General features: G+C 39.9%; 1 pseudogene across 1 annotated transcript; it reads left to right on the forward strand.

Annotated features, from left to right (window-relative positions):
- Positions 1-22,852: 22,852 nt before the first annotated feature.
- On the forward strand, positions 22,853-24,315 carry LOC308424603 (vasculin-like protein 1; annotated as a pseudogene). The gene has a single exon. The product of its transcript is annotated as a vasculin-like protein 1 (transcript).
- The last annotated feature ends 47,774 nt before the right edge of the window (positions 24,316-72,089 follow it).

The raw sequence follows: 72,089 nt of genomic DNA on the forward strand, positions 1-72,089 counted from the left end.
TGGGAGATCTTTCCATCTTCTGAGATCTTCAATTTCCTTCTTCAGAATCTTGAAGTTTTTGTCATACAGATCCTTCACTTGCTTGGTTAGGGTCACCCCAAGGTATTTTATATTCTTTGTGACTATTGTGAAGGGTGTCGATTCCCTAATTTCTTTCTCAGCCTGTTTACCCATTGCATAGAGGAAGGCGATTGATTTGTTTGAGTTAATTTTATAGCCAGCCACATTGCTGAAGTTGTTTATTAGTTGTAAAAGTTTTCTGATAGAATTTTTGGGGTCACTTAAGTATATTATCATATAACCTGCAAATAGTGATATTTTGACTTCTTCCTTTCCAATGTGAATCCCCTTGCTTTTTTTATGTTGTTTAATTGCTCTGGTCAGGACTTCCAGTACTATATTGAATAGGTAGGGGGACAGTGGGCAGCCTTGTCTAGTCCCTGATTTTAATGGGATTGCTTCAAGTTTCTCTCCATTTAGTTTGATGTTGGCTACTGGTTTGCTGTATATTGCTTTTACTATGTTAAGGTATGGGCCTTGGACTCCTGATCTTTCCAAGACTTATCATGAAGGGGTGCTGAATTTTGTCAAATGCTTTCACAGTATTTAGTGAGTGGAACATGTTTTTTTTTTTTTTTTTTTTTTTTCCTTTGAGTTTGTTTATATGGTGGATTACATTGATGGATTTCTGTATTTGAACCATCCCTGAATCCCTGGGATAAATACTACTTGGTCATGGTGAATGATTGTTTTGATGTGTTCTTAGATTTGGTTAGCAAGAATTTTATTGAGTATTTTTTGCATCGATGTTCATGAGAAAAATTGGTCTGAAGTTCTCTTTCTTTTTAGTGTCTTTGTATGGTTTAGGTATGAGCATAATTCTGGCTTCAAAGAATGCATTGGGTAGTGTTCCTTCTGTTTCTATTTTTTTTGGAATAGTTTGGAGAGTATAGGTATTAGGTCTTCTATGAAAGTCTGATAGAATTCTCCACTAAACTCACCTGGTCCTGGGCTTTTTTTTTGGTTGGGAGGCTGTTGATGACTGCTTCTATTTCTTTAGGTGTTATGGGACTGTTTAGATGGTTGATCTGATCGTCATTTGCCTTAGGTATCTGGTATCTGTCTAGAAATTTATCCATTTCCTCCAGATTTTCCAGTTTTGTTGAGTATAGATTTTGTAGTAGGATCTGATGATTTCTTGAATCTCCTCAGTTTCTGTTATGTGTCTTCTTTCATTTCTGATTTTGTTAATTTGGATACTCTCTCTTTGTCCTCTAGTTAGTCTGGCTAAGGGTTTATTGATCTTGTTGATTTTCTAAAAAAGCCAGCTCTTGGTTTTGTTAATTCTTTGCATAGTTCTTTTTGTCTCTATTTGGTTGATTTCTGCTCTGAGTTTATTTCCTGCCGTCTACTCCTCTTGGGTGTATCTGCTTCTTTTTGTTCTAGGGCTTTCAGCTGTGCTGTCAAGCTACTAGTGTATGCTCTCTCCAGTTTCTTTTTGGAGGCACTCAGAGCTATGTGTTTTCCTCTCAGTACTGCTTTCATTGCATCTTATAAGTTTGGGTATGTAGTGGTGTCATTTTCTTAAATTCTAAAAAATCCTTGATTTCTTTCTTTATTTCTTCCTTGACCATGTCATCATTGAGCACAGCATTGTTCAGCTTCCATGTATATGTGGGCTTTTTGTTGTTATTAAAGATAAGCCTTAGGCCATGGTGATCTGATAGGATGCATGAGAGTATTTAGATCTTATATTTGTTGAGGCCTGTTTTGTGACTGACTATATGGTCAATTTTGGAGAAGGTACCATGAGGTGCTGAGAAGAAAATATATTCTTTTGTTTTTGGATGAAATGTCCTGTAGATGTTTGTTAATTCCAGATGGTTCATAACCTCTGTTAGTTTTGCTGTGTCTCTGTACAGTTTCTGCTTCCATGATCTGTCCATTAATGAGAGTGGGGTGTTGAAGTCTCCCACTATTATTGTGTGTGGTGTAATATATGCTTTGAAAATTAGTAGGATTTCTTTTATAAATATGGGTGCCATTGTATTTGGAGCATAGATGTTCAAGATTGAGAGTTCATCTTGATAGATTTTTTTCTATAATGAGTAAAAAGTGTCCTTCCTTATTTTTTTTGATAACTTTTGGTTGAAAATCCATTTTATTTGATATTAGAATAGCTACTCCAGCTTGTTTCCTGGGTCCATTTGCTTGAAAGTTTTTTCCCCAGCCTTTTACTCTGAGATAGTGTCTGTCTTTGTCTCTGAGATAAGTTTCCCATATGCAGCAAAATGCTGGATCCTGTTTACGTATCCAGTCTGATAGTCTATGTCTTTTTATTGGGGAATTGAGTCCACTGATGTTAAGAGAAATTATGGAATAGTGATTTTTGTTTACTTTTATTTTTTCTGTTAAAGGTAGACTTATGTTTGTGTGCTTTTCTTCTTTTGGTTTCCTTGTGTGATTATTTTCTTTTCCTTGGGTGTAGTTTTCTTTCTTGTGTTGGATTTTTCCATCTATCATCCTTTGTAGGGCTGGATTTGTGGACAGATATTGTGTAAGTTTGGTTTTGTCCTGGAATGTCTTGGTTTCGCCATCTATGATGATTGAGAGTTTTGCCAGATATATATAGTAACTGGGCTGGCATTTGTGTTCTCTTAGGGTCTGTATGACATCTTTCCAGGATCTTCTAGCTTTTATAGTCTCTGTTGAGAAGTCTGGTGTAATTCTGATTGGTCTGCCTTTATATGATACTTGTCCTTTTTCCCTTACAGCTTTTAGGATTCTTTCTTTCTTTCAAATATTCAGTGTTTTGACTATTATGTTTTGGGAGGAGTTTCTTTTCTGGTCCAATTTATTTGGAGTTCTGTAGGCTTTCTGTATGTTCATGGTAATCTCGTTCTTAAGGACAGGAAAGTTTTTTTCTATGATTTTGTTGAAGATATTTACTGTGCCTCTTAGTTGATATTCCTTGCCCTCTTCTACACCTATTATCCTTAGGTTTGGTCTTCTCATTATGTCCTGGATCTCCTGGACATTTTGGGTTAGGAGCTTTTTGGTTTTTGCATCTTCTTTGACTGTTTTGTCTAGATTATCTATGTTGTCTTTGGCTCCTGAGATCCTCTCTTCCATCTCTTATAGTCTGTTGGTGATGCTTGCATCTCTGACTCCTGATTTCTTTTTTTGGTTTTCCATCTCCAGGATTGTCTCTTTTTGTGTTTTCTTTATTGTTTCTATTTCTGTTTTCAATACCTTTGTCTGTTTGGTTGTGTTTTCCTGTAGTTCTTTGAGTGATTTTTTTCTGGTTCTCCTGTAATTGCTTAAGGGAGTAATTTATGTGCTTCTCCAACCAAGATCTCCATCATCATCATGAAGTATGATTTCAAGTCTAAGTCTTGTTTTTCTGGTGTGTTTGGCAATCCACTACTTGCTGTGGTGGGAGAGCTGGGTTCTGATGTTGCTAAGTTCTCTTGGTTTCCGTTGCTTAGGTTCTTTCACTTTCCTCTTGCCATCTTGTCGTCTGTGATTATAGGTGCTCATGTTGTCTCTGACTGGAGCCCGTCTCTTGTATGTATTTGGGGGCTCGTAGGCTCAGGAAGGAAATTGCTCCTGGATGTTTGTCTCTTTGCAGGCAGGTAGTGAGTTCTGATTGTAGTTGGTCTGTTCTGTCTCTGTGGGCTCAAATGGGAGAGCTCTTACAAGACTTCTCTGGGGTCTCAGCAGTGTATAGTCTGTTCCTGAGTCTTGATGTCAGTCACCTGGCCTTCTCGCAGGGCAGGAAAGGACCCGATCCCAGAGTGCACCACTCTAGCTGTCCTCTAGGAGCTCCAGGCTATCCCTCCCAGGACAACCTGAGGGTGTGCGGTAAGCTCCCTCTGGGCTCAGGTGGAAGAGCACTTGCAAGGCTTTTCAGGGGTCTCAGCTGTCTGCAGGCGGATCCAGAGTCTTGAATGCATTCACCCTGCTCTTTCGCTGGGCCAGAGAGGACCTGATCCCACAGTTCACCTCCCTATCTGCTCAGGAGATCACCAGGTGTTCCCTCCTGGACAGCCAGTGAGGATATGTCTCAGGCTTAGGGCTTACCTTGGGCTCAGGTGGGTATACACTTGCAAGGCTTCTCTGAGGGCTCAGTCTTGTGTAGGTGGGTACTGAGTCTTCTCTATCAGGTTTAAAATATACAAAATCCTTCAGCTTAGGATGGAAAGTGTTCTTGCAGCTCTTTTGAGCACCCAGGGACCTGTGGGCAGGCGGGCGGGCGGGCAGCAGGTCCAGATGCAACTAGACCAGGTCTGGCCTTGGGCCAGAAGCATGTACCCCCAGGCAGTTCTGATTGAACCCTGAGAGTTCTGGGCAGCCTCTCCTGGGGGAAGTTGATTTGCCCTTCCACTTAGGATGGAAAGCGTTCCTGCAGCTCTTCCGAGCTCCCAGGGACCTGTGCGCGGGTGGGCCACGGGTCCAGATGCACCTGGGCCGGGTCTGGCCTTGGGCCGGAAGTGGGGATATTTTCTAGTTCCATCCATTTGCTTAAAAATTTAATGTTGTCATTGTTTTTAATAGCTGAGTAGTATTCCATTGTATACATGCATCACATTTTCTGTATCCATTCCTCTACTGAAGGACGTGTAGGTTCTTGACAGCTTCTGGCTATTATAAATAAGAATGCTATGAACATAGTGGAGTATGTTTCTTTGTTATATGTTGGAGTGTGTTATGGTTATATGCCCAGGAGTGGTATAGTTGTGTTCTCAGGTAGTACTATGTCCAATTTTTTGAGGAACCTCCAGACTGATTTTCAGAGTGGTTGTACCAGCTTGCAATTCCACAAACAATGAAGGAGTGTTCCTCTTTCTCCACATCCTTGCCAGCATCTACTGTCACCTGAGTTTTTTTTTTTTTTTAAGATTTATTTATTTATTTATTATATATAAGTACACTGTAGCTGTCTTCAGACACACCAGAAGAGGGCATCAGATCTAATTACAGATGGTTGTGAGCCACCATATGGTTGCTAGGATTTGAACTCAGGACCTCTGGAAGAGCAGTCAGTGCTCTTTTTTTTTTTTAAACAACTTTATTTTACAAAACAAAGATAAATGTACAGATTTTAAACATTTTTTGCTTAAAATTATACATTTTTTGTCAGTACTTTTTTCAGATTTTAACATAATTTTTACATAAAACTATATGAATATATTTTGTAGTCAGTACTTGATTTTTTTCAAGGTTTGATTTTACGCCAGTCAGTGCTCTTAACCATTGAGCCATCTCTCCAGCCTGTCACCTGAGTTTTTGATCTTAGCCATTATGACTAGTATGAGGTGAAATCTCAGGGTTGTTTTGATTTACATTTCCCTGATAAGTAGGGATGTTGAGCATTTCTTTAGATTCTTCTCAGCCATTTGATATTCCACAGTGGAGAATTCTTTGTTTGGCTCTTTACCCCACTTTTAAATAGGATTATTTGATTCTCTGGAGTCTAACTTCTTGAGTTCTTTGTATATATTAGATTTTAGCCCTGTATTGGATATAGGATTGGTAAAGATCTTTTTCCAATCTGTTGGTTGCTGTTTTGTCCCACTGACAAAGATGATTGATCTGATCCTGATTTAACTTTAGTACTTGGTATCTGTCTAGAAAATTGTCCATTTCATCCAGATTTTTCAGTTTTGTTGAGTATAGGCTTTTGTAATAGGATCTGATGGTATTTTGAATTTCATTGGTTTCGGTCCTTATGCCTCCTTTTTTTATTACTGATTTTGTTAATTTGAATACTGTGTTTGTGCCATCTGGTTAGTCTAAGAGTTTATCTATCTTGTTAATTTTCTCAAAGAACCAGCTCTTGGTTATCTATGTTGATTCTTTGTATAGTTCTCTTTTTTTTTCTACAAGGTTGATTTCAGTCCTGAGTGTGATTTTTTCCTGCTGTCAATTCTTCTTGTATGTATTTACTTTTTTTTGTTCTACAGCTTTCAGATGTGCTGTGAAGCTGCTAGTGTATGCTCTCTCCAGTTTCTTTTTGAAGGCATTAGAGCTAGGAGTTTTCCTCTTAGCACTGCTTTCACTGTGACCCATAAGTTTGGGTAGTTTGTGCCTTCATTTTCACTAAATTTTAAAAAAGTCTTTAATTTCTTTTGTTATTTCTTTCCTGAACAACTTATCATTGATTAAAGAGTTGTTCAGCTTCCATGTGTATGTGAGATTTCTGTTGTTTTTGCTGTTATTGAAGACCAGCCTTAGTTTGTAGTGTTCTATTAGGTTGCACTGGAGTATTTCAATCTTCTTGTATCAGCTGAGGTTTATTTTTTGTCTAACTATATGGTCAATTTTGGAGAAGGTACTCTGAGCTGATGAAATGAGCTTTTATTCTTTGGTTTAGCGTGAAAAGTTTTGTAGATATCTGTTAAAGTAATTTGATTCATAACTTACGTTATTTTCACTGTTTCTCTGTTTTGTTTTCATTTCCATGATCTGTCCATTGGTGAGAGTGGGGTATTGAAACTTCCTACTATTATTGTGTGAGGTTCAATGTGTGCTTTGAGCTTCAGTAATGTTTATTTTACAAATGAGGGTGCCCTTGCATTTGGTACATAGGTGTTCAGAATTGAGAGCTCATTTTGGTATATTTTTTCTTTGATTAATATGTAGTGTCCTTCTCTGTCTTTTTTATAACTTTTGGTTGAAAGTCTATTTTATTGGATATTAGAATGGCCACTCCTGCTTGTTTGTTCAGACCATTTGCATGGTAAAATTTTTCCCAGTTTTTTACTCTGAAGTAATGTCTGTCTTTGTTACTGACGTTTGTTTCCTATGTGCAGCAAAATGTTGGGTCCTGTTTATGTATACAGTCTGTTAGCTTATATCATTTTATTGGGGGAATTGAGTCTACTGATATTGGGAGATATTAAGAATCAATATTGCTTCCTGTTATTTATGTTGTCAGAGGTGGAATTATATTTGTGTGTGTGTGTTTTTTTGTTTTGAATTTGTTGTGAAAAATTAATTTATTTCTTTTCTTGGGAGTAATTTTCCTCCTTGTGTTGGAGTTTCCCTTCTATTATCCTCTGTAGGGCTGGGTTAGTAAAAATATATTGTTTCAATTTATTTTTTGTCATGGAATATCTTGGTTTCTCCATCTATGGTTATTATAATTTTGCTGGGTATAATAGTCTGGGCTGGAGTTTTTGTATGATATCTGCCTAAGATTTTCTGGCTTTTTAGTGTCTCTTTTGAGGAGTCTGGTGTAATTCTGATAGGTCTGTTTTTATATTTTACTTGACTTTTTTCACTTACTGCTTTTAATATTCTTCCTTTGTTTTGTGTATTTGGTGTTTTGACTGTTATGCAATGGGAGGAATTTCTTTTCTGCTCTAATCTATTTGGTGTTTTATATGCTTGTACATTTATGGTCATCCCCTTCTTTAGGTTAAGATATTCTTTGATTTTTGTTGAAGACACTTAATAGCCTTTTGAGTTGGGAGTCTTCACTTTGTTCTATATCTATTATTCTTAGATTTGGTCTTTTCATTGTGTTCTTGCTTTTTTGAATGTTTTGATTTAGGAGCTTTTCCTTTTTGCATTTTCTTTGACTGTTGTGTCAACATCTTCTATGTTATCATCTATACCTAATATTCTCTCTTCTCTCTCTTGTATTCTGTTGGTGATGTTTGCATCTGTGACTACTGATCTCCTTTTTAGGTTTTCTATCTCCACGGTTGGTTGTTTCCCTTTGTGTTTTCTTTAATGTTTCAATTTACATTTTTAGGTCCTGGATGGTTTTGTTGAATTCTTTCACTTGTATTGCAGATGGGAAACATAGGAGAGAAGAGTCTCTGGCTATAAACCTGATTTCAGCTTCCATAAGAAGAAGCTATGTCTCTATGTCTCTCTGCTACACCCAGGACATGCCTGTCTAAGACTGTCTGGAAGCTCCTATTGATTTTTTTATAAGACACCTTCCTCTTCCTCTTACTAGCTAAAATAGTCTCCTTATTTTCATCTTTACCCATTGGAATCTATCTTTCCTTCAAAACTCAGAACAAATACCACCATGACATGACTAACCCTGGATGGAAGTTAAATCTCCCTTCTCTCATTCTAACACAAGGTAGAGTCTTGTCTTCCTTCCACAGAGCCTGAAGTACAGCACAGTGCTGAAGAGCTTGCTGCCTTTGTGGATCTGACCCAATGCTTCACATGGACATACACTGAAAATGCTTATTGGTGAAGGCATCTGCAAGCAAGGAGATTGACCTCCATCTCCTAACTGTAGATTTTGAGAATTCAGCACTTCTGTGTTCATGATTGTCAGGAGCCATTTAGGAAAGGCTAAGGCAAATAAGTATATTTTCTGGAGATAGTCCACTGTTTTTTCCATGGACTATGACAGATAAGATCTTAGATGAGAGACACCATCCCATGATTGCTTCTTACTGTTGATATACATTTTCTATCACTATTACATAGTCTAATGATTCCTGGGTATCAGCCCACCCTATTGAGCAAATTTCCTGTAGATCAACATGAGATGAACTTTAATGGATTAATGCTATTTAGATAAATTATTTTATAGAATTCATGATTTGATTTCAATAAATGATTTTAGTTGTTTTTCTAGAAAGATGTAATAAAGTTAGAACCAAGAATAAAATGTGCCCGCTAACTCCCCATAGAATATTAGGTGTAGGCTGCATAATAAAGAATGCAATGACCTTTCATAATTTCAATAAAAATAGAAATAGGCTTGGGACAAATTTGTGTGGGGTTGCAAACCCCTTTAGCTCCTACAGTCCTTGCCCCAACTTCTTCACTGGGGTCCCTGCATTCAGTCCAATGTTTGGCTGCATACATCTACATCTGTATTGGTCAGGCGCTGGCAGAGCCTCTCAGGAGACAGCTATACGAGGCTTCTGTCAGCAAGAGCTTCTTGGCATCAGCAATATTGTCTGGGTTTGGTGTCTGCAGATGGGATGGATCCTTAGGTGGGGTAGTCTCTGGATGGCCTTTCCTTCAGTCTCTGCTCCATTATTTGTCCCTGCATTTCCTTTTGACAGGAGGAATTCTAAATTAATATTGAGGTGGGTGGCTCCATCCCTCAACTGGGGGCTATCTATGCCTATCCATTGGATATGGTCTCTACAGTTCTATCTCCCCTTTGTTGGGTATTTTGGCTAATATCCTCCCTGTTGGGTCCTGGGAATCTCTTGTGTTTCTGGCATCTGGGACTTTCTAGTGACTACCCCCCCCCAGTTCCCCATCTCCCACTGCTACACATCTTTCAAATTTACTGACCCTCTGTACTTCTCCTCTATCTCCTCCTATATATGAACTGACCCTCCTTTTTGCTCCCTCCTCTCTCCCATTCATATCCCTCTCTCCCTCTACTTCCTGAGATTATTTTCTTTTCCCTTCTGAGTAGGACTGAAGCATTCACACTTTGGTGTGGTCTTCTTTCTTCTTGGGTTTCAGGTCTGTGAGTTGTATCATGGCTATTTCAAGCTACTTTTTTGGCTAATATTTATTTATCAGTGAGTATATACCATCTGTATTCTTTTGTGACTGGGTTATCTCACTCAGAATGATATTTTCTAGTGTCACCCATTTGCCTGTGAATTTCATAAGGTCATTCTTTTTAATAACTGAGTAGTAAGCTTGTTTCCTCTTTAAGGGTTTCTACTTGTTTACCTGTGCTCGCCTGTATTTATTTAAGGGAATTATTTATGTCCTTCTTAAATTTCTCTATCATATTCATGAGATGAGACTTTAGATCTGATCTTGCTTTTCAGATATGTTGGGGTATCCAGGGCTTGGTGTTGTGGGAGAACTGGGTTGTGATGTTGTTGAGTAGCATTGGTTTCTGTTGCTTATGTCCTTGTGCTTGCCTTTAGCCATTTGGTTATCTCTGGTGTCATTTGTCCTTGCTATCTCTGACTGAAACTTGTCTCTCCTGTGAGCCTGTGTGTTAGCACTCCTGAGGGTAGGGGGTTGTCATGCTTTCTCTGGGTGGGCTTGGGGTGTGGAGGGTTATGGCAAGGGCTCAGCTCCCAGAAGAAACTGGAAGGATTATGTCCCATGCTGTGCTGAGGTTCCTTTATCCAATGGGTCCCATGAAGGTCCCACTTGGGCCAGGTATTGGGATGGTAGTGGTAGTCTCACCTATGAGCTTGAGTGTGTCAAAACTCCTGGGGAATGAGCTTTCTTTGGGTGGGATTGGGGTGCAGAGGACTGTAGCACAGGGTCTTCTCCTGGGTCAAATTTTGGTTTCTTTAAAAACACAGAAGTGTTACAAGAATATGGTTTATTTTAATTCCAGGTGTGGGATACGGGTTTGCTTCAGATTGTCCACAGCAGCTATGATTTGTCTTGTGCTCTGGCAGAAGCATGATTTTGCTAGCTGCAGATCATTTAAATTTGCAATATTGAGGATACTTGAGAAGGTGTAAAAATGCTAGAGCCCAGAGAGCTGTGGCTGATGTTGCTGTCTCTACTCTCCATGCTGCTGCTGCTGCTGCTGCTGCTGCTGCTGCTGTTGCTTCTGCTCTCCCTGCTGCTGTTGCTTCTGCTCTCCCTGCTGCTGTTGTTTCTGCTCTCCCTGCTGCTATTGCTGCTTCCTTTTCTTCTGCTGCTCTTTTTGTAGCTGCTGTTCTCTGTGCTGTTGGTGTTGCTTCTGCTTCTTTCCTTGCTGATGCTGCTGCTCTTTATGCTGCTGCCATTGCTGTTGCTGGTCTCCCTGCCCCAGCTTCCCCACCTTTTCCAGTTTCCCCAGCTTCCCCAGCTGCCCCAGCAGCTACCAGCTGCCATTGCTGCCCCTGCTGTCCCTGCTCCTGTTTGCTATTTGCTGGTTGCTAGTTTGAGATACCCTGATGATGAAGATCAAACTTGCCAAAGATACTCAACACCTTTAATCAGCAAGAAGTAGTCTTAACAATATTGATGTGTCCTTTCCCCTCTATTTTCTTTCTCTCCCAACTAGTGTTAAAAGTTTGGAAGAGATCAGGGTGATGTATGAAGGTAGAAAAAAAGAACCTAGCAAAGTAGCTAAAAATATAGTAGCTATAGAGAATCTTCTGGGATTCCTTATGGTGAGCTGATGAAATAGTATGATTCCCCTTTCCTTTATTTCTTCATTTCTTCCTTTCTTTCTTTCCTTCTGTCTTTCTTTCTGATATATCATCTTGCTATGTAAAACACATTAGCCCTGAACTCTTAGCTTTCTTGCTTCAGTCTTCTGAATTCTTTTATTATAGGTGTTTTCCACATGCCTGATCAAATTTTGAAATATTTATTAAATAATTCCCTGGGAAGACGTATGTGCTATGAGTGTAGGTTCCTCCAGAGGGTAGAATCTGGAGGATCTGGATCTGGAGTTGTAGGCAATCAATGAGAGTGCTCAGTTCTGAATCCAAGTCTTGGAGAGGACCAATGTGTGTCCTTAACTGTTAAACCATCTCACTAGTCTGTAAAATTAATAGTGTAAATATATACATAATTTACTGTTTGTTTGCTCTTGAAGAAGAAGCTTCTATGTTATGAAGTAACAGGATGTTGACTTCATTTGGGACATGGGTCTGTTGCAACAACCCAGCAGATCTCATTGAGGGAAGTACTACCTTCCCCTATAATTGTCAACAGAACTAGTCTCTGCCCTGGCCAGTCAGTTTTGTTTTATACAAGGACTTACTAGATAGTTCTATATGGCCTGAACTCACAGACATTTACCCGATTCTTCCTCCAGAAACTATTATTAAAGGTATGTGCTACCATGATTGAGTGATGCAGCATTTTCCATGAAATTTTTGGTGTGCACATATATCACTTTCTTCTACCCTTTAAAGTTATGTTTCTATAGCAGGGATGGTGGCACATGCCAGTTATTCTAGCACTGGGAAGCAGAGGCAGGAAGATTGCAGCAAGTTCGAGGCCAGATTGATTAACATAGCTATTTCCATTCCAGCCAGGGTTATATAATGAAATCCTATCTTTTAAAATAAAAGTGCTGAGCTGGGAATGCTTGCTGAAGAGATGGCTTAGTATTTAAGAGTATTAGTTACTCTTCTGAAAGATCCAAGTTCAGCAAGGTGGGATCATAACTGTAAGTAACTCCTGTTCCAAGGTATCTGATGAACTTTTTCGGCTTCCTTGGGCATCAGGCATTATGTAGTACAGAAATATACATTTGGGCAGAACATTCATTAGAGTAGAAACTTAATGGTTCCCTGGAAAGTCAATTGTGTTGGATGGTGTTTTGCTAAAGCAGACATGCAAAGGAACATGTCACTGAAGCAGACACAGGTAAAAAGATGTTTTGCTAAAGTAAGCACATGAAAGGATGAGTGATGTAGGACTCTTCACTGACTTGCATGTATTACTTCTTACAAGCATTGTTGAGCTCTACTTGTCAGAACTCCGTAGAGAGAATCCCCCCCAACCAACCAACCAACCAAACAAACAAACAAACAAACAAAACTGGCTGTCCATCTGTAGATTCAGGCTGATTGGGAGAGTGATGTCAGCTGACACAGAGTCATGTGGAGTTTTGCTAAGACAGACTCATGTGTTGAAGCAAGACATGATGAGACAAGACCTGTGGAGAACACATATTTGAAGGGGTATAAATAGGATTCAACAGAGTGAGAGAAGTTGGGTTTGACTTGTTTGCATCGCTAGCTTCTTGATCTCATATCTTTGCTGATTTTCATTTTATTGAGAGAAGCATTGCAAAGAACTTTTGGTGTGTCTGCTGGTCATAATCCTACCTACTGACTCATGTCAATATGCCTGAGACCTAGCTATCTCTGCCAGATCATGCACCCACTGCTGATTCATGTTTGCTACTGAACTAGACTTCTGGTATATTCACGAAGTATTTGCAAGTAGATTGAGCTGCTGCTGCTGAATCCCCACACTACTGAACTGAACTGCTCATTTTTTGATGATGCAGAAGGGATTTGTTCTAAATAACAATCTTTAAACAGGTCTACTTCCCCTGTATCCTAATAAACTTTCTTTTCAACTACCTCTAGTGGTTGAGTGGCTAGAAGTGAAGCTAAAGCATTTAAGAACCATCATTAAAAATAGGATTTGAAAAATTTAAGCTATACCCATACACATTAAATAAGTAAGAATGTAAATACATAAACCCAACATATGGGTGGGATAGGTCAGTTAGTAAGGTGCTTATCTTGTGATTGCAAGGACCTGAATTTAATTACCAGAACCTAGGAAAAGCTTCCATGCATGGTGGTGAGTGTTTGTAATCCTAGCTCTGAGCAGACAGAGACAGGCAGATTCCTGGAAAACTCTGATCAACAAGCTTAAGCTACTTGTCAAGTATTGGGACAGTGAGAGACCCTGCATATAAAAAAAACCCAAATAAGTGGATGGCTCCTGAGGAATGACACCTGAGGTCATCCTCTGGCCTCAAAATGCACAGACACCACACACACACACACACACACACACACACACACACAGGCTAGCTCTGCTATACATCCTTACTGTAAAAATACAAAAATGTATAAGGTAAAAACAAGGTAGCTTTGGCAGCCTAGGCCGATAATCACAGCATTTCCCAGGCAGAAGCAGGAGGAACAAGAGTTGAAGCCACCCACAGGTTCAGGAGCTAGAGAGCTCCAGGCCAACTTGGGCTATTGAGACCTATCTATCCAGTTCCTTCCTCAATCCTTCTCACCTTACTTTTGAAACAGTTTCCCACCAAACCTGGAATTCCCTGATTTGATTAGACTTTTTGGCCAAGCCCCAGGGATACCCTTGTCTTTGTCACCTTAGCAGTGGAATTATAGGCACAACATGTCTATGCCTGTGCATGTGGGCATCCAACTCAGGTTCTCATGGTTATGTGGCAAGCAAGTTACTGATGGACCTGCTTTACTAGCACCATGTCCATTTTTCTTTTATTTCTTTTAATTGCATTTAAAAAATAATTATTTATTTAATTTTACTTATATGCATGTTTGTCTACATGGTATGAATACCATATGCAAGCTTGGAATTTGCTAGGTCAGAAGAAAGCACTGGATTCTATAAAACTGAAGTTACATATGGCTATGAGTTCTGGAAGCCAAGGCCAGGTCTTCTGGAAAAGCAGTAAGTGTCCTTAAGGAATGAACTATCTCTTAACCACATGTTTTTGTTATATTTAATTTACTTGATGTGTATATGAGCATGTGTATGAGGATGTATGTGGGCAAAGAACAACTTTCAGGAGTCAGTTTTCTCTTCCCACTGTCTGTGTACCAGGGATTGGACTCAGATTCTCAGGCTTTGTAGTCAGGACATTTGATCCCTGATCCATTATGTCACTCCAAATCTTCCTTCCTTCCTTCCTTTTTTCTTTCTTTTTTTCTTCCTTTCTTCCTTCATTTTTTCTTTCTTTTCTTTACTTTTTATTGGATATTCTCTGCATTTACATTTCAGATGTTATCTCCTTCCTCCAATTCCATCCCCCTTTTCTCTCCCATTGCCTCCATGAAGGTGCTCCCTTTCCCAACTATCCTCTCCCACCTCAGCACCTTGGCATTCTCCTACATTGGGAAAACGAGCCTTCGCTGGACCAAAGACCTCTCCTCCCACTGATGCCAGAAAATGGTATTCTTTGCTGCATATGCACCTGGGACCATGTGTCTCTTCATGTGAACTAATTGGTTGTACACCAGACTTCTTAACAGAGACCCTAGAAGCCAGAAGATTCTGGAAAGATATCACAGAGACCCTAAGAGAACAAAAATACCAGCCCAGGCTACTATACTCAGCAAAAATTGTTTTTTATTGCTATAGATGGAGAAACCAAGATATTCCAAGACAAAACCAAACTTAAACAATATCTTTTTACTAACCCAGCCCTACAGAAGAAAATAGAAGGAAAACTCCAATACAAGGAGGAAAACTACACCCCAGAAAAAGCAAGAAATTAATTTTTCACAACAAACTAAAAAGAAGAGAAACACACAAATATAATTCTACCACTAAAAACAAAAACAATGGGAACCAACACTCATTAGACCCTAATATCTTTCAACATCAATGGACTCCATTCCCCAATAAAAAGACATAGGCTAATAGATTGAATATGTAAACAGAATATAGCATTTTGCTGCATACAGGAAAAACACCTGTGTGAAAAAGACAGCCATTACTTCAAAGTAAAAGGCTGGGAAAAATTTTCCAAGAAAATGGTCCCAAAGAAGAAGCTGGAGTAGCCATTCTAATATCCAAAAAAAAAAAAAAAAAAAAAAAAAAAAAAAAAAAGACTTCTAATCAAAAAAGATGGAAAAATTCACCAAGATGAACTCTCAATTCTGAACATCTGTGTACCAAATGTAAGGGCACCCATATTTGTAAAAAGAAATGATACTGAAGCTCAAAGCACACATTGAGGCTCACACAATAATAGTAGGAGATTTCAACACTCCACTCTCACCAATGGACAAATCATGGAAATAGAAACTAAACAGAGACACAGTGAAACTAGCAGAAGTTATGAACCAAATGGATTTAACAGATATCTACAGAACATTTTACCCTGAAACAAAAGAATATATCTTCTTCTCAGGGCCATGGTACCTTCTCAAAAATCAACCATATAATCAAACACAAAACAAACCTCAATAGATACAAGAACATTGAATTACTTCCATGTATTCTATTGGACCCCCACAGACTAAGGCTGGTCTTCAATAGCAACAAAAACAACAGAAAGCTCACATATACGCGGAAGCTGAACAACTATCTACTGAATGATAACCTGGTCAAGGAAGAAAAAGAAAGAAATAAAAGACTTTATAGAATTCAATGAAAATGAAGGTACAACTTATCCAAACTTATGTGACACAATGAAAGGAGTGCTAAAAGGAAAACTCATAGCTTTGAGTGCCTCCATAAAGAAACTGGAGAGATCATACACTAACATATGAAAGTTTTAGAACAAAAAGAAGCAAATACACCTAAAATAGTAGACTGCAGGGAATAATCAAACTCAGGGATGAAATGAACCAAGTAGAAACAAAGACAACTATACAAAGAATCAACAAAAACAGGAGCTGGTTCTTTGAGAAAATCAGGAAGATAGATAAACCCTTAGCCAAAATAACCAGAGGGCACAGAGACATTATCCACATTAGCAAAATCAGGAACAAAAAGGCAGACATAACAACAGAACAGAGGAAAAAAAATAATCAGAAGCCTTGTACCCAGACCCACTGGGAGAATTCTGGCTTCCCATGAGTGCTGACATACCTGAGAGCGCAGGTGAGACCACCACTTCTGCTCAAGTTCCTGGCCCAAGAGGGAACTGCCTGGAGTCCCCAGGACACAGGAACTGAGGATCAGTCTGGAACAGGTTCCTTTGTTTTCCTTCTGTGCCAGGAGCTGACCCTGTGCCAGAGCTCTCTGTACACAGATCCCACTGGGAGAAAATTGATCTCCCAGGCATGCTGACATACCTGAGAGCACAGGTGAGACCACCACTTCTGCTCAAATTTCTGGCCTAGGAGGATCCTTCCCAGAACCTTCAGGACACAGGAATCGAGAAGCAGCTTGGAACAGGATCCTTCAAGTTTCTGTCTGCACCCTCTGCTGACCCTGGACCACAGTATTCTGTACCCAGATTCTTCTAGGAGACAACTGGTCCTCCAGTAATGCTGACACTCAAAAGCTTACAGAAGGGTCAAGACACTGTCAGAATCAACAAGACCACCTAACACTAGAGATAAGCAGGTGGTGAGATCCAAGTCCAAGAACCTAAGAAAGAGAAACCAAGGCCACTTGGCATCATCAGAACCCAGTTCCCTCACCACAAGAAGTCCAGTATACCCCAACACACCAGAAAAACAAGATTCTGATTTAAAATCACAAGTCACAATGATGTTAGAGGACTTTAAGAAGGTTACAAAAAACTCCCTCAAAGAAATACAGGCCAACACAGGTAAACAGGTGGAAACTCTTAAAGAGGAAACACAAAAATTAACCAAGCAGGTAAGGAATTTAACACCACCATCCAGGATCTAAAAATTGAAATAGTAACAAAATTATAGAAGAAAACTTTCCTAACCTAAAGAAAAAGATGCCCATAAGCATACAAGAAGCCTACAGAACACCAAATAGATTGGTTCAGAGAAGAAATTCTTCCCATCACATAATAGTCAAAACACCAAATGCACAGAACAAAGAAAATATTAAAAGCAGTAAAGGAAAAAGGTCAAGTAACATATAAAGATAGAGCTATCAGAATCATACCAGACTTCTCAACAGAGACTATGAAAGCTAGACTATCATGGGAAGATGTTATAGAGATCCTAAGAGACCACAAATGCCAGCCACTATATACAGCAAAACTCTCAATTAACATAGATGGAGAAGCCTAAATATTTCATGACAAAACCAGATTTACATGCCATCTTTCCATGAATTTATCTCTACAAAGGATAATAGATGAAAAACTCCAACATAAGAAGGGAAACTGCACCCTAGAAAAAGCAAGTACGTAATCTTCTTTCAACTGACCCAAAAGAAGGCAGTCACACAAACATAATTCTACCTCTAACAACAAAATTAATAGGAAACAATAATTATTAGTTCCTAATATCTATCAACATCAATGGACTAAATTTCCCAATAAAAAGACATAGACTAACAGACTGGATATATAAAGCTGATCCAGCATTTTGTTGCATACAGGAAACACACCTCAGTGACAAAGACAGACACTACCTCAGAGTAAAATGTGGGTAATATTTTTTCCAAGCAAATAGTTCTAAGAAACAAGCTGGAGTAGCCATTGTAATATTGAATAAAATGGAAATTCAACCAAAAGTCATCAAAGAAAAAAGTAAGGAAGGACAGACACTTCATACTTGTCAAAGGAAAAATTAACCAAGATGAAATCTCTATTCTGAATATCTATGCTACAAATTCAAGGGAACCTACACTCATAAAAGAAACCTTACTAAATCTCAAATCACACATTGTACTTCATATAATAATAGTGTGAGACTTCAACAACCCACATATATCAATGGACAGATCATGGAAACAAACTAAACAGAGACACAACTGAAACCAACAGAAGTATTGAAACAAATAGATTAAACAAATATTTGTAGAACATTTCATCCTAAAACAAAAGAATGTACCTTCTCCTAGGTACCTCATAGTACCATCTCTAAAAATGACCATATAATCAGTTACAAAACAGGTCTCAATAGACACAAGAAGATAGAAATAATCCCACATTTTCTATCAGATCACCACTGACTAAGACTAATCTTGAATAACAGCAAAAACAACAGAGAGCCCATATAGGCATGGAAGCTGAACAATGCTCTACTCAATGTTAACTTGTTCAGGAAAGAAATAATAAAAGAAATTAAAGACTTTTTAGGGTTTAATGAAAATAAAGGCACAACACACCCAAACTAATGGGACACAATGAAAGGAGTGCTAAGAAGAAAACTCATAGTTCTGAGTGCCTCCAAAAAGAAACTGGAGAGAGCATACACTAGCAGCTTGATAGCACATATAAAAGCTCTAGAACAAAAACAAGTACACCCAAGAGGAGTAGATATCAGGAAACAATCAAATTCAGAGCTGAAATCAACTAAGTAGAAACAAAAAGAAACATACAAAGAATGAACAAACCAAGGAGCTGGTTCTTTGAGAAAATCAACAAGATAGATAAACCCTTAGACAGACTAACCAGAGGACACAGGGGCAGTATCCAAATTAACAAAATCATAAATGAAAAGGGAGCTATAACAACAGAAACTGAGGAAATTCAACAAATCATCAGATCCTACTATAAAGGCCTATACTCAACAAAACTGGAAAATCTGGATGAAATGGACAATTTTCTAGATAGATATCAGGTACCAACATTAAATCAGGATCAGATAAACCATCTAAACAGTACCATATTTCCTAAAGAAATAGAAGCAGTTGTCAAAAGTCTCCCCCCCCCCAAAAAAAAGCCCAGGACCAGATGAATTCAGTGCAGAATTCTATCTGACCTTCATAGAAGACCTAACACCAATACTCTGGAAACTATTCCACAAAATAGAAACAGAAGGAACACTACCCAATTCTTTCTATGAAGCCACAGTTATGCTTATACCTAAATCACACAAAGACCCAACAAAGAAAGAAAACTTAAGGTCAATTTTCCTTATGAATGTTGATGCAAAAATACTCAATAAAATTCAAAGTGAATCCAAGAACACATCAAAATGATCATCCACCATGATCAAGTAGGCTTCATCTCAGGGATGCAGGGATGGTTCAATATACAGAAATCCATCAACATAATTCACTACATAAACAAACTCAAAGAAAAAACCACATGGTCATCTCTTTAGATGCTGAAAAGGCATTTGACAAAATTTGACACCCCTTCATATTAAAAGTCTTGGAAAGATCAGGAATTCAAGGCTCATACCTAAACATAATAAAAGCAACATACAGCAAACCAGTAGCCAACATTAAACTAAATGGAGAGAAACTTGAAGCAATCTCACTAAAATCAGGAACTAGACAAGGCTGCCTACTCTCTCCCTTCCTATTCAATATAGTACTCAAAGTCCTTGCCAAGCAATTAAACAACAAAGAGATATCAAAGGAATGCAAATTAGAATGGAAAAGGTAAAATATTACCATTTGCAGATGATATGATAGTATATTTAAATGACCTTAAAAATTCCACCAGGGTACTTCTAACTTGATAAACAACTTCAGCGAGATGGTTGGATATAAAATCAACTCAAATAACTAGTCTTTCTCTACTCAAAAATAAACAGACTGAGAAAAAAATTAGGGAAATGACACCCTTCATAGTAGTCACACACAATATAAAAATACCTTGGTGTGGCTCTAACCAAGCAAGTGAAAGATCTGTATGACAAGAACTTTAAGTCTCTGAAAACAGAAATTGAAGATCTCTGGAGATGGAAAATTCTCCCATGCTCAAAGATTGGAAGGATAAACATAGTAAAAATGGCCATTTTGCCAAAATCAGTCTATAGATTCAATGCAACCCCTCTTAAAATTACAACTCAATTCTTCATAGAGTTGGAAAGAGCAATTTGCAAATGTATTTGGAATAACAAAAATCCCAGGATAGCAAGTCAGTAAGTGACATTCCTCCATGGCCTCTGCATCAACTCCTTCTTCCTGACCTGCTTGAGTTCCAGTCCTGACTTCTTCTGGTGATGAACAGTGATATGGAAATGTAAGCTGAATAAACCTCTTCCTCCCCAACTTGCTTCTTGGTCATGATGTTTGTGCAGGAATAGAAACTCTGACCAAGACAGCATTTTCAACAAATGGTGCTGGTTCAACTGGAAGTCAGCATGCAGAAGAATGCAAATAGACTCATTTGTAACATTGTACAAAGCTAATGTCCAAGTGGATCAAGGTCTTTCACATAAAATCAGATACACCGAAACTAATATAAGAAAAAGTGTGGAGGAACCTCAAACACATGGGCATAGAGGAAATTTTCCTGAACAAAACACCAATGGCTTATGCTCTAAGATCATGAATTGACAAATGGGACCTCATAAAGTTACAAAGCTTCTGTAAGGCAAAGGACATTGTCAATAGGACAAAATGTCAACCAATAGTTTGGGAACAGATCTTTATCAATCCTCCATCTGATAGAGGGCTAATATCCAATATATACAAAGAACTTAAGAACTTAGACTCTAGACAATGAAATAACCACATTAAAAATGGGGGACAGAGCTATACAAAAAAAATCTAAACTGAAGAATATCGAATTTCTGAAAAGTACATAAAGAAATGTACACCATCCTTAATCATCAGGGAAATGCGAATCAAAACAACCCTGAGATTCCACCTCACACTAGTAATAATGGCTAAGATCAAAAACTCAGGTGCTTGTGAGGATGTGGAGAAAGAAAAACACTCTTTCATTGATGGTGGGATTACTGGTATACCCACTGTGGAAATCAGTCTGGTGGTTCCTCAGAAAATTGAAAATAGTACTACCTGAAGACCCATCTATACCACTCCTGGGCATATACCCAAAAGATGCTTCAACATGTAACAAGGACACTTGCTCCATCATGTGTATAGCAGCCTTATTTATAGTAGCCAGAAGTTTGAAACAACTCAGATGTCCCTCACCAGACTAATGAACAGAGAAAATGTACATTCACACAATGGACTACTACTCAGTTATTAAAAATGACTTTATGAAATTCACAGGCAAGTGGATAGAACTAAAAAATATTGTCCTGAGTGAGGTAACACATTCACTAAATAACACACATGGGTATATACTCACTGATAAGTGGATGTTAGCCCTAAAACTCCCAATTCCCAGGATACAACCTACATATCATGTGCATCTTAGGAGGAAGGAAGACCAGAGTGTAGATGTTCTAGTTTTGTATTGAGGGGGAAATAGGATGATTGAGGGAGATGGAAGGTTGTGGGCTCCTGGGAGGGATTCAGGAGGAGGAGGAAACAAGGGGGACAGTATGAGGTACTAGAGGGTACAGGAGAGAGAGATACAGAGAGAAGGTCAGGAAATTGAATAAAAATATCTGATGGTGGGATGAGAAAATGGGGATAGCTACTGGAGTGTTCCAGATGACAGGGAAAGGAGAAGCTCCCAGGACTCAGTGGGTATGATTTTAGCAGAGAAGAGGAGATAGAAACTGTAGAGACGAGCCATTTTGGGAAGAGTTTTGTTATGGTTGTGGGTTAGTCACCTCTGCTGGTTGGAGAAGCTGGGGATGCATCCTTAGGCGCCACGAATCGTCCTTGAACATAGCCCTGCCGCCGCCGCCACTGCTTGATTGGCAGACTCAAGTGGCCTTTTTAATGTTTGAGTAATGAAGATGGACCCAAATTAGAAAGCGATTTCTTCAACAAAGCAATAGGAGATTCTTCACATCACTTCTGGAAGCTCAGTTCAGTTTTTGGGAAGGAGGACAACAAGTGAAATACAGAAAATTAATAATAAGAAAACCCCGTTTTGGAATTCTCTTTCTCCTTGACCCTTGCTTTTCCTACTTATAATTTTGCTTTGAATGTATTAAGAGTAAAGACCAAAGAAATAGAATATATATTTAGGAGCTTTATACCAAGAAATTTGCCTTGAAAGCTGCTATTCTGTGGCAGGAAAAATATATCAAGTTTCTGTTGGATTCCTTTTTCAAAAAAACAAAAAAGGACTTCTTATATCTTTAGTCTTTGAAGGGTAAAACCAATAAAAGCACATATATCTGCACACTGCTTTAAGCAGTTGTGTATGATAATGAGATCTGTGTTTTCAAAGCTTTTGTTGTGAATATTTTGCCCTGGAATTGATTTGCAAAAGCTCTTACAGTGCTTTACCATTACATTCTTGACCTGTCACCTTGATGACACTTCTTGCCCACACCTGAGACCACTTGTCTTTCAGCCATGACCTTGTTATGAATGGTGTCTGCACTCACTGCGGATGTCCATGTTTTGCCTATTTAAGCAACATTGTAGTGCCATTACTCAAGGAAGTTGAATGAGGTGAACATAGACATAGCTTTTCCCCCTTTCCCTCCTTTTTTAAATGTAACAAATAACTTTTTATGTTCCTTTCCTCCTTCCCCTTCCCCCTTTGGAAAACTGTCAGGAACTAGGTGTTCAGAATGAGCTACTGACAGGATTAAGAGGGTAGGCTGTACAGAGCTGGGCTTCTTTGTGCTTCATCACAAGGCGTGCTGCTGACCAGGCTATGTTAGCACCCTTTTTACAAGAAAACCTCGTGGAAGAGACAGGTGGCAACTTTGCATACAGGACCACAGAGGTCACACTCTGAGGATCCTGACCTTGAGGTTGGATGCCTCATCTTGCTGAAAAGACACTGGTAAATGGCACAGCATGACTTTGTTCCTGCTTGGCTAAATTTCTCAACGCCACAGTCAGCTAAGTTATCTACAACCACCTTTGTTAAACATGGAGAGCACCTATCCTGTGGAGAAGGTAGATTTAGAATAAACCATCCTCGACGTAATTCCTCTCATGGCTTTTTTTAACAGTGGACCTCTACAGACTACAGGAGATTCTTGGCACCAACCCTCTCTATTCTGCCATGATTCTGTTGACTCTGCTGTCCCTAAGGAAGCATATGCTGGAACCTCTGGGAATCTATTTGGTTGGCATGGCTCTTCCCGAGGTCATGATGGTATGAGCCAATGTAGTGGAGGTAGTACAGGAAACCACTGACACTGGAATGGCAGCTTCTATTCCAGGAAAGGCTGTGCCTTTCAAGAAAAAACACCAACAGATTAGGGAAGAAAAAAAAAAGATAATAAAATAGAAAAGTTGCAGTTCAAAGAGGAAGACTTCCCTTCTTTGAATCCAGAAGCTGGCAAACAGAATCAGCCATGCAGACCTATTGGGACCCCTTCTGGAGTGTGGGAAAATCCATCTAGTGCCAAGCAACCCTCAAAGATGCTAGTCATCAAAAAAATTTCCAAAGAGGATTCTGTTGTTGCCTTTTCTGCTGCATTCACCTCCTCAGGATCCCACCATGCCAATGGGAACAAAGTGTCAACTATGGTCCCAAGTGTCTATAAAAACTTGGTTCCTAAGCCTGCACCACCTCCCTCTAAGCCCAATGCATGGAAAGCTAACAGAATGGAACACAAATCTGGATCCCTTTCCTCTAGCTGGGAGTCTGCTTTTACCAATCCAATTTCTGTTACTAAACCAGTGGTACTAGCTGCTGGTACAGTTCTCAACTCTCCCAAAGAGAGCCCTTCCAGTACTACCCGTCCGATTGAGATCAGCTCCTCTTGCTTGACCAAACTGACCAGATGAACCACAGACAGGAAGAGTGAGTTCCTGAAGACTCTGAAGGATGAACACAATGGAGATGGCTCAGAACGCAGAGACTCTGACAAGCTGGAGGGGCTAAGATTGGAGGGTAGCCACACACCCAAACCAAAGGAAAATGGAGAACAAGGTTGTCTTCAGAACGGTCTTTCTCTGCCCATGGTAGGGCAAGGGGAGGTCCTGTCACACTCTCTGGAAGCAGAGCACAGATTATTAAAAGCAATGGGATGGCAGGAATATCCTGAAAATGATGAGAGTTGCCTCCCACTCACAGAGGATGAACTCAAGGAGTTCCACATGAGAACAGAGCAGCTACGAAGAAATGGGTTTGCAAAGAATGGCTTCGTCCAAAGCCATAGTTCCAGCCTGTTCTCCCCATGGAGAAGCGCTTGCACTGCTGAGGGTGAGGACTCCGACACAGAAACAAGCAGCAGTGAGACATCAGATGACGATGCCTGGAAGTAGAAATATGAATGCTCACGGTTGACCTGCCCCACTGAGCTCAGCCTTGGAGAATATAAAGTGTTCCTTTCCTTTTCTTATGTTGTTGAATACTTCGTGCACAAGGGAAACAATCATATCCCAAAGAGAGAGCAATTATCTTGCTTAGCTTTTGTTGTTCTTCCCTGTTATCTGTTTGATAGACATTTGTGTGGTGGGATTTTTTAAGCACACACACAATACCTGTTGGGCTGTGAGCAAGTGGGAACTGTCCCGGCAAAGATGCAGGGAGGAGATGCTGCTTTGCTCAACGGATTCTACTCCAGCCCTTGGGCACTCAGCCCTGTGCTCAAGCAATCCTTGTCAATGACAAAGTGACTATTGAAGCTATAATTGTATTAAATTAATGCTAATCATTTGGATATTTTATTTTATTTTTGGCTGCTGGGGTAACTTTGCCCTTAACCAAGCATATGTGGTTGGTTTTGTTTGGGGTTTTTTTTTGTTTGTTTTGTTTTGTTTTTTTCCTTTTTGGGTACAGATGTAAACTATTTGGATATAGGAAATGTTATTCTTGCAGCCTTGATATTCAGGTTGGATTGTAAAATATGAATTTTTGTGAGATTTCAAAGAGTAAGATTATTTTCATAACATTATTTACAGATTTAAAAGATGTGGTTACCACAAGTCTGTTGAGGGGGAAAAACTACTGCATAAAATAACTAACATGGAATAAATATTTTGCATCAGTTTGGATTGTCTTGTGTAAGAAATATATTTTCTTTAAAATTAAAAATAAAAAAAGAAACTGTAGAGACTACTCTCAGTAGATAGGCACAGCCCTAAGTTGTGGGATGAGGCCACACACCCATCTCAACGTTTTTAACTTAGAAATGTTCTGTCCAAAGGAAGAAAGTGGACAGAAATGGAGCAGAGACTGAAGGAAGGGTCATCTGGGATCTGCCCCACCTGGGGATCCATCCTGTCTGCAGACACCAAACCGAACACTGTTGCTGTTACCAAGAGCACTTGCTAACAGGAACTTGGTATGATTGATCTTTGGGAAGTTCATACAGCAACTGACCAATACAGATGTGGATGCTTGGAGCCAACCATCAGACTGAGCTCAGGGACCCTGATGTGGGAGCTGGGGGTAGGACTGGAAGAACTAAGGGGGATCACAATGCTATAGGAAGAACAGCATCCACTGGGCAGACCACCCAGTGCTTCCAGAGACTATATCACCAAGGAGTATATAGGGAGGGAATCCATGGCTCTAGAGACATAGGTATCAGAGAATAGTTTTATCTGACATCAGTGGGAGGGGAGGCCCTGGGTCTTATGTTGGTTTGATACCCCAGTATAGGGGGATTCTGGAAGGGTGGGAGTGGGTGGATGGTTGAGTACCCTCATAGAGGTAAAGGGAGAAGAGAAGAGGGAGGTTTTGTGATGGGGTCTTGTGGAGGGGTTACTGGAAAGTTGGATATCATTTGAGATGTAAACAAATGGAATTATAAATTAAAAAAAAGAAAAAAGAGCAATGGACAGAGGAAGAGAAGGAGGGAGAGAGAAGAAGATGGCCCAGTAGGATGCACTAGAAGGCAGTCGGAGAACCACACTTCAAAAATATTTGGAAACTTGCCTATGCCAAGACTGAACAGTCTATATGAACAGGCAGTATACAGTCTTTAACCCAACGGGATAATAGTGGAAGGCTGAGTTGGAGAACTTAGGGAAGGTTCAGAGATATATGAAATTAACTCAGGGACACCTCAGGCAGAATCCGAGGGTTGGGCTTTGATGTGCTGCTGCTGCACATGCTCTCTAGGTGGCAAGAAGGTTACTTGCTCCAACCACCTATACTGGGATTGAATACTATGTTAGAAAATCATGTGGAAAAAGAGGGCAGGAGACTGACTCAAAGAATGGGTAGGTTTATTTCAGAGAACCTGAGAACAGCTCACAATAAGCAAGCGTGCCTCTCTTACAGACTAGGGGCCTTTTCCAAGCTAGGAGCAGAAGAGAAGAAGGGAGGTTTTATTCGCATGAGCTCTTATTTGCAGACAGGGTTAGCACTTTGTGGTTAGGTTGCATCTTAAGAGTTTAAATGCTGTGTTTATGATGTTTGTACTTGCCTTGGGTTTGTATTTGAACCCATCTCTGAAGTTTCAGGTAGCTTTGTAAGTCTCTTCACTTCTCTGCAATAACAGTTAAGAGCTATTAGCCACTGAGCCATCTCTCTTGCTTACCCTTTCCTCAATCCTCAACTCTACCACAGACCCACTCTCTCTCTCTGCTTCCCAACACAAGTTCTCACTATGTAGCCCTGGAAGTCCTGGAATTCATTCTGTAGACAAGGCTGTTTTCAAACTCAGATCTTCCTGCCTCTGTCCCCCCAAAACCTGGAATTTAAGGTATGTGTCAATACACCCGGATTCTCCAGCCACCTTTGTACTTATTTTGACCAAACCCTGGCATCAAGGTTTCCAGTAAATAGTATATTTTTAAACCTAAGTTGGGTTCCTGGCTTAGTTTTGAGCCACTGTTTTCTGTACTCTGGACAAAATATCAGATGGATACAGGTTAGAATGAGACCAATCCTGTCTCTGGAGGTGGTGCAGTCGTGCTGTATCACATGTGTGTCAGTAGGTGGCAGAGAGGAGAGAATCTAAGCTTAGTGTTCTGACATGTAAACATCTGAATGATTATTAGCCTAACGTTCCCAGAAAAGAGTCAGCCTGAAATGACCATCAGTCTGGGGCCATGCATACACAGAAGGGCTCTCAGGGTGGGTAGTGAGCCATAAACCAATTATACCAGGTATCTTGGTCCTTGGATGGTCTCCGGTGATGAGCCTGAGATGATCATCAGTCCAATGGTGTATATGCCTATTGGGGCAGACCATGACCAAGATAACCTTTGCTAGTGACATAATGTTTGAGTGGGTCTTATCACTCTTGAGACCCACTCTTGAGATGACCACAGATTCTCACAGATGTTGGCCTCTATTATGAGGCCCAAGTATATGGTGGAAAAAATGGAAGAAAAAGAGGAACAGAAGGATATGAGCACAATGAAGGGAGGCTGAACTGGAGACTCAAGAGTAGAGATGAAAAATCTGATGTGAGTAGCAAGTGATAGAATTTGTGACCATGGTGGGGGCCAATTCTGGGTCTGTGGCCCTGAGCAGCAAAGGTCCATTGACACCAAATTAGGGACATGCAGTTTTCTAAGGGCTAGGCAGAACTGGCCCCACTCCTCACTTGGGCACTGTAGGAGGACTGTCTCTGGGGGCATGAGAGTAGAAGGACTGCTCTACTCCATCCAGCTGCCGTATTAAGAAGAGTGGGAGAGCAGGCCTAGCAGGTATTAGCCCTGCCACTCATCTCCCATGCAGTGGTGTGAGCAAAGGATGCTTATCCTCCTCCCCTCTTGTCACTCACTAGCTGCAGCTTGTGGGAGACCTTTCCCCAATGTCATCAGAGCAGGAGAGCTGGCCCCGCCTCTACTTCAGTGCTCAGGAGAATGTGCCCTTCCTCTTGTCTGGACAGCACAGCAGAGCTGACCTTGAACATGGGGGTTGCAGGACAGCTAGATCTGCCTCTTATTTGCTGTGTAGTAGTGTGGAGTAGGGGAGAGACACACTTGTTCCCTGTCTAGTTCTTCCCCAACTGTGGCAGGCAGGAGAGCTGGCTTTGGGCTCATGAGAGTGGAAGCACTGTTATGTCTCTCACAAGCTGCAAAACTCAGGAGAATGAATGACTGTTCACCTGACCTGGGCAACAGGGTAGAGCTGGCCCTGGTCCAGAAGCTTGCAAGTAAGGCAGCTTGAGTGCATGGGAGCAAGAGAGCCAGAAAGATGAGCAGCTCAGATACCTCTCAGGCTTGAATCAAGGCTCTGAATTGCTCCACCCAACATCTATCTCACCCATTAACTACTGGAGTGCATGAAGGGGCAAGTACTACAGATCCAACACTACAGAATCTTCAAGATACAAGGCATCAACAGTATAACCTAAAAAAGTTGCAGTGAAGTTGCAGTATTGGTAGAAGCCAGAAGTCTTGTACCAGGTCAAAGAGTCATTGCAACAATCATTTGTAAGCAAAGAAGTGTGGAAAAAAGGGTATACTGTGAGACACACTGTAACACACTACACCCCCCACAATGACATTTTTCCTCTGTTGGGGTGAAGATTGCAAGGGTGGAGGGTGGGGATGAGGGGATGGGAGATGATTGGATTTGGCTGCCTGATGTGAAATTCACAGAGAATCAATAAAATGTTTTTTTTTTTTTTTTTTTAAGTGAACATAGTGGAGATAAAGAAGTGAATGTTGGGCCAAAGAGAAAACTTAGTTGTTGGGACTTGAGGTTGTTAAGTTAGTTAAATTCCACAGGTCTTCATTTTGATTCCTAGCATGGACTTGGAAGTTTGCAACTGTCTGTAAGTATAGTTCTAGAGAATTAAACATTGTCTTTGATACATATGCATGAAAAGCCACATACACATAAAATAATATAAACAAAATTTAAACAACAGAAGTTATCTAAGTAAATTTCTATCAGTATTTATGGTCATACCATCCATGGGAAGTTTTGGGCATCCCTGAGCCACTTCATGTCTAGAGAAAAAATAGTTGGCTGTTAGCTCTCATAGTCAGATTAGAATATATCAACATTTATTTCACAGATTAAGCTGTTCATGGTTCCTCAAACCACAAACTTACATGATCTTCCTCCCCCTAAGGCTGAATACCAATCTTTAATAGAAAGTAAATCAAGAGAGGCTGGGGAGATGCTCAGTCAGTGAAGTGCTTGTCACGCAAGCAGAGGAACTAAGCCTGGACTGCATACTCCTCTTGTAATACAAAAAGTAGTAGTCCCAGTTTTCTGAAAAACCACCAAATTGATTTCCACGTGGTTGTACAATTCTGCACTCCTACCAGCAATGAGGAAGTGTTCCCCTTGTTCCACATCCTCATATGCTAATGTCTGATGTTTTTGATATTCACTATTTTGACTGGTGTAAGATGGAATCTCAGAGTTGTTTTTATTTACATTTCCCTGATAATTAAGGATGTTTAACATTTCTTTAAGAGTTTCTCAGCCATTTGAGATTCCTCTGTTGAGAATTTTATGTTTAGCTCTTATCTTACTTAAGGTTTCACTGCTGTGAACAGACACTTTGACTATGGCAAGTCTTATAAAGGACAACATTTAATTGGGGCTGGCTTACAGGTTCAGAGGTTCAGCCCATTATCATGAAGGTGGAAGCATGGTAGCATCTAGGCAGGCATGGTACAGGCAAAGCTAAAAGTTCTACATCTTCATCTATAGGCTGCTAGTGGAAGACTGACTTCCAGGCAGCTAAGGTGAGGTTTTTAATCCCATGCCTACAGTGACACAACTATTCCAACAAGACCACAACTCCTAATAGTGTTACTCCCTGGACCAAGCATATACAAATTATCACAGCTCTGTACCTCATTTTTATTGGGTTATTTGGGTTGGTGTTTTCTAACTTCTTGAGTTCTTTGTAAATTTTGAGTTCTAAGTACAATTGACAGTTCTCTGATGTAGGACTGGTAAAGAATGAATAGAGAAAATGTGGTACATCTACACAATGGAATATAAGTCAGCTCTTTGACAATTAAGGCATCATGAATTTTGTAGAGAAGTGGATGGAACTTGAGAATATCATCCTGAGTGAGGTAACCCAGTTTCCAAAGGATATGCATGGTATGTACTCACTTATAAGTGGATATTAGACATAAAATACAGGTATCATGTTATAGGTCACAAATCCAATAAAGCTAAACAAGAAGAAAGACCCAGTTCAGGAAGCTTGAATCTCAATTGGAAGGGGAAATAAAACCATCATAAGAAGTAGATAAAATGAGGGAATTGAATGGGAGAGGCATTGGGGTGGGGAATGGGGGTTTCAGGATCTATGTGGAGGAACAAGAGACATAGATAGATGGTAATGAAAATAAAATCATCATCATCATCATCAAGAACACCACCATTTTGTTCAGCAAGCACAAACTAAGTAAATAATGTAGTTTAAAAAACTTAGAGTAAAATAGGAGGCTGTAGAAATGGCTGTGTGTTTAGGAGTGTTTCCTACTCTTGTAGAGGAGTCAAGATCATACCCTAGCAACCACAATAGATAGATCACATTCATCTCTAACTCAATCATTCAGTGATTTTATGCATTCCTCTGGCCTCTGTGGGCAGTGCCCTCATATGTGCCCATAACCTTCTTGCCAAACATATACAAACACATAATTAATAAAAATAATAAAACTTTGCCATGGGTCATGTCCCATATCTTTAATCCTAGCACTCAGGATGCAGAGGTGGCAGAAGTCTATGATGTCATGCCAGCCTGCTCTGCAGAGTAAGTGCTAAGAGAGCCAGGGCTACCCAGAGAAAGAATGTCTTGGGAAAAAACCAACCCAACCAAACAAATGAACAAATAAAAATGTTTAAAATTTCTAAAAAGATAAGACAATTGGAGACATGCAAAATTGACCTGTAATCTCCACATCCTTATAACCCATATGATCATACACAGAGGAACATGTTAACATTCACATACAAAAAAATAAATTAAGTTCCACAAAGGTTTATATCAGGATACCATAATAATAACAATTTATTTTCAATGTTATGGGACTATTTCCAGATCATTTCAGACCATTTATTTGAATTGAACATCAATTCCATGAAAGTAGTGCCATGTAATACATAAATACTTACAGGGATGGAAATCTCTCATAGAATTCTATAATTATGTTGCGCAGCCGAACCTCAGGATACTTAGTAATTATCTTACACAAACTCAAAATGATAGTCAAGATGGTTTTCTTCTCATTCTAAAGAAAGGGGAGAGATAAAAGAGTGGCACTTCTCTAAGAAAATGGCTCAAAGAATGGATCTTCTTTAAGGGGAACTGACTTAATTGTGTGGTGGTTTGAAAGACAATGTCCCATGTGGGCTCAGGTATTTAAGTGTTTGTTCCCCAGGTGGTTGTGCTGTGTGGGGGATATTGTGAGAAGGTACAGCCTTGCTGGAAATAGTATTCCTTTGGGAAGGTTTAAGGGCTCGAAACCTTGCCTCACTTCCAGTTTGCTCTCTTGCTTCATGCTTGCAGTTGAAGCTGTGCTCTCTCACCTTACTTCACCTGGTGCCATGTCTTTATGCCATGATGAACTTTGGAACCATGAGCCAATAGAAACTCAACTTAAGTTGCTTTTCATCATGTTGTTCTTATCACAGCAGTAGGAAAGTAACTCATACAGGGTGTACTGGTTGTTTCTTTGTCAACTTGACACAAGCTGGAGTTAATCACAGAGAAAGGAGCCTCAGTTGGGGAAATACCTTCATGAAATCCAGCTGTAAGGCATTTTATTAATTAGTGATCAAGGGGGGAGGCCCAGCCCATTGTGGTGGTGCCATCTCTGGGCTGGTAGACCTGGGTTCTATAAGAAAGCAGGCTGAGCAAGCCAGGGGAAGCAAGCCAGTAAGTAACATCCCTCCATAGCCTCTGTATCAGCTCCTGCTTCCTGACCTGCTTGGGTTCCAGTCCTGACTTCCTTTGGTGGTGAACATCGATATGGAAGTATAAGCTGAATAAACCCTTTCATCCCCAACTTGCTTCTTGGTCATGATATTTTGTGCATGAATAGAAACCCTGACTAAGACACAGGGGGAGACCCTAACATCTTTGTTAGAGTTCATAACCATGATGACACATGCAAGCCTACAATAGTAGTGCTGAGGAGGCTGAAGCAGATAGATCAATTTTGGGGTAGCCTGAGCTGCTATAATATGCAGTACCCCAAGACAAAACAATACCAAACCCATTGGGGAAATGGTTTGCAAGATGAAGCATTCAAATAGCACTGTTCTTGAAACCCTCAGCAATCCTATCATGGAACGTGCTGCAATCTTACCTTTGTTATTTCCCTCTGAAACCGGAGAGACTGATTGTTAATTCCAGGTATTTCTTCTTCCATTATCTTTTTAATGTTATTTGTCAGTATGAAGTTTCCTAACCAATGAAAACAATGATGCAAATTCATGAATCAAAACATTATTTTAAATAATTTATTTAATTTTAAATTTTTCTAAATGTATATTTGGGCATGCTTTGTATACAAAGTAATTACAGAGGGCATCAAGAGCAATGACAATTTGTGCTAAATAAGACCATCCCAAAAATCAAATTAGCCAGGTATAGTAGTATCTCATGATTGTAAACCCAGCAGGTGGGAAATAGAGGCAAGCAGAACAAAGGCTCATGGGCATTCTTTGCTACATAAAAATTCTAGGCTCCTGATAGATATGTATCTCACTGTTTAAGAACATCAGCTGCTGTTCCAGAAGAGCTGGGTTCAATTCAAACACAAGGCAGCTCAGAACTGTCTGTAATTCCAGTTCTAGGGAATGTGACACCCTCATCCAGAAATACATGCAGGGCAAAGATGATGTATATAAAATTAAAATGAATAGATTATAAAATGAAAATTCTAAGTTACTATATGCTACTTAAAATTAAAGAGAATAATAGGCAATACTAACATGATTCTATAGTTGATAAATACACCTGCTTAAGCATAATTACCAGAGTTGATTCCTGGGAATAATGCAAAGATTGACTTCCAAAATTTTCTCTGATCTTCATATGGGTTGAACACATGTACATGCTCTCTGTCTCTGTCTCTGTCTCTGTCTCTGTCTCTCCCTCTCTCCCCCCCCATTCTCACTCTCCTCTCTCTGATACACACACACACACACACACACACACACACAACACACACACACACACACACACACACACACACACAAATACAAGAAAATCTCAGATGTGCTCATCCTCCAACCTACCACATCTTGGTAAAGAATCAGTCAAATAAACTTACAAAACCCCCCACCTCAGTTCAAACTGTTGATGTGAAAACCTGTGGCATCATCTCTGCCACCCCTCATCTCTCAGATCATATCAAAATATTTTTATATCACCTTCAAATATGTTAAAGTCTCGCCACTTTCCCCATTGAATGTTACCTCACATCTGTCACTATGCAGCTCTGAGTCACGGGGGTTTCTTTTTTCTTTTTTTAATTGAACAACTTTATTTTAAAAAAGATAAATGTACATGTTTTAAGCATTTTTGTATCAAAGTATACGAGTACATTTTTGTCAGTACTTGATTTTTTTAAAGGTTTGACAGTGTGCATTAAGATCTTACTAGTTACAATGAGCATAAAGTACATGTAAAACAAGATGTAACCTAGAAATAGTCAAAGTTTTCTTGGTATGTAAAGATTAAGCATAATGTTTTTTTCTTTTTTCTTTTTTTGGCCTTTGTTTTTCTTGAACTTCATATAGTCTGTAAGTTGTTTCTGGGGTGTTCAGAGCTTTCTGGGGTTAGTATCCAATTATCAGTGACTGCATATTATGTCTGTTCTTTTGTGACTGGGTTACCTCACTCAGGATGATATTCTCTAGATGCAGCCATTTTCTTATGAATTTCATAAGGTCATTGTTTCTGATAGCTGAGTAGTACTCCATTGTGTAAATGTACCACAATTTTTGTATCCATTCATCTACTGAAGGACATCTGGGTTCTTTCCAGCTTCTGGCTATTATAAATAGAGCTGCTATGAACATTGTGGTGCATGTGTCTTTGTTGTATGTTGGAGCTTCTCTGGGGTATATGCCCAGAAGTGGAATAACTGGGCCTTCAGGTAGTATTATGTTCAATTTTCTGAGGAATCGCCAGACTGATTTCCAGAGTGGTTGTACCAGTTTACAACTCCACCAACAGTGGACAAGTGTTCCTCTTTCTGCGCATCCTCGCCAGCATCTGCTGTCATCTGAATTTTTGATCTTGGCCAATCTGACTGGTATCACAGGGGTTTCTTAAGATTAAGGTCTTCTGTGTCCCCTTTCAGTTCCTGTGACATTTCAATTTATTCTCAACACAACACATAAAACAGAAATGGAGATGCTAGTGGGACAACACAGACTGGCACTCATGCCTTTAGTCCATAAAGTAATCCTATATGGTCTCTTTCCTTCCTTTCTACAGTCCCTAGAAGATGCCTGGCCATGTTACTTCTTCCTTTTAGCCCAGGAGACAAAGAAATCAGTGATGAGCTACCGTTTAAATCCAGAGAGTCTCCAGGAGAAACAGGCCACTGAGCAGAACCTTACAAGGGGAATCTCTTTAAGATTATTTAAGGAAAAGAATCTTCATAGCCATTAAATCCATGTTCCTGGAAAACTGGGGAAATACTTATTATTGTTGTCCTTGTACAAGGATCTAAGTTCACTGTGGTTGAGGCTGACATTACCTCAATTCCTTTCTTTCTAAATGACAACTTCTCCCCAGAGCTCACAGTCTTGGCTTTTGCTTCAGTGACCAGTGGAAGCCTCTGTGTTAACATCTATTGTCTCATATAGAAAAATCTGTCATTTCATTTTTAGTTTTAAATTATTGATTGCACTCTCCTTATAGAATTGGCTGAATTAGAACTTGCCGAAGATCAGGCCATTTAAAAAGTTTTAGACATTCAACCTCTGCCACCAGACTGCAGGGGACTTACTTTCCCAAATTAGCTCTGTATGGGCACTGGCTGTCACAATGGGCTTAGAACTATTCTTTAAAAATATAAAGTATGCACATTCTGCTACACAACTCCTCACCCGTTCCCAGTCCAATTCCAAGTCCTTACACTCGTCTTAAATGCCCCAGCATCTGTGACCATCTCTCTTCCCTGCTCCCTTTGCTCCTGCTGCACTGATCTGCACACGGATGTACCAATCTCAGGGCCTTTGCATCATCTGCTCCTTTGTCCACACATCCATATGGCATCTTCAGTCATCCTTTTCAGCTCTGCTCAGTTGTCACTCTTGGGTGAATCCTGTCCTAACTTTGCTCTCCAAGCACAAGCTCACACCTCATACTCTATTTTCTTCCAAACATCATGCCTGTTTTTAGTGCACCCATCACCATCTGACATGTTTCTCTTATTTCTTTACATTTTGTTTCTTTACTGGAAGGCATGTTCCAGGAGGATAAAGAATTTAGTCTCACACTCAGGTTTCCTGGATGATGTGAGGTAACTGTGTGAAGGACATGTAGGTGCCTGGGAGATCTCTATTCACGGGTGAAGGAATGAAATCTTGAGTGCACTGCCCAGTTCTGCAGGGGGCAGGCTGGCCTCACTGTGACTTGCTGCAGGCTGTTGCCACAGGTTCTAGGATTTTGACAGACAGCATAAACCCCAGTACTGCACAGCTTTCCTGACAACTTACCAGAGACACATGGATGCCTCCCTTCTGGTACAGAGCAACCCCCAAATCTTAAGTACTTCCCTTTACAGCACTTGCTTTCCAGAATTGAAACAAGCTGGTGAAAGGAAGTGGGTCCCTTAGCTTGAGCTCACCTACTCCTCACTCACCTAGCTTATACCAGATCACCAGAGTTACTCCACCTGATTCTGAAGGTGGATCAGGACTTTCCAGTGCGGAGGCATTGCAACAGCAGGAGAGAAGACAGACTGACAGGAACCACAGGGATCTAGGTAACTCCATCTTAGCTCAGTGACTCAACAAGCTCTTGTGTCCTGGTGTGGTAATCAGATCACCTTTTTGTGCCCAAGTGACCACACCCCTGCTGGGCATGAGAACCTGAGCCTTTCCTGCAGCCAATCCATTACTGACATGTATTTATTTTGAGCTTACCACACAGTAGAAGCTGCTCTCCTCTGTTTTACCAGATCTTGTGTAATGTCCTCATATTATAAGTAAGGATACTGAGGTGACAATTTTTTTTGAAGTTTCATATTTTTTATTGGACATTTTTTTACTAACGTTTAAAATGTTATTCCTTTTTCTGGTTTCCCTTCTGGAATCCCCCTAACCCATCCTCCCTCCACCCCAACTCCATCCAATTTCCCTGCCCTGGCATTTCCCTACACTGGAGTATTGAGCCTTCATAGGGCAAGGTCCTCTCCTCTTCATGATGCCTGATAAAGGCATCCTTTGCTACATATGTTGCTGGAGCCATGGGTCCCTCCATGTGTACTCTTTCATTGGTGGTTTAGTGTCTGTGAGCTCTGGGGGACTCTGGTTATTTATCTTGTTGTTCTTCCTTTGGGGTTGCAAACCCCTTCAGCTCCTTCAGTCCTTTTTCTTACTCCTCCAGTGGGGACCCTATTCTCAGTCCAATGAGAGCATCCAACTCTGTATTTCTCAGGGTCTAGCAGAGCCTCTCAGGAGGCAGCTCTATCAGGTACCTGTTAGCATGCACTTCTTTGCACCCACAATATTGTCTGGGTTTGGTGAGAGTATATGGGATGGATCCCCATAGTCTCTGGATGGCCCTTTCTTCAGTCTTTGCTCCAAACTTTGTCTTTGTATTTCCTCCTGTGAATATTTTGTTCCCCCCTTTTAAGAAGGACTGAGGCATCTACTCTTCGGTCTTCAAACTTCTTGAGCTTCATGTGGTCTGTGGATTGTATCTTGGGTAATCCAAACTTTTGGATTACCAGTGAGTGTGCACCATGTGTGTTCTTTTGTGATTGGGTTACCTCACTCAGGATTATATTTTCTAGTTCCATCCATTTGCCTAAGAGTTTCACAAAGCCATTGTTTTTAATAGCTGAGCAGTACTCCATTGTGTAAATGTACCACATTTTCTGCATTCATTCCTCTGTTGAAGGACATGTGGGTTCTTTTCTCCTTCTGGCTATTACAAACAAGGCTGCTATGAACATAGAGGAGCATGTGTCCTTGTTATATGTTGGAGCATCTTTTGGGTATATGTCTGGGAGTGGTATAGCTGGGTCTGAAATAACAATTTTATTCCCTCCTCTCTCAACTATGTTTAGCAGAGAAGAGTTGCCTGTTCTTTAACAATTGTCTCAATTTCTTGGGAATATTTTTTGTTATATTTAGTTTGTACCCATCTGTGGGACAAGTGGACCATACCACCAACAGAATAACTGGTAAGGTTGAGTGAGCTCAAACCCATTTCATCCCAGAATTGATAATGGTAGGAATGTGGCCAATTCCTGCCAACCTCTACCTGCTCTGTAATATGTAACCATGCCATTCCACTGAGAGGACCATGACCATCAGTCACCTATGGAAAACAGCAGGAGTCCTTCCACATGCAAATAGAGCATCACTAGCATCCCATACTGAGCCAATGGGAAGCATGTACTACTGGATCCCACCCTACTTTCTAATATTATAAAGTTCCTTTCCATATAGAACAAAACACATAGAATTTTTCACCGAGGATCTTTTGAGAGTGTTTTATTGAGCTATAACACTAGGGAAAGAGTTCTTTCTCCTGTTGGACCTTGGGCCAACCTGGCTAGTCAGGCTCTCTGCATTGCCTGCTGCTGGAACCACCCCTGCTGTTGGCATTGAGGGCACCACAGTAGCATATTAGACCAGGACATCCATATTTATATAAAGAGTTCTGGGACAACCTAGACCTAAAGGGTATCTCTTTTAATCCCTTTCTAGCTTATGTCTTAGACAGAGGCTCCCAGTACACCTGGAACTTGGTAATTTGATTACATTGTCTGGGTAGCAAGCTCCACAGGTCACCTTGTCTTTACCTCCTCTGCACTGGGATTACAGGTATGTGTATAGACCCATGCATGTGGGCATCAAATTTAGGTTCTCCAGTTTATGCAGGAAGCACTTTAATAACAAAACCATCGCCTTAGCCCCTGACCTACTATTCGTTTCTTTGTTTTTATGTCATTTTAAAAGTGAGTTATTTATTTGAAATATTAATTTTAATATTTTAACTAATATTTCAATATTTGCTTATTTTAAATTATTTATTAAATAATTAATTTATTTATCAGCCAGGTAAAATGCTTCTTCTCTCTAATTGACAAGTACTTATGGTTCATAATATGGGATTTTGTTTAAAATACTCTGATTCTGTGAAGAATATGTGGTTGAGGTGGGATAAGACTGATTCTGAATATGGATGCCAGGACACATGAGTGGAGGTCAGAGACAATATTCTGGAGTTGGTCTCTCCTTCCACCATGAATCTGACCATTTAAATCAGGTTTGCATATCAACCACTTTTAATCCATTGAGCAATCTTTCCAGATCAACATTAAGAAATGTTACCAAGACATAAAATTAAGTACAGAGACATTCATTCGGTTACTCTCTGAATATTTAACTTATTTATGCCCTTCCCACAATAAAGGTAGAGTAAACAGGATTAATTTGTTTACTGGAGACTTCTGAGGAAATCCAATTCTTTCCCCGTCTTAAACTTCAGACAGGTTTTTCCTGAAATATGGTCCTATATGTTTGCCAGGTCAAACAGTGCTTACAAATGAGGTCTTCATCCTGTCTCTCACACCTTAGTCAAACCACCTGTGTTAGCAAACCAACCAAAGTACATACCCTTTGTTCCTCCAGAGTAGCTCCCTCTGCTTGTAAATGACAACACTATTAAGCAAGTTGCTGAAATGGATAACTTGGGAGTCATCCTTTAATCCTCTCTTTTCCCATTACATTCTATCAACAAGTTCATCCTGACTCTGACCCCCTCTCAGCAGCACCTTGCTGAGAGCAGCCTCCTCCTTCATTCTAGGATCGACTCTTACAAACATCTTTTCACTAGTCTCCTTGTACTCTGCTGTCCCACAGTATATACTTTTGTCCATACTTCTTTGGTTACAAATATTCATTGCAATGACTCTGGTTTGCTACTAGGCCTATGGCTTCTGATACTCTATCAATGTGGACTCTCACTGGGACCCCTCTTGGATATCCTGTTTTTGCCCTGTATCATGGAGATCCTGTTTTTTGTTTTTTGGTTTTTTTTTTTTGTTTGTTTGTTTGTTTTTTTCATCTGTATGACCAGCTCCTTAGTCAACTCCAGCAAGTCACGGCTGGGGAATCCATTGGAGTGGGCCAATTCAAAGCTCAGGATCTAGGCCTGAGAAGTATATAAGCTAGTGATTACTTTAGCTACCAGCTCTCATGTGGTGAACTAGCTAACCTGCAACCTCCTCAACTAGGACCAGCTCTACCCTGTTGCTCAGGAGAGGTGTAGGGGCTGCTTTCCTAAGTATTGTAACCAGTGTGGGTCACGGCCAGTTTTCATACTCTCTTGACCTTGGGGCCAGGTCTTCCATATACCATAGGCAGTGAGAGACTAGGAAGCAGAGACAGGTTTTCTCTCATGTATGTGACTTTTCCACCACCACCACCACCACCACCATCAGCATCAGCATGTTGTCTAGCAAACACACACTAAGTGAATAGATGTAGATTAAAATTTTTTAAGTGGAGTGCTGAAATTTGTCTCAGTGGATAAGAGTGCTTTCTGTTCTACAGAGGTCACAAGTTCAGATCCTAGAAACCATAATGGATACCTCAGGATCAAGTGTAATTTTATTCTGAGGTGATCTTATGGCTTCTCCTAGACTCTGTGGGCAATGCACTAACATGTTCTCACACCCAATCTTCAAAAAGCACATAAATGCATAATTAATAAAAGTTATATTTTGCTACTTGTGATGGACATGTTCCTTTAATCCCAACACTCAGGAGGTAGATACTGGTTGATCATCTGACAGGTCAAGTGTAACCTACTCTCCATAGTGAGTTCCATGACACTGAGGGGGTACACAGAGAAATTCTGCTTGGGAAACCACTACAACAAATACATGCATAAATAAATAAAATATGTAAGTTTTAGAGACACCTGCCCAAACACTTCAGCCTGCATTCTTCCCAGGAGATCCCCAGTGACCAAGGACACACAGCTCTACCTCCCTTCTAGGCTAACTCCCTACCTGGATCAGACCAGTGCCCAGTACCTGCCCAAATGCTACAGCCCATGAGCCTTCCAGGAGGTCCCCAGTAACCAAGTGTCTGAAGTAATACATGAGGCCTGCTCTAACTAGAGACACAGGAGGCCTTCCTTTCTGCACTTGATAAATGAACTGAGAAAGTAAATAGGGAAACAACACTCCTCATAGTAGTAACAAATAATATATCTTGGTGTAACTTTAACCAAACTAGTAAAAAGTATGTAGAGGAATTTCAAGTTCCTGAAAAAAGAAACTGAAGAAAACCTCAGAAGATGGAAAAATCTCCTATATTCATAGATTCATAGGATTAACATAGTAAAAATTGCATTCTTACCAAAAGCAATCTACAGATTCAGTGCAATCCCCATCAAAACTCCAACACAAATTTTCACAGACATGGAAAGAGCAATTCTCCAAATCATGTGGAAAAACAAAAAGACCAGGATAGCCAAATAATAATAATAATAATAAAATTAAATTTAAAAATCTCAACAATAAAGACCTTCTGTGAGTGATCACCATTCCTGATCTCAAGCTGTACTACAGAGCAATAGTGATAAAAACCACATGATCTTGGCGTTGAGACAAACAGGATGATAAATGGAATAGAATTAAAGACCCAGCTATAAATCCACACATCTATGGACACTTGATTTTTGACAAAGAACCAAAACCATACAGCAGAAAAAAGACAGCATATTCAGCAAATGGTGCTGGTTCAAGTGGTGGTGAGCATGTAGAAGAATGCAAATGGATCCATTCTTATCTCCTTGGACAAAGCTCAAGTCCAAGTAGACCAAGGGCCTCAGTATAAAACCAGATACACCGAATGTATTAGGAATTTGGAAATAGCCTTGAACACTGTGGCACAGGTAAAAATATCCTGAACAGAACACCAATAGCTCAGGCTTTAAGATAACAACTGACAAATTGGACCTCCTGAAACTGAAAAGCTTCTGTAAGGTAAAGGACACTGTCGGTAGAACAAAACAGTAGCCTACTGATTGGGAAGAGATCTTTACTAACATTATATCAGATAGAGGGCTAATATTCATAATATACAAAGAATTCAAGAAGTTAGACTCTAGAGAACTAAATAACCCAATTTAAAAATGGGGTAGAGAGATAATCAGAATTCTTACCTGAGAACAAATCAGTAGCCTTCCTCTTCTCAAGGAATAAAGTGGCTGAGAAAAAAATTAGAGAAATGACACCCTTCACAATAGTCATAAATAATATAAAATACCTTGGTGTGACCCTAACCAAGCAAGTGAAAGATCTGTATGACACGAACTTCAAGTCTCTGAATAAAGAAATTGAAAAAGATCTCAGAAGATGGAAAGATCCCCTATGCTCATAGATTGGTGGGATTAATATAGTAAAAATGGCCATCTTGCCAAAAGCAATCTACAGATTCAATGTAATCCCCATAAAAATTCCAACTCAATTCCTCATAGAGTTAGAAAGAGCAATTTGATAATCCATTTGGGGTAACAAAAAACCCAGATTAGTGAAAACTGTCCTCAACAATAAAAGAAATTCTGGGGGAAATCACTATCCCTGACCTCAAGCTGTATTTCAGATCAATCCTGATAGAAACTGTATAGTATTGGTACAGATACAGGAAGGTAGATCAATGGAAAAGGACTGAAGACCCAAAAATGAACCTACACACCTATGGCCATCTGATCTTTGACAAAGGTGCTAAAAACATTCAATGGAAAAAAAGACAGCATCTTCAACAAATGGTGCAGGTTCAACTGGCACTCAGCATGCAGAAGAATGCAAATTGATCCATTCTTATCTCCTTATACAAAGCTCAAGTGCAAGTAGATCAATGACCTCCACATAAAACCAGGTACACTGAAACTATTAGAAGATTAAGTGGGGAAGAGTCTTGAACTCATCAGCACAGTAGAAAAATTCCTGAACAGAACACCTAAGAGCAAGAATCAACAAAAGGGACCTCATAAAATTGCAAAGCTTCTGTTAGGAAAGGACACTGTCAGAAGGACAAAATGGCAACCAAGAGATTGGGAAAAGATCTTTACCAATTCTACATCTGACAGAGGGCTACTATCCAATATATACAAAAAACCCTCAATAAGTTAGACTCTAGAGAATCAAATAATCCCATTAAAAATGGGTTACAGAGCTAAACAAAGAATTCCCAATTGAGGAATACTGAATGGCTGAAAAGCACCTAAGGAAATGTTCAACATCCTTAGTCATCAGGGAAGTACAATTCAAAATGTCCTCCAAATTCCATTTTATACCAACCAGAATGGCTGAGATCAAAACCAGAAGTGACAGTACATGCTTGTGAGGATGAGGAGAAAGGAACACTTCTTTATTGCTGGTGGAATTGCAATATGGTACAACTACTCTGGAAACAAATCTGACAGTTTTTCAGAAAATTGGAAATCATTCTACCTGAAGACTCAATTATATAACTACTGGGCTCATACCCAAATGATGGTTAACCATACCACTAGGACACATGCTTCACTACTCTTTAACAGCCTTATTTATAATAGCCCAAAGCTGGAAACACCCCAGATGTCCCCCAAGAGAAGAATCAATACAGAATATGTGTCCATTTACAGAATGAAGTACTTCTCACTTATTAAAAATGACTTCATGAAATTCGCAGGAACTAGAAAATATCATCCTAGGTTAAGTAACCCAGACACAAAAGAACACAAATGGTGTGTGCTCAGTGATAAGTGGATATTAGACCAAAAGCTCAGAATAGCCAATATACAGCCCACAAACCATATGAAGCTTAAGAAGGAAGACCAAAGTGTGGATGCTTCAATCCTACATAGACTGGGGAACAAAACAATTACTGGAGGTAGAGGGAGGGAAAGACTTGTGTAACATAGTGGAAGAAAAAGGGAAAGGAAGGACCAGAGATGATGGGTGTGTGTGGGAGGGGGACAGAAGAGAAACCTAGAGGACCTTCATAATGAATGGAAATATGCATCACTGTGGGATTGTGGTTTCAGGGGAACCTTTACAAAGTCCCAGAAATATGACATGAGAGGCTCCTAAAACTCAGAGGGGATGATATTAGCTGAAATGCCCAACAGTGGGGAGATGGAAACTCAAGATACCACTTTCAGTAGATAGACATAGCCCCCTGTTGAGTTTGAGCCCGTCTATTCATCTTCAAAAATTTTGACCCAAAATTGTCCCTGTCTAAAGAGAAATAGAGAAAATAGAGAAAAAGAAAAGAAAAGAAAGGCCATCCAATGATCACCTCATTATGGGATCCTGATGTCATTACTGATGCCATGCTGTGCTTGCAGACAGGAGTCAGCATGGCTGTCCTCTGAGAGGCTCTCCTAGCAGCTGAGACAGATGCAGATATTGCCAGCCATTGGATTGAGGCTGGATTGACCTGCCTTTTGTGTTCCTCTGAGGCCAGAAACTGCAGTCTCTGGCAAATAGCATCTCATCCTAAAACAGCAGGAGATAAAGGAAAGGATTAATTGCTAGAGCCCTTTCCCTATTGATCATATGCCTCTTGTTTTTAGGGCTAAGGGAAAGTTTGGAGCAATAAAGTTCTTTTGAACCAAGAGAAGAGAATAGGATTTGCCTAAGGAAAAAACCTTTACCTAGGCAAATATATATAAATTCCCATAAGTTCATATACAAATTCACAAATGTGAATTTATACAATTACACTCAAACCAGTTGGGCCCAGCTTGCATACATTCTCACAATTACATACACACATATGCATATATTCTCACAATTACATACTTACACACACACACACACACACACACACACACACACACACACACACTTACACATGCATATGGAGAAAGAGACCAAGCACTAGTGCAGAAAGAACTCTCATTCTGGATGAAAAATGGGCTCCAATTTTTATTGCATAAAGAAAGAAAAAGCTTCTGCCCTTTTAATGCTAAATGAATTGAACTCAAATTTGTAAGAAAAAAACCTTTTTTTTTTTTTTTAAATAAAGCTAAACCTGCCTTGTTATTAAGAAAGGACCTCTTCTGTCTCATAGTAAGGAGAAGCCTGCCTGCTCCTTTTGTTCTTTGCAGGTTCTTTTAAACTCTGTAATCTGCATACTGCACATTGCTTTTAGTTTTTTTGTGTTACCTACAGTCTCTAAGTTATTCCACTCTGCATTGTCCTTCTAATCTTGCTCTCTCCTGCTCTGATGTCACAGTGATGCTCTTACTCTCACTGCCTTTTCTCCCAATGCTATGCTAATACTTCTAAGTCCTTGAGTTCCGTTCTGTTTAAAAACTTCTCCTTAGCCCATTTCCCTTTCTCAGCTCTGTTCTTCTCAGCTCAGTTCTGACTCTTCTCTTTGTCCTCAGCACTTAAACATCTTTCAGAATACATCACATGTTAAAAAGTTCATCACAGTCCACACAAAAAAATCAAATCATAAATCAAAATAGAAGTTTACAACAGAAAATTTGTATGCATATCCACTAGGAGTAAGTATCTGGCTAAATATACATCACCTGTCTCAGCTCCACAGGTTCACTGAAGGTTTAAAGCCATAGCTAAGTGAAGTCTTGTATAGATAAACCCAGTCTATATTTTATCTTTTGTTTAAGCACCTATAATATAGTTCCCTTTTATGACCTTTGTTTAGTTGTTTTGCAATCTCTTAGAATGTGCTCTAAGTATAAGAAAGTTTGGTTACTATTTTAGACCTGCTCTCCTCCTTCTGCTGTTTGTGGTTTTGGAGTGTGTTGTTGTTTGTTTGTTATTGAGGTTGGGTATCACTCAAGACCGTGCAGGAATTCACTACATTCTCACTAGTGACAAGATCATCCCCACATGCCTCAGACTAGAAACCTTCATTTCCTCCCACCTCACCTCAGTCCCGGGTCTGCAGGTATGTCCATCACGCGGAACATTTTATTCATTGGCTTCCAGGACACTGAGCTCTCCTGACCTATCCCTCAAATGACGTTCATTCACTGTCTCTTCTGAACCGTTTCCTGCTTGTTCAATCCACCTGCTGAAGTTGAGGAGTTCCTACTCCTGGTACATTTACTCCTAGGGTGACTTCAGCCCATGACAGTAGCTAAAGTAGCCAGTGTTCAGTGACTCAAACTAAAGTCCCCACCTGTGCAAACACCTCTAAATCACTTCTCATTTGTGTGAAAACAGCATTAGATGTACAGAATCCAAAACTTGGTGTACTGTAATCCTAGCACTCCAGAGTTGGGACAAAAGCAATCCTTTGTTCAAAGTTGGCATGAGATCCACAATGAGGCTTTATATACTTTTGTAACCCTACAATTTAGAAAGCAGAAGGAGGATCAGGTGTTTAATGTTACCTTTTGAACCCTAGACTTGTAGCTTCTGTAATTCCAGCACTTAGAAAGTAAAAGTCAAAGATCATTGGGTATTTGAGGCTAGCCTGGACTACACAATGAGATCCTAGACAGCCTTGGCTACACCGTGAGTGAAATCCTGTGTTAAAACAAATTAACAATGAAAGAAAAGTAAAGAGAGAAAGGATAATGAAAAGGATTATCCTTGGCTACATTTCAAGATGAAGTACAGCTTGGGCTACATGAGACACTATTTCCCAAAATCAAATTAATCAGACATAGTAGCCTATGATTATAATCTTAGCAGTTGGGAGGTCGAGGTAAGAGGGCCAAGTATTCAAGCATATCCAAAGCTCTATGGAAAATTCTAGGTTACCATGGGCAATGTGGAATTAAAGAAGGCAATAAGCAAGTTTAGCATGGTGCCACAGTGGGAGAAGACACCTGCTGCCAAGCAGAATGACCTGCGTTTGACCCAAAGGGTCCACACAGAAAAAGAAAATAAATGTATCCCAACTATTGTCCTCTGATATCTGCACAAACACAGAGACTGGACCTAGATACACACACACACTCACACACACACACACACACACACACACACACACACACACATGCAGAAACACAGACACACATGGTTAAAAGCCCAAACTAACAAAGCAAATGACCAAACAGTAAAATATGTTAAGGCCACATGTTGAATCAAATTTTAGTTTTTGGTAGGGTCTAACCTTGCCTGTCAGCTTTGCCTGGCCTTGAACTCTTGATTCTGGAGGGGAAACCTGAAAAGGATATAACATTTGAAATGCAAATAAAGAAAATATTCAATTAAAAAAATAAGAACACTGGTGGGTCAAGACTGAGAAGTCCTCATGCTTTTAATCATAATGCCCAAGTCTAGAGGGTCTCCCTTCTTCCTTATGTCCCTGGTATATGCCCTTTTAAAGCTCCTTCTTCAAAGTCTTTATGAAAAATCTAGTCTCAGCTGAGTGTAGTGGCACACACTTCCACCACTTTGGAGGCAGATCTCTGAGTTCTAGGTCATTGTGGTCTACATGGTGAGTTTGAAAACAGCCAGGGTTACACAGAGAAACCCTGTCTCAAAACCAGCCAACCAACCAACAAAAATGTTAGGTCTGAGGGCATAAGTCAGTTGTAGAGTGCTTGCCTAGCATGTGTCAGGACCTGGGTTCAGTCCCCAGGACTCTAGTTTTAGGAGATCTTATACCATCTTCTGGCCTGTTCTGGTTCCAGGCATGCATGCAGTGCACTTAAACACATATGTAGGCAAAACACTTGTACACATAAAGATAAATAAACATTTATAAAGTTTATAACGAGTCAGCAACAACATCTACAACAAAGGCACCTTGGTTTATAACAAATCTTTATAACAAAAAAGAACAGCAACAAAAGAACAACAAGAGAAAGACTGGGCATGGTATTGTTATCACATATTTCCAAGTGAGTTTTCACCTAATAAACCTCAACTATTGCAATATCCTTTTCAACCCAATCACCAATTTGTTGCATTTTCCTCTTCAACCCAAATAAACCCATTCAATGAAAACACAACTCAGTAATTAGGAAAACAAGCTGTGGTGTATTTTGGGCAGATTTATCACTACACTCTTTATTCCCCTCCTAAGAAATCCTCACTTGCTGTGAACAGTCCTCTTGTTTCTGTTCTGTCCTCTCCCCGTTCTCCTCTTACTCCTCCTCTACCGTTTTACTCCCTGACTCCTCCTCTTCCGTTTCCTCTCCCTTTTCCCACTTCCTCTCCCTGTCTAATCATGCATTGCCTTAACATAAATCTACACTCAACCTCTTGTATGTTGGTTCATTAGTAATCCTATCTTTATTTTCTCTATTTGTAATATACAAACTTTGTATTCAATACTTGATTTTAAGCAACTAAATTCTCATTAACTATATCCATCTTATCTTTAGCTGCTTAAAAGAATTCCCATCTCTTCCCACTGGTACACCAAAGCTAATTTCCAGATAGATGTGAATTTCTGGTGGTATGTCTGTACATAGGCATGGCCCTACTTTGTCTTGTGCTTTCATGGCTTATAGCACACAGGTCACACCCATGGAACTTCCCAAATTCTTGGAAACCTGAAAAAACCAGAAAGTCCTTCTGTGTTTCCAAACTAAGGGTTTTCCCCTTCAAGTCTCCACCACGCCTGTTTGTGGTAACATTGCTTTAGCTCTCCTAATGCCCTGCTGAAGGTTAATGTTCTTCTCCACTGAACCTATAGTGTCTTGAGAAGCAGGATGACTGTACAAGCAGAAGCTGAGGAAGAGTGGTCTGGGCAGAAAAACTGAGGGAATCTTGTGGGATTCTTTAAAGTGTGCAATTGAGGCAGTATGAGCTTCGTTCCTTCTGTTAATCCCACTTGTTGAGAATAAAAACACAACCACATTTTAAAGCCAAAATTTTTATTAGATACCATCTGTATTTACATTTGAAATGTTATCCCCATTCCTCCACCCCACTCCCATCCCCCTTCCCCCTCACACTTGTCTCCACAAAGGTGCACTCTCCCCTAATCACCTTCTCCACCTCATTGGGAAGACGTGCCCTCGCTGGACCAAAAGCCTCATTTCACATTGATGCCAGACACTGCTATCTTCTGCTACATATGCAACTGGAGCCATAGGTCTGTCCATGTGTGCTCAGTGGTTGGTGTTTTAGTCCATGGAAGTTGTGGAGGGTTTGGTTGGTTGATAATGTTGTTCTTCCCATGAGGTTGCAACCCCTTTCAGTTTCTTCAGTTCTTTCTTTAGCACCTTCATTGGTTTCCCCATGTTCAGTCTGATGGTTATCTGCAAGCATGCTCAGCTGTATTTGTATGACTCTGGTAGAGCCCCTGAGAAGGCATCCAGGTCTGGTTCCTGCCAATAAGTACTTCTTGGCATCAGCCATAGTCCTTGGGTTCAGTGGTTGCATATGGAGTGGATCCCAAGGTAAGGCAGTCTTTGAATTGTCTTAAAGCCAAATTTTCAGCAGGGTTTCATTAACTGCTCACCAGTTCCACCTCTAGTTTCCCAGAATATACTCTGGTAGCATGATATGTAGGGGCTTCAATAGGCAAATTTATAATTCATCTCATTTTACATCAGGTCCAACCAGGGGCAAGCATACATCCTGACCTATTTCCTGCCTAGTATCTCCCACCTACATCCAATCTGGGGTAAATGTATATCCTTTTGTATTTCCTGTTTACATAATTCCATTCTACCTGTGATCAGGCACATCCAGTGAAGACAGGTCAAACAATAAAGGAAGGGAACATATTCTTTCCTGATGTTGCCATGTAAACCAGGTTGGCCCTGAACTCTTAAATTTCTTTCTTTGTTCTTCTGAGTGCCTCATTATTTGTGTGTCTGCCTGACCACAATAACATTTCCTATTTATTTATTTTAATCTTATTTTAAAGTCAAGACTTAATCCATCTCTAGGTCTATCCTCTGACTGTTCCACATGCCACTTCCCTCTGTCTCCATGAGGATGTAGGGCTGTTGAGGGAGTATCTGGGCTACCTTATATCCCACACTAGTGCCATCTCCCATGGGCAATAAAGCACTTCGAGGATCTCTCAGGCCGCCTCTAAGAACTCATGTGTGGTTCACTCTACTGCCTCTATTGCTTCTGTCCCAGGTGGATATGATTGCCCACGCATGTTCCTTTCCTCCACCACCTGGTACAAACATGACTCACAACCATTAACTTATCAAACAGGTTTATATGTTAAATTCTTAATCCACAAACCCTCTACACAATAAGCTCACAACCAATGGACAAAGATAACAAATGCTCATCTATATGAGATAAATTAGACCCATAGAAACCCTTAGAAATAATCATAACCTCATCAAGCTAGAGATGTGCTGAGAAAAACATACACATCTGCTTTCGTTTCCTCCTTCGTCAATCTCTGCCTCCTGCCTCATTTTCTGCTCCTCCAGCCTTTTTTCCTGCTTACCCCTCCTCTGTCCAATCATGTATTGCCTTAACACCAACTCACAAAGGTAGCACAGAGATAAAGAAAGAGATGGGGCAGCATGAGAAAGTAAGGACGAATGGATGAAAAGAGGAGAGTAGAATGGAGGGTGGAATATCTATCTATCTATCTATCTATCTATCTTCTATCTATCTGTCTATCTGTCTATCTATCTATCTATCTATCTATCTGTCATCTATCTATTTATTTGTCAAATTTCAACATTTTAGTTCTATTTGGTGGGAATACAAACTAAATAATAACAAAAATCATTCCAAAGGTAGTAAGACAGTTGTCTAAGAATGAATGGCTATTCTCTACCAATACACAACTGAGAGAAGAGGCGTAGTTCAATTAGTTAAGAACACTAAAATTGTCATCTCTATTTCTTTACATATAAAATGAGAACATTGTTTTAGATCAGCTTAAGAACAGAAGCATAGCTTTTGAACTGTGGTAAACACTGAATACATACTTGTCAGCAATGATTTCCCTGCAGGGAATGTTCAGGCTGTGTCACATGACAGGGACATGGTTGTGACCCTGGTTGTGAATGAATGACTAAAGCACTTTTTGGTGTCACTGAGCTAAGATGCTGTTATCAGGCTTCTGGTGGCACCTGTCTGTCTGTGTTCTGATCTGGTGTTGTGACACCTTTTCACTAGGGAATCTGGACCTACAGTCAGAATCTCTAAGACTACCTATGGGGACCTGGAAGGAGAGAGGTGAGTGAGAAGTATATGGGGATCCCTGTCTTTTCCATGCCTTTGTTCCCTTCTGCAAAGCTAGAGCTGGAAGGAGAGAACAGTGATTCCACAACTTCTGCACTGCCTGATGCTTTGGCATTTGGGGTCTATCTGCACGAGAGGGAAGGCAGCCAAGTGTCTTTGGTGAGCTGTGAGGGAGAACTGTGCATTTCTGTGTTTATTAACATCCTAGTAGCTCTTGACATCAGCCTTCAGCATCTCACAGTCAGGCAGAGCTGGTCTGCACACCCATTCTTTCATTCCTTCACATCTGAATAGAGATCTACCAGCACATGCATGTCCTTCACACAGTTAACTACAGCACCCACTACCCCTAAGCATGTAGCAGACTGAATTCTTCCCCTTCTAGAACATATTTTACAGCTGGGAAACAGAGTATAAAGAAATAAGGGAAACATGGCAAATGCTGATGGGTGCAATGAAAGTGGGCATAAAGCCATGAAGATAGAGCCTGAGGTTTGAACATGTGCTTTTTGAGACCAAGATTAGGAAAGAATTCACCCAGAGTGACAACTGAGCAGAGCTGATGTAGATGATGGAAGATGCCATGGATGTGTGGTCAAAGGAGCAGCAAAGTCAAAGGTATTGATCTTGGCATATCAGTGTCAAGATTAGTGTAGCAGGAACAGAGGGAGCAAGGGAAGAGAGGATAATCACATACACTGTGGATTTTAAGACTAGTGTAAGGACTTGGAATTGGACTAGGAATGGCGAGGAGATGGGTAGGAAAGTGTGTTTGCCTTGCATTTGTAAATAATTGTTATAAACCCATTGTGGTAGCTAGAACCTGTAGAAAGCAAGTTTAGAAAAGTAATTATCCAGCACTGAAGAAGCAGAGAAAGGATAAACTTTGCAAGTTTGAGATAGAATCACAAGAATCTCTGAAAGTTTGAGGCCTGTTTAATCTACATGGTAAATTCAAGGCCAATCAAGGCTACATGGGGGAAATCTGTTCTCCCCCCTTTCTCTCTCTCTCTATTTTATTATATATATACAAATTATATATATACATATATATGGGTACCTTATGTAGTAAACATATCTTAGCTGTACTTGCAGTGTCTGTGTATATATGAGCACACATGCACACATGTACTGACACACAGCTTAGCACATGTAGAGGTTAGAGAACAATCATTGGGAGTCAAGTCCCTCCTTCTCATATGTGGGTCCTGGGGTCAGACTTAGGTCATCACTCTCAGTAACTCAAATCTTTGCCCAGTGTAGCACCTTGTCAACTTTGCCTATTGGATTCTTTAATCCCAGATAATCTATGTTAACCTAGGTCTTTCTGTATAGCCAAGAATGCCATTGAACTTCTGTCCTGCTTGCTTCTACCTCCCAAGATGCACACATTTCTTGGTGTCACTGAGCTAAGATGGTGTTACCTGGATCGTGGTGACTCCTGTTTGTCTTCTATTTTAGTGTTGCATACCTTGGTGCTTGGAAGTCTAGACCCATTAAGAATCACTCCCACCTATCTGTTGTGGTCTAATATGAGATATGTTAGTGAGAAGTAGGTCACAACAGATGACTCTATTTTTTTTTTTTAATCTCTTAGAGTTCACATCTGAAAAGCAAGAGTTTGAAAAGTGAACATTTAGGATTTGGTCAGTGTTATGCACTGGAGGGAGGGGAACCAGGTGCCCTTGGTTAGAGGTTTATGCACTGCTGAGGTTTATGCTGTCTTTGTTAAAATCTTAGTAGCTGTGTCATCAGGATGCAGACTATCACAGCCAGGCCAGACTGTCTCTTCAGAGCTTTGCAGAACACCCAGGCTTTCAATTCCTTTTCATTTGAATAGAGGTCTACCAGGTACTTGCATGTCCTTATACAGTTAGCTCCTAGCACCCACTAAAACTGAGCATGAAGGACACTCAATTCTTTGACCAGAAGCTTTCTTTCCTTTGGAGAAAAACATATTATAACAAAATAAGAAAAACATGACAGATCACTGGTGATGGGTACAGTGAACACAGGTATAAAGCTATAAAGATAGAGGCTGAGATGTGAGCTTGTGTTTGTAGAGAACAAAGTTAAGACAGGATTCTCTCAAGAGTGAATCCCTAAGTAGAGATGAAGTGGATGAGTGAAGATGCCTCATGGATGATAAGTCCCTGAGCTTGGAATATCAGTGTCCAGATCAGTGTAGCAGGAGCAGAGGAAGTGAAGAAAGAGAGGGTGGACGTATATGTTGGGGTTTCTAGGATTAGTATAAGGACGTGGAGTTGGACTAGAAATTTGTTAGTAGATTGGTAGAAAATCTGCCTACTTTACAGTTGTACATAATTGTTTTCAGTCCTTTTTGGTAGATAGATCCTGGACAGAGCTTGTTTAGAAAGTAATTCCTTGCGCTCAGGAGGCAGAAGCAGGAGGATATCTGCAAGTTTAGGCCTGCTTGTACATGGCAGGTTCCAGGTCACCCAGAGCTACTGGGAAGACCCCATCACATATATTTAAAATTGTAATTAAAAATGAAATGGTAGGCTCTATTTGTGACACCAAATGTCACCCAAACCCTTCTATTTTTTTTAAACGACTTTATTTTGCAAAACAAAGATAAATGTAAAGATTTTAAACATTTTTTGCTTAAAATTATACATTTTTGTCAGTACTGTTTTTTCAGACATTAAAATAAATTTTACATAAAACCATGTGAATATGTTTTTTAGTCAGTACTTGATTTTTTTTCAAGGGCTTGACAGTATGCATTGAAAACGTACTAGTTGCAATAAGCGTAAAGTACATGCAAAACAAAACGCAACATGGAAATAGTCAAAGTCTTCTTGTTTTGTGAATATATGTATATTTTTTGTTTTCTTTATTTCTTGGACTTCATACAGTCTGTGAGTTGTTTCTGGGGGAGTGCAAGCCTCTGGGGTTAGCATCCCACTATCAGTGACTGCATATTATGTCTGTTCTTTTGTGACTGGGTTATCTCACTCAGGATGATCTTCTCTAGATGCAGCCATTTTCTTAAGAATTTGGTTAAGTCATTGTTTCTGGTGGCTGAGTAGTATTCCATTGTGTATATGTACCACAATTTTTGTATCCATTCGTCTTCTGAAGGACATCTGGGTTCCTTCCAGCTTCTGGCTATTATAAATAGAGCCGCTATGAACATTGTGGTGCATATATCTTTGTTGTGTATTAAAGTGTCTCTGGGGTATATGCCCAGAAGTGGAATAACTGGGTCTTCAGGTAGTATTGTGTCCAATTTTCTGAGGAATCGCCAGACTGATTTCCAAAGTGATTGTACCAGTTTACAACCCCACCAACAGTGAAGAAGTGTTCCTCTTTCTCCACATCCTTGCCAGCATTTACTGTCATCTAAATTTTTGATCTTAGCCATTCTGAGTGGTGTGAGGTGGAATCTCAGGGTTGTTTTGATTTGCATTTCCCTGATGGCTAATGATGTCAAGCACTTCCTTAAATGCTTCTCAGCCATTCGATATTCCTAAATTGAGAACTTTTTTTTAGCTCTGTACCCCATTTTTTTGATAAGGTTGTTTGGTTCTCTGGTGTCTAGCTTCTTGAGTTCTTTGTATACCTTGTATATTAGGCCTCTATCTGATTGGGGTTGGTAAAGATCTTTCCCACTCTGTTGGTTGCCATTTTGTTTTCTTAGTGTCCTTAGCCTTACAGAAACTTTGCAATCTCATTAAGTCCCATTTGTTAATCTTTGACCTTAGAGCTTGAGCCATTGGTGTTTTGTTCAGGAAATTTTCTCCTGTGCCTATGTGTTCTAAGGTTTTCCCTACTTTCTCATCTAATAGTTCCAGTGTATCTGGTTTAATGTGGAGATCTTTAATCCACTTACACTTGAGCTTTGTACAAGGAGATAAGAACGGGTCTATTTTCATTCTTTTGCATGTTGAGTGCCAGTTGGACCAGCACCATTTGTTGAATAGGCTGTCCTTTTTCCATTGAATGTTTACTGTTCCTTTGTCAAAAATCAGGTGACCATATACATGAGGGCTCATTTCTGGATCTTCTATTCTATTCCATTGATCCACTTGCATATTTCTGTACCAGTACCATGCAGTTTTCAGCACAATTGCCTTGTAATATAGCTTGAGGTCAGGGATAGTGATTCCCGCAGATGTTTTTTTTTGTTGTTGAGGATAGATTTCGCTATTCTAGGTCTTTTGTTATTCCATATGAAATTGCAAATTGATCTTTCCAATTCCATGAAGAACTGGGTTGGAATTTTGATGGGGATTGCATTGAATCTGTAGATTGCTTTTGGTAGGATGGCCATTTTTAAGATGTTGATCTTTCCAATCCATGAGCATGGGAGAGCTTTCCATTTTCTGAGATCCTCCTCAATTTCTTTCTTTAGAGGTTTGAAGTTCTTGTCATACAGGTCCTTCACTTCCTTAGTTAGAGTCACACCAAGGTATTTCATAGTTTTTGTAACGATTGTGAAGGGTACCTTTTCCCTAATTTCTTTCTCCACATGTTTGTCCTTTGAGTATAGGAAGGCTACTGATTTGTTTGAGTTAATTTTGTATCCGGCCACTTTGCTGAACTTGTTTATCAGCTGTAGGAGTTCTCTGGTGGAATTTTTGGGGTCACTCAAGTACACTATCATGTCATCGGCAAAGAGTGATGTTTTTATCTCTTCCTTTCCGATTTGTATCCCCTTGATCTCCTTTTGCTGTCTAATTGCTCCAGCCAGGACTTCCAGTACTATGTTGAATAGGTAGGGAGAGAGTGGGCAGCCTTGTCGAGTCCCTGATTTTAGTGGGATTGCTTCAAGTTTTTCGCCATTAAGTTTGATGTTGGCTGTTGGTTTGCTGTATATTGCTTTTATTATGTTTAAATATGGGCCTTGGATTCCTGTTCTTTCCAGGACTTTTAACATGAAGGAGTGTTGGATTTTGTCGAATGCTTTCTCAGCGTCTAGTGAGATGACCATGTGATTTTGGTCTTTAAGTTTGTTTATATGGTGGATTACATTGATGGATTTCCTTATGTTAAACCATCCCTGCATCCCAGGGATGAAGCCTACTTGGTCATGATGAATGATGGTTTTGATGTGTTTTTGGATTCGGTTTGCAAGGATTTTGTTGAGTATTTTTGCATCAATGTTCATAAGTGAGATTGGTCTGAAGTTCTCTTTCCTTGTAGGGTCTTTGTGTGGCTTAGGTACGAGGGTTATTGTAGCCTCAAAAAATGAGTTGGGTAATATTCCATCTGATTCTATCTTTTGGAATAGTTTGGCGAATATAGGTGTTATATCCCCAATAAATGTCTGATAAAATTCTGCACTGAACCCGTCTGGACCTGGGCTTTTTTTGGTTGGGAGGCTTTTGATGACTTCTTCTATTTCTTTAGGTGTTATAGGGTTATTTAGATGGTTTACTTGGTCCTGGTTAAACTTTGGGACCTTGTATCTGTCTAGGAATTTGTTCATTTCCTCCAGATTTTCCAATTTTGTGGAGTATAAGTTTTTGTAGTAGGATCTGATGATTTCTTGAATTTCCTTAGTTTCAGTTGTTATGTCACCACTTTCCTTTCTGATTTTGTTAATTTGGATACTCTCTCTTTGCCCTTTAGTTAGTCTGGCTAGGGGTTTATCAATCTTGTTGATTTTCTCAAAGAACCAACTCTTTGTTTTGTTGATTTTTTCAATGGTTTTTTTTGTTTCTATTTGGTCTATTTCTGCCCTAATTTTGATTATTTCTTGCCGTCTACTCTTTTTGGGTATATCTGCTTCCTTTTGTTCTAGGGCTTTTAGCTGTGCTGTCAGGTTGCTGATGTGAGCTCTCTCCAGTTTCTTCTTGGAAGCACTTAGGGCAATGAGTTTTCCTCTCAATACTGCTTTCATTGCATCCCATAGGTTTGGGTATGTTGTGTTATCATTTTCGTTGAATTCTAGAAAGTCCTTAATTTCTTCCTTTATTTCTTCTTTGACCCTGCTATCCTTTAACAGAACGTTGTTTAGTTTCCATGTGTATGTGGGCATTTTGTTGTCTTTGTTGTTGTTAAAGACCAGCCGTAGACCATGGTGATCTGAGAGGATGCATGGGAGTATTTCAATCTTCTTATATCGATGAAGGCTCGTTCTGTGTCCAATTATGTGGTCAATTTTCGAGAAGGTGCCATGGGGTGGTGAGAAGAAGGTGTATTCTTTTGCTTTAGGATAGTATGTTCTGTATGTATCTATTAATTCTAGTTGGTTCAAAGTCTCTGCTAGTTTTGTAGTTTCCTTGTTCAGTTTCTGTTTCCCTGATCTGTCCATTGGTGAGAGTGGGGTGTTAAAGTCTCCCACTATTATTGTGTGGGGTGAAATGTATTTTTTGAGCTTTAGTAGAGTTTCTTTTATGAATGTGGGTGATTTTTTATTTGGAGCATATATGTTAAGGATTGAGAGTTCCTCCTGACAGATTTCCCCAGTAATGAGTAAAAAGTGTCCTTCTTTATCTTTTTTGATAACTTTTGGTTGGAAATTTACTTTATTCGATATTAGAATAGCCACTCCAGCTTGCTTCTTGGAGCTGTTTGCTTGGAAGTTTTTTTCCCACCCTTTTACTCTGAGATAGTGTCTGTCTCTGTCTCTGAGATGAGTTTCCTGTATGCAGCAAAAGGCTGGATTTTGTTTATGTATCCAGTCTGATAGTCTATGTCTCTTTATTGGGGAGTTGAGACCATTTATGTTAATAGATATCAAGGAATAATTGTTTCTGTTTCCTGCCATTTTTGCTTTTTTGGGTTGAGTTGTGTCTGTGTTTTTTCTTCTTTTAGTTTTCTTGTTTAGGAGTTTTCTTGTTTTTACTAGGCTGTATTTTCCCTCCTTGTATTGGGTTTTCCACCTATAATTCGTTGTAGTGCTGGGTTTGTGGTCAGATATTGTGTGAATTTTGATTTGTCTTGAAATATCTTTGTCTCTCCATCGATGGTGATTGATAGTTTTGCTGGGTATAGCAGCTTGGGCTGGCACTTGTGCTCTCTTAAGGAGTGCATGATGTCTGTCCAGGCTCTTCTAGCTTTCATAGTCTCTGTTGAGAAATCGGGTGTGAGTCTGATTGGTCTGCCTTTATATGTTACCTGACCTTTTTCCCTTACTGCTTTTAGTATTCTTTCTTTACTTTGGGCACTTGATGTTTTTACTATTATGTGTCGGGAGGTATTTCTTTTCTGGTCCAACCTATTTGGAGTTCTGAAGGCTTCTTTTATGCTCGTGGTCATCTCATTCTTGAGGGTAGGGAAGTTTTCTTCTATGATTTTGTTGAAGATATTTACTGTGCCTCTTAGTTGATACTCTTCTCCCTCTTCTATTCCTATTATCCTTAGGTTCGGTCTTCTCATTGTGTCTTGTATTTCCTGGACATTTTGGGTTAGGAGCTTTTTGTTTTTTGCATCTTCTCTGGCTGTTTTGTCTATGTTTGCAATGTTGTCTTCTGCCCCCGAGATTCTCTCCTCAATCTCTTGTAATCTGTTGGAAATGCTTGCTTCTGTGACTCCTGATTTCTTTTTTTGGTGTTCTAACTCTAGGGTTATCTCTTTTAGCGCTTTCTTTATTGTGTCAATTTCTGTTTTAATTTCCCTCTTCCATTCCTTTATTTCTTTGGTTCTGTTTTTCGTCTCTTTCTTTGAGTTCTTTGAGTGTTTTTCTTGTTTCTTCTTTAAAAGCTTCTGAATCTTTTTGCTTTTCCTCCCTTTCTTGTTTAAGTAACTCTATCAGCATCTTGAGGCATGATTTCAGGTCTGTGTCTTCTTTCTCTGGAGCGTTTGCAATTCCGATGTTTGCTACTATCGGAGAGCTGGGTTCTGGTGTTGCTAGATTGTCTTGGTTTCCTTGGGATATACTCTTTCTCTTTCCTTTTGCCATTTTGTTGTCAGTGATATGTTCTTGCCTTTCCCTTGTATCTGGTCTGTGTCCCTGGTACACTTTCCGTGTGCACTCCGCAGAGATCTCTCTACTCCCCGGCAGCCCAGGTTCCGGGTGGCAGCTGGGCCAGGCTCCGCTCTGCGTACTGAAGTCGCCTCCGGGTGGGAACAGACGTTCCTAAGATCTGTTCCTGGTCACAGATGCTCAGCCTCTCCGAGCCACCTTTCCGGCTGGCAGGTGGGCCAGGCTCTGCTCTGTGTCCTGAAGTCGTCTCAGGGTGGGAACAGAAGTTCCTAAGATCTGTTCCCGGTCACTGGATCGGGGAGGAAAGGGCAGGTCAGGGCAGGGGGTGCCCTTTCCGTGTGCACTCCGCAGAGATCCCTCTGCTCCCCCGCAGCCTAGGTCTCCCACTCACCAGTTGCTCAGCCTGTACCCAGACCCTTCTATTAGTCACTGAAACAAAAGTTGTGGTTGTGATGTCTGGGAAGAAGTTGTTGGTAGAAATAAATCACAGAAATTTTATTAAATTTTATAAATAGATATATTTATATTCTATTATATATATGTATACATATATAAAATGAAAAAGCACATAAATTGCAGGAATCTTTCCTAAAATGAATTTCTCCTGGGACTTGCCTACTAGAGCAAATCCAATGTAAATTTTAATCCAAGGTGGATCTATCTCATGAAGATCACCTGCTAGTTTTTAGTTTCTCCTTCAATGGTTCTTGGCAGGACAACATGTACATATATCAGTAATGTGCATCCTGGTAACTGATACTGGAATTAGCCATGAGAAGACTGGTATTCATCTTCTCAACACAGTTTTAGGCTGAACATTTTGGAGTTGTTTCAAGGAAACCACAGAGAGGAACTAGAGTCCATGAATATGGAAAGCTGTTTCCAGGCTCTTTCAGATTCCAGGGTTACTAGAGTCAGGTTCAAGGATGATGAGAGATAGATGATGTTCTCTTCCAGCACTCATGTTATTTTTTAAGAGTTGCATTGTGCTGGGAATGTTCAGCTCCTGGTGCATGGGTAAAAGAATTTACCAGACCAGAACTGGCATACAAGATTTAACAAACACTGTGGACACAAACACAGCAGGGTGTGTGTGTGTGTGAGTGTGTGTGTGTGTGTGCAAGAGAGAGAGAGAGAGAGAGAGAGAGAGAGAGAGAGAGAGAGAGAGAGAGAGAGAGTTGGAGGCACTTGTAGCGTAGTTAAGAGAAACTACCTGCTCTTGCTTCATTTTGCCCTTTGTGTAGTTGTTAATGCAGAAAAACAGGGGGAAGTATACTATTTGTTTTCTGGGACTAATATATGCATTTGTATGTACCTCTTGGGGCTGGCCATTTTGGGTGCAGGCTTTTTAAGCTCTACTTGTTAATAAAGTGTCACAGATCACTCTGTCAAGACCTGAAAATCAGGGGATCTTGTTTTTCTCTTTTATCCTTGGCTTGGCTGTGCCTCGGGCATTGCATGTACCTCATTCTGGTACTGGCAATCCTCCTGTTTCTATATTCTTAGTGATAGGATTACAGATTTATGTCACCAATCCTGGCTCTACCATTTTGTTTTTCCTTTAAAATTTTGCTAAGGAGCCAAAAATAACCATGATTTTCTATTCTTCCTATCACTGCCCTTAAAGTGCTGGGGCCACACGTCTATACCCCTTGCCTAGTTTGTACAGTCATATGGTCTGAACAGGGCCTGGTGCATGCTGAGCAAGGAGTCTACCAGAGGACCCATTTCTCTAGCCCCACATGGCCTTCTGGAATTTGCTATTTCCTGATAGAGAGAGCTGAGAAAGAGGTGTATTTTTTAAAAATAAATTTGTGATTGTTGAGGTAAAATTCTTGTTATATCAAGTTCACCATTTTTGTTGCATACTTCAGGGGCATTGAGGCTGTTCACAAGCTGAGACAACTACAACTTTCCTCTTGTTGCAAAGCTTGTCAGGAAAACCTTATAGTTTAAGATTTTGTTTCCTTCCTTCTCCTCTCAATCCTGAAAACCTCCATCCTGTTTTCTTCCCCCCAACCCTTTTCTCAAAATTTTATTTATTTTGTTTGTTTGTTTGTTTGTTTGTTATTCTTACATTCCAGATTTTATTAGCTTCCTGGTTCACTCTCTGACAGTTCCACAATCCATACCTACTCCATTATCTCCAGGAGGATGTCCCCACCCCACCTATTCTACCCACCCCACTAAACCTCTAAACTCCCAGGGGCCTCCAGTCTCTTGAGGGTTCAATTGCATCTTCTCTGACTGAACCCAGACTCAACAATAGTCCTCTACTGTACATGTGTTGGGACCCTAATATCAGGTGGTGCATGCTGCCTGGTTGGTCATCCAGTGTCTGAGAGATCTCCGGAATCCAGGTTAATTGAGACTGCTGGTCTTCTTACAGGGTTGCCTTCCTCAGCTTACTCCAACTTTCCTCTGATTCAACCACTGGGTTCACATACTTGCATGTCTTTAACACATTTACCTCCCAGTCTCCACTACAACTTAGCATGAAGGACACTCAATTCTTTAACCAGGAACTGTTTTTCCTTTGGGGTGGAGTTATCTGCATCTGACTCTTTCAGCTGCTTGTTGGGCCTTTCAGAGGTCAGTCTTGATAGGTTCCTTTTGTGAGTGCTTCATAGCCTCAGTAATGGTGTCAGGCCTTGGGGCCTTCCCTGGAGCTGAATCCCACTTTGAGCCTGTCACTGGACTTTCTTTTCCTCAGACTCTTCTCCATTTCCATTCCTGCAGTTCTTTCAGACAGGAACAGTTATGAGTCAGAATTTTGACTGTGAGATAGCAACCTCATAACTCACTTGATGCCCTGTCTTTCTGCTGGAGGTGGGCTCTACAAGTTTCCTCTCCCCACTTTGGGGCATCTCATCTAGGTCCCCCCCTTTGATTCCTGAGGGTCTCTCATCTTCCAGGTCTCTGGTACATTGGGGGGGGGGGCGATCCTCTCAACCTCCTATTCCCCAAAGCTGCCTGTTTCCATTCTTTCTGCTGGCCCTCGGGCCTTGAGTCCTTTTACCCCACCTAATACCAGATTATGTTCCCCCACCCATCCTCTTTCCCTGCCACTACCCTCCCTGCATTTTTACTATATTAATCCTGCCAGTCTATGAGCATGGGAGATCTTTCCATCTTCTGAGATCTTCTTCAATTTCTTTCTTCAGAGACTTGAAATTTTTGTCAACTAGATCTTTCACTTGCTTGGTTATTATTTGCAACTATTGTGAAGGGTGTCATGTCCCTAATTTCTTTCTCAGCCTGTTTATCCTTGGAGTAGAGGAAGGCTACTGATTTGTTTGATTAATTTTTTTATCCAATCACTTTGCTGAAGTTGTTTATCAGCTGTAGGAGTTCTCCTGTGGAATTTTTGGGTCACTTAAGTATGTATACTCTGCAAATAGTGATATTTTGATATCTTCTGTTTCAATTTGTATCTCTTTGATATCCGTTTGTTGTCTAATTGCTCTAGCTAGAATTTCAAGTACTACATTGAATAGGTAGGGAGAGATTGGACAGCCTTGTCTAGTCCTTGATTCTAGTGGGATGCTTCAAGTTTCTCTCCATTTATTTTGATGTTGGCTACTGGTTTGCTGCATATTATTTTTACAGTTTTTAGGTATGGGCCTTGAATTCCTGATATTTCCAAGACTTTTAACATGAGGGAGTGCTGAATTTTGTCAAATGCTTTTTTCATAATCTAATGAGATGATCACGTGTTTTTTCTTTGATTTTGTTTATTTGGTAGATTATGTTGATGGATTTCTATATATTGAAATATCCCTGAATCCCTGAGATGAAGCCTACTTGATCATGTTGTATGACCATTTTAAAACATTTTTTATTCTGTTTTTGAGAGTTTTATAGAGTATTTTTGCATTGATGTTCATAAGAGAGAATTCATATGATCTGAAGTTCTCTTTCTTTGTTGCTTCTTTTTCTGATTTAGGTACAAGTATAATTGTGGCTTTAAAGATTGAATTTGGTAGTTTTCCCTTTGTTTCTATTTTGTGGAATAGTTTGAAGAGTGTTGGTATTAAGTCTTTTTTGAAAGTCTGATAGAATCCTGCACTAAATCAATGTGGACCTAGGCTTTTTGTAGTTGTGAGACTTTTAATGATCGCTTCTATTTGTTTAGAAGTTATGGGACTGTTTATATAGTTTATCTGATCCAGATTTAACTTTTATACTTGGTATCTATCTAGAAAATTGTCCATTTCATCAAGATTTTCCAGTTTTTTTTTTTTTTTTTTTTTTTTTTTTTTTTTTTTTTTTTTTTTGAGTATAGGCTTCTGTAGTAGGATCTAATAACTTCTTGAACTTCTTCAGTTTCTGTTGTTATGTCTCCCCTTTCATTTCTGAATTTGTCAATTTGTGGATACTTTCTCTGTGCTCTCTGTTTAATCTGGCTAAGGGTTTATCTATCTTGTTGATTTTCCCAAAGAACCAGCTCCTGGTTTTGTTGATTCTTTGTAGAGTCCTTTTTGTTTCTAAATGGTTGATTTTTAGCTCTGAGTTTGATTATTTTCTGCCTTCTACTCCTCTTGGGTGTATTTTTTTTTTTTTTTTTTTTTTTTTTTTTAGAACTTTCAAGTGTTCTGTCAAGCTGCTAGTGTATGGTCTCTTTAATTTCTTTTTGTAGGCACTCAGAGATACGAGTTTTCCTCTTAGCATTGCTTTCATTGTGTCCCACAAGTTTTGGTATATTGTTCCTTCATTATCAATTCTAAAACATCTTTAATTTTATTTATTCCTTGACTAAGTTATCACTGAGTAGAGCATTGTTCACCTTTCATGTGTATGTGGCATTTCTGTTGTTTTTGTTGTTATTGAAGACCAGCCTTAGTCCGTGGTCATCTGATAGAATGTATGGGATTATTTCAGTCTTCTTGTATCTGTTGAGGCCTGTTTTGTGACTGCTTATATGGTCAATTTGGAGAAGGTACCATGAGGTTCTGAGAAGAAGGTATATTCTTTTGTTTTGGGATGAAATGTTCTATAGATATCTGTTAAATCTATTCAGTTAATAATTTCTGTTAGTTTCCCTGTGTCTCTGTTTAGTTATGTTTCCATAAGATGATGAGATTGTGGTGTTAAAATCTGTCACTATTATTGTTTGTGGTGCAATTAATAAAAGCTTTGAGCTTTAGTTAATTTTCTTTTATGAATGTGGGTGCTCTTGCATTTGGAGTATAGATGTTCAGAATTGAGAGTTCATCTTGATAGATTTTTTTCCTGTGATGAATATGAAGTTTCTTTCCTTATCTTTTTTGATAATTTTTGTTGAAAATCTATTTTATTCAATATTAGAATGGTTATTCCAGCTTGATTCTCTTGGGACTATTTGCTTGAAAAAAAATTTCCAGCCTTTTACTCTGAGGTAATGTCTGTCCTTGTCTCTGAGGTGTGTTTCCTGTATGCAGCAAAATTCTGTGTCCTGTTTACATATCCAGACTGTTAGTCTATGTCTTTTTATTGGGGAATTGACCCTATTGATGTTAAGAGATATTCAGGAATAGTGATTCTTGCTTCTTGTTATTATTTTTTTTTGTTAAAGGTGGAATGTTATTTGTGTAGATATCTTCTTTTTGGTTTCTTAAAAGAAGGTTATTTTCTTGCTTTTTCTAGGGTTTATTTTCCCTCCTGTGTCGGGGTTTTCCCATCTATAGTAATTTGTACATCTCGATTTGTAGAAAGATATTATGTAAATTTGGTTTTGTAATGAAATATCTTGGTTTCTCCATCTATGATAATTGATAGTTTTCCTGAATATCGTAGCCTGTGCTGGCATTTGTGTTTTCTTGGAGTCTCTATGTCATCTTCCCAGGATATTCTAGGTTTCATAGTCTCTGTCAAGCAGTCTTGTATAATTCTAATACATGTTATATGTTACTTGACTTTATTACCTTATTGCTTTTAGTATTTTTTCTTTGTTTTGAACATCTGTTGTTTTATTATGTGATAAGAAATTTTTTTCTGGTCCAATCTATTTGGAGTTCTGTAGCCTTCTTTTATGTTTATGGGTATCTCTGTCTTTAGGTCAGAAAAGTTTTCTTCTATAATTGTGTTGAAAATACTTACTCACTGGTCCTGTAAGTTGAAAATCTTCACTCTCCTCTATACCTATTATCCCTAGGTTTGGATGTTCTCATTGTGTCCTGGATTTCCTGATTGTTTTGGGTTAGGAGTTCTTTGAATTTTGCATTTATTTTTGCCTGTTGCTTCAATGTTTTCTATGGTATCTTATGCCACTGAAATTCTCTCATCTATCTTTTGTAATCTGTTGGTGATGTTTTCATCTATGACTCCCACTCTCTTTCCTAGGTTTTATATCTTCAGGCTTGCCTCTTTTTGTGATTTCCTTATTGTTTCTTTTTCTATTTCTATATCCTTGATGGTTTTGTTGAGTACCTTCATCTATTTGGTTGGGTTTTCCTATAATTCTTTAAGAAAATTTTGTGTTCCCTCTTTAAGGGGTTCTACTTGTTTACCTGTGTTCTCCTGTATTTCTTTAAGGGAGTTATTTATGTCCTTCTTAAAGAGCTCTACCATTATCATGAGATGTGATATAAAATGCAAATATTGCTTTTCTGGTATATCCAGGCCTCCAGTGCTTGCTATTTTGGGAGAGCTGGCTTCTGATGATGCCAAATGTCCTTGGTTTCTGTTGCTTAGGTTCTTGGATTTAGCTCTTGCCATCTGGTTATTTCTAATGTTAGCCTGCCTTGTTGTTTCTGACCATGGGTTATCCCTCTTGTAAACCCATCTGTCAGCTTGGGAGACCAGCTGTCTCTGGGCAGAATATGGGCATGGAGACCTGTGCCTCAGGGTCAGCCCCAGGGTGCAGACAGAAACTGGAAGGATCCTGTTTCCAGCTGTTTCTTGGTTCCTGTATCTTGAGGGCTCTGGGAAGGTTTGTATTGGGTCAGGTATTTCATCAGAAGTTGTGGTCTTACCAGTGCTCTCAGGTATGTCAGCACTCCTGTAAAACCAGCTTTCTCCTGTCTGGTTTGGGTATAAAGAGCTTGGCACAGGGTAAGCTCTGGGTTGCAGACTGAAAGTAGAATGATCCTGTCCAAGGCTTCTCCTTGGTTCCTGTGTCCTGAGGGCTCCAGGCAAGTACCTCAGAACAGAATTGGTATGTCATCTGTGCTTTCAGGGGTGTCAGCACTCCTGAAAGACCAGCTCTTTTCTGGTGGGATTTCGGTACTAAAAGCTGTGGCATAGGGTCATCTCCAGGCACAGATGGAAACCAGAAGCTCTCCTGTAATTCTTTAAGGAGTTATTTATGTTCTTCTTAAGTTCTCTATCATGAGATGTGATTTTAAATCCAAATCTTGCTTTTCCTGTGTGTTTGGTGTATTGAGGACTTCCTGTGGTGGGAGAGCTGGGTTCTGATGATTCCAAGTAGCCTTGGTTTCTGTTGTTTAGGTTCTTGTGGTTACCTTTCACCATCTGGTTATCTCTGGTATTAGTTGGTCTTGCTGTCTTTTGCTGGAGCTTGTCCCTCCTGTGGGCCTGTGAGGCTGTGATTTTAGGTGTGAGAGTACTCCTGAGTGACCAGTTTCTCTGAGCAGGATTTGGGTACAGAGGGCTGTGGGATAGCCTTAGCTCTTGTATACAGATAGAGACTGGAAGGATCCTGTCTTTGGCTGCTCTGTAGTTCCTTTGCCCTGTGAACTCTTGGCTGGTCCCTCTTCAGATGGTTATTGGTATGAAAGTGGTAGTCTCAAAATGAGGATGCTTTAGTCCTTTTTTGAAGGGGGGGAATGTTCTCAGGAGGAAATATAGAGGCAAAGTTTGGAGTAGAGAGTGAAGGAAAGGCCATCTAGAGACTGCCCCACCTGGGGATCCAGCCCATATACAGCCACTATACCAAGACAATATTGTTGATGCCAAGAAGTGCATGCCGTCAGAAGCCTGATATAGCTGTCTCCTGAGAGGCTCTGCCAGAGCATGACAAATACAGAGGCAGATGCTTGCAGCCAATCATAGAACTGGAAAAAGGGGTTCTTAATGGAGGAGTTAGAGAAAGACTTAAAGGAGTTGAAAGGGTTTCCAACGCCATAAGAACAATTTCATGCAGTGCCGACAAAGGCCAGAAGAGGGTATTTAATACCATGGAACTGCAGTAACAGACAACTAAAAAAAAAATTTACCTGGGGTGCTGGGGAGATCAGTCTCTGGAGGCAGTTTTCTAACCCTATTCATTTATTTTGTGTAGATTTTTGTTAAGGCAATACATGATTGGAAATCGGAGAGGTAAGCGGAGAAAAGGTAGGAAAATGGAAGAAGAGTAGAGTTGGGGAGGAGATCAAGATGGAGCTGGTGAAAGTCTTAACCCTGATTCTTGTAAGACCTAGTCTTACCCTCCACTGATGCACTTCCCCCTCTGTTGCCTCAAAAAGAACTGACAAGAAAGATGACCCCTGCCAGGACTGGCCCCTGGCATGGTCTGGAGATATTGTTGTCAAGAGAACAGAGCACCTGGGTTCAGTTCCTGGAACCCACATATTAGTTAACAACTGTTTGTAACTCCAATTCCAGAGTACCTAAGAGCCTCTTCTGGCTGCTGTGGCTACTTTCACACAAAGGTTGCACAGGCATACATGCAAGAAAATTACACACACACACACACACACACACACACACACACACACACTCACACACACTAAATTAATAAATATTTTTAAAGAAATATTTTCATTCATGAAAGTTCATCATTTTTTGTTGGGTAGGAGACACCAACAGTATGGGTATCATTGAAAAGATCATTGGAAGAGAAATTCCTAGAATTTACATCCCTCTTCTAGAGATTGAGGGGAATATGATGGAGGTAAGATGCCAGCTTGTTTCCTGAGTACTTTGATAAACAATGGTATTTGAAAACTTTCCATAACAAACCATGTCCCCAACTGGTTGTGTTTTATTTTTATGGGGGGGGGGGTTGGAGGGTGATGGTGCAGGAATTTTATGTATTGTCTAGACTGGCCTGCAACTTGATTAAATGCAAGGCATATGCTATTATGCTCATGACGTCAAATGAAGATATGAAGATATGAAGGTCTCATCATTTATAAGCAACTTTTCTGTTGCTGTAATAAAAACATCATGATGAAAAGCAACTTATGTAGAGTTTATGTGGGTTTCTGGTTCCAAAGGGACTTGAAATGTTCGTAAAGGGAGAAATGCATGGCAGCAGGAGAAGGAAGGTGAGAGAGTACGGCTTCCAGTGCAAACATGAATCAGAGAGAGCAAACTGGAAATGAGACATGGCCCTGAACCCTTAAAGCCCTCTTCAATGATATATTCTTCAAGCAAGTGTGTACTCCTGCATGACAGCCCCAAGCAGCACCATCATATGGGGACCCCAAATTTAAATACCTGAGAGTATGGGGGACATACTCTCATTTCAACCACCATACAACTAAACTCAGTCCCCTCTGAGAGAAGTTCCAGTTAAAAACAGACCCATCCATTGATTTTTTTCACTGTTTCTTTTTTATAATGTTGTAAAGAACATCTTGAATGGCAGTTCCCAAGTGTGCCTGGTTATTGATAAAGATCCTGAGTTGCAACAAGGCCACAAATCTATTCCATTCACTGCGGCATACCAGCAACTGTAAACGTACTTCTATTATATGGCAGCATTTACACTGAATTGATGTTCTTCCCTTTCAAATAAATTGACTAATTATTTGGAGATCTTGCATGTCAATGAAAGAAGATAATCTTAAGATGCCTCAGTAAGAAGCTTTATAGAACTTAATTTTTTTTATTTAGTGTGTGTGTGTGTGTGTGTGTGTGTGTGTGTGTGTGTGTGTGAATATGTTTCCCTGTGTATATGCACCTGTATAAACATGTGTCTGGAAGTCAGAGGTCTGGTGTGTTTTCTATTTTACCATTCTAGCAAATTTAAAATTTTAATTTTCTGTCAATTATTCTTTATGTAAGTTGGGGGTGGAAAGCTGGTAATGTGCACCTATGTAAGCATCACATTACCTAAAGCTGAGGTTAAGGGTTTTTTTTTTTTTTTTTTGATCTATTGATTGTGGTAACTAGGAACTGAACTTGAATCCCCTGAAAGAGCAGGAAGTGTTCTTAACCACTAAACCATCTTTCCAGCCCTCTACTTTCCTTTAGTTTAGTTTATTTAGTCTTTGTTTGTTTTAAGACAGAGTTTTTCTCTGTAGCCCTGGCTGTCCAAAAACTGACTGTGTAGGTGCGGCTGGTTTCAATTCACAGATACAGCTGCCTCTACCTTAGAGTGCTGAAATTAAAGTTGTGGGTGACCATTTGTTATTTTAAATTTTATACTATGTTTATTTGTTTAGTGTGTGCTTGCTGGACAACACAATGAGGATGATGATGGTGATCGATGATATGAAATGTCTCTCAGTGAACCAGGAGCTCACTAATGAGCTAGACTGGCTGATTAACAAGCCCCAGAGACCTTCCTGTATCCATCTCCCAAGAGCTGATACTCTAGATTACTGTTGTTTCTGGATCACACACACACACACACACACACACACACACACACACACACACACAATGATTTTTAAAAGGGGGCATACAATTCACACCCAATTCCTCATGTTGCATGACAATCTTTTCAGTGGCCAAGCTATTTTTCTAGTCTCTCTTAATTTGTTTACTATGAAAGATCTGTATTTAGCCAAAGAGAAGAAGATCCTTATAACTCTATGGTTAGGGAAGCCATGGTGTATTAAATAGCTTAATCTGGAAAGAGAATGTTGGTACACTTCAATGTGAACTGCCAACCACCTCTAGAAACTACCTCTGATTTCTCCAGTGTTTCAGTGATTAAGAGATGCCCAGTACTACCCATAAAAGTTATGGTCTCAGTTTTTGGCAGAAAAACATTAAGGTAACTTCTGATTCTTCAATTTTTTTAAATTACACACACACACACACACACAGAGAGAGAGAGAGAGAGAGAGAGAGAGAGAGAGAGAGAGAGAGAGAGAGAGAGAGAGAGAGAGATTTTTCCTGCATGAATGTCCAAAAGAAGGCTTGCTTTTCTGGAATTGGAGTTACAGGCAGTTGTGAGCTACAAAGTCAGTGTTGGGGATAGAAGTGAGGACCCGTGGAGCTTGACTAACCTCATACCTCAGATATCAACTGCTCAGTCTTCTCTCTGGCCCCAGTTTTCACTTCCTTCTCATTGTTCTCATTTCAAACATGTATCCACATGAAATTTCAATTTCTATTTCAATTCAGATAAAGTCTTTGTTTGTGTACTAGGCTGTCCTCAGACACTAGCAACACTCCTGCCTCAGCCTTATGAGAGCTTTATTATAAACTTGCATGATCACACTCAGCATTCACTCACTTAAAGAAAAATCTTAGCAGTTTTAAAAATTTGTACACTAAGTCAGATGCTCTTGTCAAATTCCATTCCTGCATCTATCCCTCCACTAATAAGCAAGTATGAAGTTTTTCATATTGCAAAACTCTCTTGGACAGGCGAATCATTAAATCATTAGGTGGACATCTCCCTGTTCATCTTCAATGACATGAGTTTGTAGAATTAAGATAATGATTCTAGCCATGTGGCAGATGGAATTTGAGGAGAGAGAGAGAGAGAGAGAGAGAGAGAGAGAGAGAGAGAGAGAGAGAGAGAGAGAGAGAGAGGAGAGAGGGAGAGAGAGAGAGAGAGAGAGAGAGAGAGAGAGAGAGAGAGAGAGGGAGAGAGGGAGAGAGAGAGAGAGAGAGTCTGTAGGTAACAGGGTGCCAGATATCCCCTGAAACTGGACTGGAGGATAAGCATCTGTGAGCCAAGCAATGTGGTTTGTGGGATCCTACCTTGTATCCTCTGAAAGAGCTGTGCACACTGAACTACTGTGCCATCTGGCCAGCACCTAAAATTAATTTTCATTACATTTGTGTATTTATTATGTGTGGTCACACATTTGCTGTGTGTGCTTGTGATGGTAAGAGTATAATTTAAGAGAATCCATTCAGTCTTTGTTCCATAAGACACTCAGGGACTGAACTCAGGTTGTCAGTCATGGCAGCAGGTGCCTTTACCTACTCTACCATTTTATCACCCCAGTTGATTTCTTAAATGTACGCTGGATATGTATATAGTATAGGTTTAGAGGACAAGAATAGAACTGAGCAGATGTGTGAGAGGGTTTTGTAACAGCGCGATGTGGAAGGACAGGGAAGACTGTTCTCAGCAAGGTTGTGAGAAGGGACCATAGTCAGGATGTATTTGTTGATCAAATGTAATGGTGAGAAGAGAGGCATCAAGCATGACTCCCGAATTATAAAGATGAGCAGTTGGCTTAATAATATTGTCATTTCAGAGACAGGAAGACACTTTGGAGAAAGAGAGGTTTGTATGTTGGTTTGTTTATGCAGGCAGTTTGACCGTGGCAGAAAGAGACAGGATGGAGACTTCATTTGTAGTTGTGTAGCTTGAGCTGACAAAGAAATAGAGCTGTACTTCAGGCCATTCAAAATATGCATCTGAATTTAAAGATGGGAACAGGACTGGAGGCCTTTAGAAACCTCAGTCAATTTTTAAATACTGTTTACTTTAACCTTTATTATGGGAAAACTAGAAAAAAAATAGAGAGGCAGAGGTAGGAGAGGGAATATGTCTGTACTTAATTTCATTCCTCCTTAACATTTGTTAGTTTCCATCAGGTAAGATGGCTTAGTTGATCAAAACATTTGCCAGGAAGGCCAGACCAGCTGACTTAGACCTTCAGATCCCTCCGGAAATTTGTCTCTTATTTCTATACATGAACCCTTGTGACCACGTTCACAATTAATTTTGTTCCATCTCTACCACCTATTTTCCCTAGGAACAGAGTAATTTAAAGCAAATCTCATATGTGGCTTTATCATCAAAGTGATCCATATATGCCTTTTAATTAAAGAGAAGGGGTATATGAACTTTGTTTTTTTTTTTTTTTTAAGCTGGAAAGCACATCATTCTTTTTTTTATTTTAAAAAACAGAGATAAATGTACAGATTTAGAAAGCATTTTTGCATAAAAGTATATGAATACATTTTTGTCAGTACTTGATTTTTTTCAATATAAGTCACTTTGTTGCTATGCATATGAACTTTGATTATGTGATTAATCCCAGTACTCCAAGATGGAGAGAGTAAGATCTGAAGTTTTTTTTTTTTTTCAAACTTTTTTTTAACTGGATTTTTTTTTTTTACTTAAATTTCAAATGTTATTCTCTTTCTCTGTTTCTCCTCCAGAATCCCCCTGTCCTACTCCCTTCCCCTGCCTGTATGAGATTGCTACCCCATTCACCCACTCCCTCCTATCTTCCTGCCCTGGCATTTCCCTACACTGGGCATCAAGACATCAAAGGACCATGGGCTTTTCCTCCTGTTGCTGCCCCATAGGGCTATCTTCTGCTACATATGCAGCTGGAGCCATCAGTCCCTCCATGTGTACTCTTTGGTGGGTAGTGTAGTCTCTGGAAGCTCTGGGAGGTCTGGTTGGTTGATATTGTTGTTCTTTTGGGGTTAAAAACCACTTCAGATCCTTCAGTCCTTTCTCTAACTTCTCCATTGGGGGCCCCATTCTCAGTTAAGTGGTTGGCTGAGAACATACACCTCAGTATTTGTCAGGCTCTGGCAGAGCCTCTCAGTAGACAGCTATATCAGGTTTCTGTCATCATGCACTTGAAGTTCAATATCAACCTCAACTGCATAGTGAATGTGATGCTAGCCTGGAATATTAAAAAATGTGGTTCAACAAAACAAAACAAAACTAAGAACCCTACTATAGTTTAGCAATACACCATGTAAATAGAGACCATGATGCAAGAGTTTGATCAAATGGGTTCAAGATTGGCTGGAGAAGTTGGATGTAGTGATATACACCTTCAATTCCTGGATTTGTGGAGCAGGGGCAGGCACACTTCTGAGTCTGAATGCATACTGATCTACACAG

The sequence above is a fragment of the Micromys minutus genome, assembly GCF_963924665.1.
Source record: "Micromys minutus genome assembly, chromosome: 9".
Lineage (NCBI taxonomy): Eukaryota > Metazoa > Chordata > Mammalia > Rodentia > Muridae > Micromys > Micromys minutus.